Raw genomic sequence first — 72,089 nt, forward strand, 5'->3', positions numbered from 1 at the left:
CTGCCACGGCCGCGCGAGCCCAGAGCGCTTCCGCCCCAGGTCAGGAGCCCCTCCCTCTTCTCTCCCTGCTTCGCCGACATGGCGATGTGTACCCCTCCGTCCGTTTACTTGATCGAGGTCGCCTTATCGGACTGACGTCCGTCGGTCTCTCGCAGATTACCTGCCAGACTCGGAGTTCTACAAGATCGAGGCCATTCTTAGGTGAGTACACACCGCTGGATTTAAGCTTCGTAAGTTAGCTAGTTTGTTGGTACATTTGATTGATGCATAGTGAATTGTTTGTGCTGGATCGGTGCAGGCCATGGAGGGTGTCGCATGTGTCGTCGGTGAGTGAGTGCCGGATATTGTGTTACTTGCCGGTCTGAGTTCTTGCCCGTAGGGTGTTCGGTGAAATGGGTCTATGGAATTCTCTGCAGGGTTTGCTGCAAATGGGGATCAGAGGTGTCACGGTGTCCGACGTGCGGGGTTTTGGGGCGCAAGGCGGGTCTACTGAGCGGTATGAAGGTAGTAGCTCGGCCCGTGGTTGCGACCCCTATACTAATGCTAAGTGTTAAATCACAGTTTGGGGTTTCCAGCGTGTAGTAGTCTCTGCCTCTGCATCCCTTCAGTTGTGATCCTTAAATTGTAGCTAGATGTCTTTCATGGGAAAATTCCTACACAAGTTGTTTGATTCATAGAAATATATCCTATAGGAAATAATCCTATAGAAATCTTGTAGTGTAAATCCTGTAGGAAAAAAACATTAGCTCATACCTCATGAAAAATTCCTTTGCTACAATTAAACACACTTCATCTTCCCATAGGATTCAAGTAGGCATGACACCCCTATCCTATGACTGTCCTATTCCTATGTTTTTCCTAGCCTATAAATCAAAGGAGCCCTGAGAATTATGGATTTCAGCGGTTTTCATGGACAAAACGAGTACATCATTGCTGCCACATGCTCCCTTTTGGATATTCTAATGTGGATTTCTCCCATTTTGAAAACATGTCACAATTTGGACTGCTGGACTTCATTTCTGTTGATTGTTCTGTCCCCAGGAAGGCTCTTACAACAATTAAACAAACTCCTGAAATGGTTTATTGTTTTATCATTTAAAAGAAGCTGCAGATAGGGGATGAGCTTTCAGGAACCCAAAGCAACCCATGATTGTTAGAAGTTTTCCTCTTAGGTTCACACACTAGTTTCATGTATTGCCGAATATTGGCTTCAAAAATCTCCCAACTCAGTCGAGGGTCACCTTATTGCAGCATTTTCAAAATAAAAATCAAACACTCCAGCAATTTGGATAGCCTGTTCATGAGCGCAAGCCAAATGCAAGGACTAGATTAAGGTATAGAATCACTTCCAGCTTGATAGCAGAAGTAGTAAGTAGTAAAAGCCTTGAGAAATTATATTGATGTCTCTCATTGATACCTTGATTTCTTAATGTCCTGTTCACTCCTTAGTTCCGCAATGACTCTTGCCAAAGATGGAACAACACATTCTTCCATTTTCTTAATTCCAACAACTACTATTTTATCATGTTTGCTTGGGAAAGATGATACTGTGTTATTAGGGGGGAAACTCGTTAGCAAAACATGACCATTAAAGGCAATTGACAAGAAGCACGAAAACATTGAACATCTACAGGAGGAAAAGGCGGCGAATAGGGAAAACATTGGGATAAAGATGCATGTATTGTTTTTTTATATTATAATTTATATCAATAATGACATATTACAGCTTGGGTTTTGGCCCAATTGATCAATTATGTTAACTATAAGGCTACTCGGAAACTAGGTTAATTCCTGTAGCTATAAGTTTTCCACTGATGCTTCCTCGTTGTTGGGTTGCAGGGTCAGAATTTTCAGAAGATACATTTATTGCTAAAGTCAAAATGGAAATAGTCGTGTGCAAGGAGCAGGTATAAGCTTGTTTACTTGATCATTAACCCTGAAAAAAGTGCAGTTGAGTTCTTTCATACTCTCTAGTTGAGATAGCTGATCAATTGATCATAGTATTTGAACTGAATATGCAAATTGTTACCTCCTCTCCTGATGCAAACTATAGTACAGAGTAGTATTGTTATAGTATTTGTGCTGTGCATTCTGTGTGAGTGTGACTGTCTCAAGGGTTGAGGCTTTGGCTTGCATCATGTTAATGTGTTTTTGGATTATCCAGGTTGAACCAGTAATTGATAAAATAATTGAGAAGGCAAGAACTGGAGAAATTGGCGATGGGAAGATATTCTGTAAGTGTTCTTCGTGGCCGTTTTTAGTTTTCAGTCACGTTGTTGGGTTTTGTTTACTCGTGTGCACTCGCTGCTGCCCTTTTTGGATTTGTAAGTTCAGTATCCTGGAGCCTAACAGTAGTACAAAGCTAATAGCAACAATAATCAGACCTGTCGCAACAACATACATGCCCTTTAGAAGATCTGCATGCTTTAGTCCTGACGAAGCACTGTTTGACATGCGCTCGTGTTCTTATGAAATCCAGGAAGCATGACCCATTGACCTCTATCATTTAGGCCTCACCTGCTGTTTCCTTTTCCCAGTGATACCTGTCTCAGACGTCGTGAGGATACGCACGGGCGAGCGCGGAGAGCACGCCGAGAGGATGACCGGTGGTCTGTCGGACAGGCTGTCCCCGGTGATAACGATCTCATGAGTAGCGTTTCGCCTGTCTTTGCTGCCTGCCAGCACGTCATTGTGTTGGCTGATATGGCCGTGTATGTGTGATGTGTCCTTCGGTGAATAATCTGTTAACTTTGCGTGCCGCGGGATCCTGTGCTGGATGTGTTTCTTGGAAACTCCCTGGTGCCTATGGTGAGAAAATAAAAATGTGGATGGAAATTGGAATCTGTGTGAGTTCACTCTCATGTTTTATACTCCTGCTGCTTTTTTTCCTGTTCACCTTGCATGTGGGCTCTGCCTCAGTTATCTTCGAACGGAGCCTATGCCTATGTGAGCTGTTTTCTCGAAATCCTTTTTTATGCAGCCCATTCACTCTTGGCCCAAACGCTGAGCGTGGCCCATATGGTAACTGATGACCAGCAGCAGGCTAATTGCTCGCCTGAACTGGTTAAGCCTGGCTAGTTATCCATTGGCCAGAACGCCGGCAAATCCTATTCATCACCCACGGGTAATTGGTACAAACCATCGCCCGCGTGGTTTTCTAACGGGGAGAGTTTGGGCCGCAGCCCATCTAGGCCTTGGGTTTTCCGGTTTTTGTCTAGTTTTTTTCTGATTTTTCTTAGGTTTCGGTTTTCTTTCGATTTTTCTTTGATTTTTTCTTTTTAAATAAATTTTAAAGTGGAGCAAATTTTAAAGTTAAGCAAATTTTAAATTTGAACAAATTTCAAAGTAAGCAAAATTTTAATCTGAGCAAATTTTAAATCTGAGCAAATTTTGAATCTAGGCAATTTTTAAATCTAAGCAAATTTCAAATATGAGAAAATTTCAATTCTGAGCAAATTTCAAATCTAAAGAAATTTCAAATTTGGAAATTTTTGAAACAACCGAACTAATGGGCCTGGCCCATTAATGGTTTCCCCTTAGCTGCTCCCGAGGACGCCAACCAAATAGTTCTCGCTCCATTGAGAATTAACTTAGACCTCGGTCGATTTTGGAAGAAGAAAGTTCATTTTTGATCCTTGAACTCTAGTAAAAGTTCATTTTTGGTCCTAGAACTTTCGTTTGGTTTACAATGGACCTTGAACTCTCAGAATAATTCACATTTAGTCTTTATTCTGGTTGAGCCATGCAAATATCTACCAAGAGTGACAAAAACTCGAGGCAACGGTGCAAGGACATAGAGGTTGGACAGTGCTGGTAGGCAAAGCAAGTGGGCCTCCGTGGCACGCTTCAAGTGAATTGAGAGAGAGAGAGAAATCAAGCAACAAAATGATTTAGGGATACAACGGTTTCAAAATTTTGCATTAAATTTTGCATTAACGATGTTAGGTTCGACATCTCAACTATCTTGGACGTGGTCTGGTTCAAAATCAATTTGATTGGTTGACTATTTCTTGTTTCCACATTAGTGATTTTCTCATCTTAACTGAAACTGAAAATGGATGAAAAGTGAGCTATTCTGAAAGTTTAAGGTTTGTTCTAAACTAAAAATAATTTTTAGGACGAAAGTGAACTTCCCCAAGAGTAGAGTTGAAGGACGAAAAGTAGACTTTCTTCAGTTTGGAACCATCCCGTCTCCAACTAGGAATCCACGGGTCCCCACGTCCTCTACTTGCCGCTCTAGTGACGAGAGGGAGTGGGGACCTCGGACATGTGATTAGCGCTATAGTAAGAAGGTCTATGGTAGCTATGGTGTTGTTGTGCGGGACAAGAATAAGGTATACCTAACTTGCCGCCTACCTTCTCGGTGGCGATCTCGCCGATGCCGTTGAGGAGGGCGGAAAATCGTCTGGTCAGGGCTTTCATGGAGTGGTGGACCTCGTTCAGTCTATGTGTGTTACAGGTTTTGTGTCACAAGATTCAGATCAATTCAAGGGTTCAATACAGCTTTGGCGCGCTAGTCCTTAATTAGGAGCACATGCACGAAGAGTTCACAGCTGCCATCAACATTGCCAGACCGGCTCAGGTAGAGGAGCTACAATAGCGACATGTCGGTAGTAGTCGTTAGGCGGTTCAAGGATCTCGATGTAATTTATCATGGTTGCAGCGTTCGTCGCCAGTAATTACCATGATGCCTATTTATATTTTGGATATATATTAATATCAAGATGATATGGAGTATATCACGGTTGAGCTAGCCCCTCCCACCATGGCAGGAGCAGTGGTTGTGGCCTTGTGGGCAAGCAGGGGACATCTGACGGTGGCTTGGGTTGGCTGCTCCGTCGACTTGTGCCGCCGCCGCAAAAGAGAAGCGTGACGTACGAGACGAGTAGACCGCCGCTTGTCGTGGCAGGCGCCCAAGTGTAAGTTCGCCGTACGCGGCGACGCCGCCGGCGGGCGAGGCTGCCCACGTGTGCTTGAGCGTGCTGCCTCTGCGTTGACACCGAGAGCACACCATATCGCCATCATACAGACACGGCAAGGTTTACCAGTGATACCGGTAACAGTAATCTTGTCTCGTCGGAACCCCAAGTCAACCAATCAATCAGTCATAGATGACGCAAACCTAGCAGTGGCTCCCCGCCGATCTACCTACACGGAGACTCCATGCGCGCAGGTGTCAAACCCGCCCTCGCATTGCAGTCAAGCAAGCAAAGCAGTTCAGCAAAACAGCACATTCAGTTCCAACTCAAGCGCGCGCGCGTGCGATCGCTGTAGAACACTCGTGCGTGTCACCTCTATTTTTTCTCATCACGGTCAAATCAAAGCTCCGATCTATCTCAATCGGGGATGGATCCATCCCGTAGTTCAGAAAATAACGATCGGTGATGGATAAGGCGGGCGAGATCTTGTACGCGTCCAACTCAATAAATTACCACGACTAGGGTTGGCTCTCTATGCACAAAATCCATTACTATACGCGCGCCCGAGCTTGCTAATGACAAGAACACGGCTGCCGTTGCCCGTTGCTGCTGCGCTTGACCAAGTCAAGTGGGCGTGGGCCAGCGTGGCTTCGTTCCAGTTCCATCCACCGCCAGCTCAAGTCCAAATCGCCTCCAATTTAAGTAATTGCCTGTTCTCCTCGATCCTGCCCAATCAACTGCCTGCCATGTTTTCTTCCTTTCTTTCTATTCCACGAACGAAAGGAACGTCTCGTAAACCCCCCGATACATCTGGCCGGACGTAGTACGTACGTGATCTATTCCTTGCCTCTTTTAAACTCTTCCGCCCCGGTCAAATCCCATTTCACGTGACAAACACAAACTACCTTGCACCAAGCGACAACTCCACCAACCAAAACTATTATTCGCAGCTTTACCTTAAGAAATACCTAGAGTACAACATTCTAACCATTCGATTTATTTTTTTTACTCCGTCCCAAAATACTCTACATTGTAGGCCTAAGATTTGTTCTGAATTAAACAACGACAACAACAAACGAAAAGCTAAGCAATCCTCTATTGAGGGCGATAATCAAGCCATGCATCCCGTCCTCCAAACCCCCCAACAAATAGAGGAGGAGACGACAGCCGTGTCCTTCGCTGCCATCAAGTCCATGTATCCACTCGACGCGAGATCCGGCACACTCCTTCCCCGCGTATTCCACCACGACGACGTGACATCAGTCCCTCCGCTCCGTCCTAGCGGTCATGCTCGCTAGGAGCCTCACTGTGGAGTGCATGTTCGACAACCATCGGCTCTCCACCGGCATCCTGGCGGATCAAGTGCCATCGGCATCATCACAGATCAAGTGGCGGCGACATCCTCGCGGGTCCAAGTCAAGCATGGCGGGGTCAACAACAACACGTGGAGCCCAAACGATACCGTGCTGGTCTCACATGGGACGGGGGTTGCCACGGCGGCGATCACTCGGCAGACGCGCATGTGGCTTCCGTACGCCCGACAACACAAAGGTTTTTCTTTTAGATCTTGTGATTATTAATGGCGTCGTTAACGCCACTATCAGACAAACACAAATAGCTCCACCCCACCATTATTAATTGGCAGTGCTGTCAAGTTGGTGGTGTGGGAGTACAACACCACCAATGCCTTTTTTTTTTTTTTTAGAAAAATGATGAAATGAAGCGTCAAAATCTGGATGGGAAATTGAAGCACAAAATTTCCGGGCCAAAATTAAGACCTTGTCTTCCGGGCCAGAATTTCCGTTGGTTACCATTCCTGCCAGCCAATCACAAATACAGGAAGGAAGGAAGGTGAAAGAAAAAGGGTGAACCAAGTTCACGCAACGCACGCCGCCAGACGCTCACCAAACGCCCTCGCTCTCGACTCCCCATTCTCTCCGCCGGCCGCCGCCCGCCGCCGCTCCATCCACCCTCCACACCCACCGCCGCTCCCTCCACCTCCCACCCTCCACACCCGCCGCCGCCCCCCATTCGCTCCGCCGCCGCTCCCTCCACCCTCCACACCCGCCGACGCACCTCCGGTGCTTCGGACGACACGGCCTCGCGCGGTCTTCTACCGGCCGTCGAAACGCAGTCCTCCCTCCTGGGCTAGGGTTAATCCCAAGCGCCGCCCCGTCCTCGCATTTGAAGGAGGAGGCGCCGCTGCTGGCTTGCTCGCCGGCGTCGCGTGCATCGATTCGACGGTGCGCGCGGCTCCGTCGAACTCGCCCGTCGGCGTCGTGTGCGTGGATGAGGGAGCGCATTGCGGTGCTGCTCGTCCCCTCCCGAGGCGACCTCGACGCCTCGGCCTCAAAGGTAGCTTCTTCAACCCTCCTTTGTCCTGCTGCTTTAGTCCGGACCACGGTTCCGAACCTAGTGCTGCAGCTGGTTCCACCTTTAATTGGTAGTAACTACATGATCTGATTCGAATTCTTTGGACACCTAGGGTTTTGCCATGGCCTACAAGGGCAGCTTGAAGCGCATCCGCAAGGAGTACGGCGTGCTCTGCAAGGTGTGCTCGCCATTTCCCATCTGATTCGATTCAGCGTTGTTTGATTCCGTTTATGTGGGGACGTCCTGATGTGGTTCGGTTGGGTTGCAGGAGCCTCCGGTTGCTGATCGTGGCTCTCATGCTTGCCCGGCGACATATGGTCTGTAATAAGATTACGACATGCGCTAGTTCCCGATTTAGTTATTGCCGTCCAATCAATGGTCACTACTGGGCCATGCAATGAATAAATCTGTGCAGAAAAAACAACTTGGCTTTGCTTTTTAATTCCCTGTATAATATCAACATGAGGAGCGGTGCTCTTTACTTGACTTGCGGTCACAATGCTCTTAACTATTTCACTTGCAATTGACAGACACACATCATATATACTAATTGCGACCTAAAAGACACATATTTTTGTCTGCTCTAGAATCATGCATGTCGTGCAAAAGCATTGTTGTGGTCAATCTATGGCCCCTGAATGGTTTTGATTCTCGTTGGCTTGATTGATTAGTCAGAAAGTTATGTTGCTTAGTAAGTTATAAATGATTTTCACATTTTATTATTGTGTACAAGGCTTGCATTGAATAACACAAACTATGGAGTTTCTACTATTCACGGACTAGAAAAATACACCAATGTTGCTTGGTGAGATTAGGATACATTCTCCTATTTTTGTTTGCTGCCAAGTACTTTTGCATTTAGCTAATTAGGGAGAAGAGAAGAAGTTTCTTTGACATATTATGTGCTACCATTTTCTAGTAGAGAGTGGATTTTTCGTTCCTCTATTCTCATTGGTTATATCATCAACTAGTCCACACTGACTTGGTTGTACCGTGTAATTTGAGATTAGCTTGCAAGGATCCATGAGCTTAGGACTTCAGTTGTGAGCTGTATGGTTTGTACCAGATTTGAGAGAGGATCTTGGAATAAGACATTAATTTATTACTTCTAAATAGCCGTTGAATCCGATTACTTTGCTTGCTGTGATTTAAACAAGTTAGATATATCTGCCCAGGTTAATGTGATGAGAAGCTGAGATACAAATAAATGTGACTATTATACCTGTAGAGTTTGTTCCTGCTTTTGGTATCTTTTAGCAACCCTTCCAACCTTTTAACTGTTCGCACTTGCATGTTTACACGTTTAATTATGTCCATTGCAGCATTGTGTACAAGAGAAGTTGCAACCTGTCGGTTTGGTTTGGGGTCCACGTGGTTATTCCAGTCTTTGTTAATTGGTGAATGGAGTATGTTGGGATTTGGCCCAGGATTGCGTTTGGTAACATCCTTGTAGATGCTAAGACTGATGTATGATGCGCTGGCTGTGAACCTCGGCCTTGGCTACAATCTCTTTTGTGAGCTACTGGTTCACACTTTGATCTCCAACTCCTGGTATGCGTAATACTGATTGTTCTGGTCAATGGCGCTATTTTGGCTTATTAGTGGAGCTACTAGATTTAGTAGTTATGGATGTAATTCCTAGCTTTTTTTAAATATTGACTTGCTCTAGTTGAGTCTATATACTAGGTGTATGTGATCTGTGAGTTGCTGGTGAATGGTCGAATTTATTCATGATCATGTCTCTATAGCAATGTCATGGCAATCCTGATAGTGCAAGTTTAATTAAGTTTCTAGTGACAGCTGGATGATGAATTGATGTTGTGAAAATTATGATAATTTTCTTATGTGTGGATCACAATCACACATTCATTCCCTACGTTTTAACCTCTTGCAAATCAATCTTGGCAGTTGCAATGACACTGACACACAAGATATGTATGTCTTGTTTGCTATGCTCAGTTTTTTCCCATCTATATAGTTTTCTGGCCATATCTGTTTTGATGTATAATTTGCACTCTTCTCAAGTTTGGCTCTGACCATATAATTTTTTGTGAGAGGGTGTCGTCTGGAGCATGGAGTGGCTAGAGCTTAGCGAAGGGAGGACCGCCACTGTATCGATGCTGAAGTTTGGTTGACCTTCATCTTCATCTCCATGGTTTAGGTGAGCTCCTCCTTGTTCCCTTCTCTTATCATGGCCATGGATCCTTAGTTTGTGCTACAATCTTCTATGTTTGTTTATTCTTGAAACAACTTTTATATATCAACACAACAGCTTGTGTTGAGCTGTACAAATTGCTAAAGATTATTGGTGTATATGATGAATAACAACAATAATTCAACATTCCACATTGGTCGAATACTTTAGTTGCTGATGATGCATGTAACACCATTTATTCGTGTTAGATTCGTGATTTTGTTCATTTTTCATGCAAGATGTTGCAAATTAATAGGTCTGGTTGATTTGTTGATGAGGCCAACCTATGTTTGGTCCAATACATGTTGCCATGCATTATTGTGTAAAAGTTTGTTGCTGGGCAATGGTTTAGCTCTGCTATAGTAGCTGCAATACTACCTAGCTGGAGTTAGATCTTCTTTCCCCCCTGGTATATAAAGAATCAGCACAATTAATTGATCGGTTTTATCACCGCAACTTGAATCAGGACTAAATAACTGGAAAAAAAACATTCTAGTTGTTATTGTTATTTATTATGAGCAAAAATTTAGCTAGTGGAAGGTAATATTTCCGAGGCCCGAGTGTCTTGTATTTGCCTCTGGCTGCCTTCTTTGATAAATTTGCGTTTTTTTGGACTGCCATTCAACGCAACCGTTGTTTCACACAAGGTTGATTATTGTGTGCTGTGTTTGTGGCTTTGTTCTGTATTCTTTCATGAAGTGGTATTTCATCCTTTTATTTGTCAAAATCTTGCCTTATTTGTCCTCTTTGTATTTCAGGTGTTTGGTGCCAAGGCTGTGTGGGGTGGCGGAGCCCAAGGGGACCTGCTGCAAGAGGAAAATAGTCACCTACAGCAGCAGGTTACTCTTGACCTAGTGATTTGATGCATTCTTATCTGCTACTATCTGTAGCACTACATTGCTGATGCTCGATTCTCGTTACCTTCAATAGTGATCTGATATAAAATCTTTTATATACTCCTCCCTGTTTTGTTATTGATAATCTGATATAAAATCTGTTGTATACATCCCTGTTGTTCAGGTATCTTTTCCAGGAGCTGTGCCTGGATGTGAATGCCGCAGACGATAAGGGTATGTCCAAACTACCCCTTCGTTCAATTTTATAAGTTCGGGAAGCATGTTTCGCAATGCTACAAAAAATCTGTTTTTTCAATTATGTCCCTGGTTGGAACGCTCACGGGCATTCCTCTCTTTTCACTCTCCTAGCTCCCGCTTTGTCGCATCAATTTCGCTCGTGCGCGTCACCGTCGACGTCCGTACATCGCCGGCGCCCTCTCTGGCTCTCCCTCGCGTGAGTTACCACCGCTCGCTCCCTCGCGTGCTATCGCCTCCCTCTCGCTTGCGCTTGTCGCCGCCATCTTCCTCTCGTGTCCAGCTAGGTCAAGTTCAAAATGGACTTTTTCCCCTCCGGCAGACGGATCTGTAGCGACGCTGCTCGATCTTCTAAGGTGATGGTTGATCTGTCAAGGTAAGGGTAGGGCAGACCTCCAATCATGGTGGTGGCTGGTGGGGTTTACCAAGACAGTGCGGATGGTCTGTGAATTAAAAGATGAGGGGTGTACTAGTACATTTGTTCATACCATAAAATCTGATTTGTTATTTGATTCTTTCAAATGCAAATTATAGGATATATATTACTATGCTTGATACTCTGCATTGCAACCGAATCATGTGTTTGTTTGGTCCCACATTTTCTCTACTCCGTGCTTTCTCATATAGTGTCTTTCTAGATGGCACGATAGTTATTGTCGCGTTGTGTATGGATACACTGCTTTTTAGATAAGTTTCTGCTAGTTATTGTCACTACCTCAGCTATCATGGTTTCCCCTGCATAAGTGATAAATCTACCTTTGTCATATGTACTTGTGCAGTGTTGCTTATTGTTTTGTTGTCATTGGTACTGATTGTTGTTATTTTCTTGGATTATTCAGTTAAATTTGCATCATTACTCATGTCACTACTTCGAGCATTTGGGTTTGAGATGATATGCATTTTTTCAGTTTAGCTAAGTTCTGGAAACACAAGTTCTCCTATCCAAATGTTTTGGCATCATCTAAGGGTGGTACTCTGTAATGTTTCTTTTGTAGACCACTTGTGGTGTATTCACTGTTTTCTTAACCCCTTTTGGTGTGTTGTGGGTTGTGATTATGTTGATCATTGACAGAGAAAATGATTGCGTTCTCTTAAGCCACTAGTAAAGATTAGTACCCTGGATGTGGAATTGTCTTGCTGTTTTTATAGAGGTGCCCTGTACTCCATTGTTCATATATCTTGTGCATATTGCTATGTGCTTATTCATCATTCCTTCTGATGGTGCTGCTGAATGTAATTTCATTTGTATACTCAGAGTGCCTTATTTATAGCTGGAGTATGTGACTATGTGTTTCTTCTTTGTACCTTGGAGAATCTACTGTTAGATCTAACACAAAGAAATGCCCAGAGAGGAGTGGCATGCTAGTACAATGAAACTTGAACATTGAGTAGTGCTTGACATGGAGTAGTGGAAATGAGTTATACTGCTACATTTGCTTGTTCGGTAGAACAGTGGAAATGAGTTCTTGAAATATTATCGCCAACTAAGCTTGAAACTGGAACTCCTGATGAAATATTACCACTAACTGAATTGCTAGTCTCTAGTCTTTTGCACCATTGAACCATGCAGTGCAATTGGAGACCACATGTTATAAACTATTTTTACCAACAATTCTTCAGTGAACACATTGTCTTGCTTGTACTGCCAATATTCACTAACTAGTGGAGTATATTGTCTTGGAATATTTATATGATGATTGCATTGTGATAATTAATGGAGTAGATACTTCTATGAATCTTTTGTGATAATTAGTGTAGTAGTTAATTCAATGAACTCTATGTAGCAACAGTAAATACTCCATGTAGCAACAATAAGTACTCTCTATATATAATTTGTTAATGTAAGCTACGATATATTTTGAAACTGTTGTCGTGTTGCATCTTTTTTTTACTGAATGTTTCTCGTTGTCAAACTTTTATGGTCTACTAAGTTAAAGCCTGCTGTGACTGGAAATTAACATTGTGATAGCACATGAGAAATTGGAAAATGAATCTCTCAAGTTGGTACATAGTGATGATGTTGTTGTTTTATTTATTTTTACTAGAGGGAAGGAATCAAATGGCCCCATTTTGATTTTTAGTCATGCATCTCATTATCTGGATTAGTATAGTTCTTAGTTTACTGTCTAAGCTTATTTGCACTTACCACTTACCATGCCAAATCAACAGAGCATAGCTTGTTGTCTATTGCATGTGTTGCTGTTAAGTGCAAGCAGAATATATTTGTAGTGCGGCTAGTATGATGAATATAATTTACTAGCTCCTTTTCGTTTTTGTAGCTAACTTGAACCTTCTAATTCTGTTGTCAGCTGCGAGACAACACTGGCAGGAGGAGGTACCGCTGCTGCTGCACCTGTACTTCGAAGAAGGAGGATGTCTTGGCCCGGTTGTTGTGTTGTAGCACAAATGTTACTTGTCTGGCAACAACGTCCAGCGTAGCTCTTGCCAGTGCCAACAACCAGCGACGCTGACATGCCACATGCCCTGCTGCTCGGGCCTTTCCGCATCACGGACCAGCAGCTGAGAGGCACTCCTTCCCCTGCCTAGATGCAGGGAGACCTAGTTTTCTGTCGCCAAGATTCATCGACGTGGTTCTTCCATTGGAAGGTATAACTCCTTCTCTCCTAGGTCTGTTTCATCTCTTGTTCTTTTGTTAATCAAAGTCAGGTTAATTCCTAGCTTTTGTTAAATATTGACTTGCTCTAGTTAAGTCTTTATACTAGGTGTATGTGATCTGTGAGTTGCTGGTGAATGGTCGAATTTATTCATGATCATGTCTCTATAGCAATGTCATATCAATCCTGATTGTGCAACTTTAATTAAGTTTCTAGTGACAGATGGATGATGGATTGATGTTGTGAAAATTCTGATAATTTTTTTATGTGTGGATCACAATCACACATTCATGCCCTACGTTTTAACCTCTTGCAAATTAATCTTGGCAGTTGCAATGACGCACTGACACAAAAGATATGTATGTCTTGTTTGCTATGCTCAGTTTTTCCCATCTATATAGTTTTCTGGCCATATCTGTTTTGATCTATAATTTGCAATCTTCTCAAGTTTGGCTCTCACCATATATTTTTTTGTGAGAGGGTGTCGTCTGGAGCATGGAGTGGCTAGAGCTTAGCGAAGGGAGGAACGCCACTGTATCAATGCTGAAGTTTGGTTGACCTCATCTTCATCTCCATGGTTTAGGCGAGCTCCTTCCTGTTCCCTTCTCTTATCATGGCCATGGATAGTTAGTTTGTGCTACAATATTCTATGTTTGTTTATTATTGAAACAACTTTTATATATCAGCACAACAGCTTGTGTTGAGCTGTACAAATTGCTAAAGATTATTGGTGTATATGACGAATAACAACAATAATTCAACATTCCACATTGGTCGAATACTTTAGTTGCTGATGATGCATATAATACCATTTATTCGTGTTAGATTCGTGATTTTGTTCATTTTTCATGCAAGATGTTGCATATTAATAGGTCTGGTTGATTGTCGATGAGGCCAACCTACGTTTGGTCCAATACATGTTGCCATGCATTATTGTGTAGAAGTTTGTTGCTAGGCAATGGTTTAGCTCTGCTATAGTAGCTGCAATAATACCTAGTTGGAGTTGTATCTACTTTTTCCCCTGGTAATTAAACAACCAACGCAATTAATTGATTTGTTTAATCACCGCAACTCGAATCAGGACTAAATAACTTAAACAAAACATTCTAGTTTATTTTATCTATTATGAGCAAGAATTTAGCTAGTGGAAGGTAATATTTCCGAGGCCCTAGTGTCATGTATTTGCCTCTGGCTGCCTTCTTTGATAAATTTGCGCTACTTTGTTCTGTGTTCTTTCATGAAGGGGTATTTCATTCTTTTATTTGTCAAAATCTTGTCTTATTTGTCCTCTTTCTATTTCAGGTGTTTGGTGCCGAGGCTGTGTGGGGTGGCGGAGGCCAAAGGGACCTGCTGCAAGAGGAAAATGGTCACCTACAACATCAGGTTACTCTTGACCTAGTGATTTGATGCATTCTTATCTGCTACTACCTGTAGCACTTACATTGCTCATGCTCGATTCTCGTTGCCTTCAATAGTGATCTGATATAAAATCTTTTATATATACCTCCGTGTTATGTATTGATAATCTGATATAAAATCTGTTATATACATCCCTGTTGTTCAGGTATCTTTTCCAGGAGCTGTGCCTGGATGTGAATGCCGCAGACAATAAGGGTATGTCCAAACTACTCTCTTCGTTCAATTTTATAAGTTCGGGAAGCGATCCACGGTCATGTTTTGCAATGCTACAAAATATCTCTGTTTTTTTTTCAATTCTGCTGCTGGTCGAAACGCTCACGGGCATTCCTCTCTTTTCACGCTCCTAGCTCCCTTTTTGCTGCATCCCTTTCGCTCGTGCGTGTCACCGTCGACGTTCACCTCGCGTACACTACGGGCGCCCTCTCTGGCTCTCCCTTGCGCGAGTCGCCACCGCTTGCTCCCTTGTGTGCTATCGCACCCCTCTCACTTGCGCTTGTCGCCGCCATCTTCCTCTCATGTCCAGCTAGGCCAAGTTCAAAATGGACTTTTTCCCCTCTGGCAGATGAATCTGCAGCGACGCTGCTCGATCTTCTAAGGCGATGGTTGATCTGTCAAGGTAAGGTAGGGATGACCTCCAAGCATGGTGGTGGCTAGCGGGGTTTACCAAGACAGTGCGGATGGTCGCCTGCCAGGAGCTGCTGAACTTCCCGTTCCACCCAACCCACGATGAGCGGCCAACCATCGCGGGGACGGTGCGGTTCTGGCTCCTGGTGGCGATGTTCTAGTCCACGGCTGGTGGTGCAGGGGCGTAGGCTGTTGATGATGTCAACATTGGCAGCTTAGCCTACGAGGTTTGTTGCGATGACACGGGTCAGTTAATTGATGCTAGCATTTTCTGTGTGATTCATCCATGCGAGTTGTGTGTCTGGGTGAGGATTGGTTGTGGTTAGTGTCAAGGCCATGATTTAGCTCACGATTCAGCTAGTTTACTAGAGAAATCAAGGTTTACTGACAAGGAAAATTGCTGACAAACCCCTGCGCCCTTGCTCTCCCTATACTTGCCGCTGCTATTTTATAATTTTGCTAACTGCAATTGAATGTGTTGTCAAAATAATGTGTTTTTTGAATTAAAATATGAGGGGTGTACTAGTACATTTGTTCATAGCATAAAATCTTATTTGTTGTTTGATTCATTCAAATGCAAATTATAGGATATATATTACTATGCTTGATACTCTGTACTGCAACCGAATCATGTGTTTGTTTGGTCCCACATTTTCTCTAGTCTGTGCTTTCTCATATATAGCATATAGTGTCCTTTATAGATGGCGCGGTAGTTATTGTCGCGTTTTGTATGGTACACTGCTTTTTAGATAAGTTTCTCACTACCTCAACTATCATGGTTTGCCCTGCATAAGTGATAAATCTACCGTTGTCATATGTACTTGTGCAGTGTTTCTTATTGTGTTGTTGTGATTGGTACTGATTGTTGTTGTTATTTTCTTGGATTATTCAGTTAAATTTGCATCATTACGCATGTCACTACTTCGAGCATTTGGGTTTGAGAATCTATTCATTTTTTCATCTTGGCTAAGTTCTGGAAACACAAGTTTTCCTATCCAAATGTTTTGACATCATCTAAGGGTGGTACTCTGTAATGTTTCTTTCGTAGACATTTTATGGTGTATTTACTGTTTTCTTAACCCCTTTTGGTGTGTTGTGGGTTGTTATTATGTTGATCATTGACAGAAAATTATTGCGTTCTCTTAAGCCACCAGTATAGATTAGTACCCCGAATGTGGAATTGTCTTGCTGGTTTTATAGAGATGTCCTCTACTCCATTGTTCATATATCTTGTGCATATTGCTATGTGCTTATTCATCATTCCTTCTGATGGTGCTGCTGAATGTAATTTCATTTTTATACTTAGAGTGCCTTATTTATTGCTGGAGTACGTGTTTCTTCTTTGTACCTTGGAGAATGTTAGATCTAACACAGAGAGATGCCCAGAAAGGAGTAGCATGCTAGTACACTGAAAGTTGAACATTGAGTAGTGTTTGACATTGAGTAGTGGAAATGAGTTCTACTACTATATTTGCTTGTACTGTAGAACAGTGCAAATGAGTTCTTGAAATATTTTCACCACCTAAGCTTGAAACTGGAACTCCTGGTGAAATATTACCACTAACTGAATTGCTAGTCTCTACCTGTCTTTTGCACCATTGAACCATGCAGTGCAATTGGAGACCACATGTTATAAACTATTTTTACCAACAATTCTTCAGTGAACACATTGTCTTGCTTGTACTGCCAATATTCAGTAACTAGTGGAGTATATTATCTTGGAATATTTCTGTGATGATTGCATTGTGTTAATTAATGGAGTAGATACTTCTATGAATCTTTTGTGATAATTAGTGGAGTAGGTAATTCAATGAACTCCAAGTAGCAACGGTAAATACTCCAAGTAGCAACAATAAGTACTCTACGTATATAATTTGTTAATGTAAGTTGCAATATATTTTCAAACTGTTTCCGTGTTGCATCTTTTTTTACTGAATGTTTCTCGCTGTCAAACTTTTATGGTCTGATAAATTAAAGCCTGTTGTGACTAGAAATTAACATTGTGGTAGCACATGAGAAATTGGAAAATGAATATCTCAAGTTTCGTACATAGTTAATTGGAAAATGAATCTCTCAATTGGAAAATTAATCTCTCAAGCAGAATATGTTTGTAGTGTGCGGCTAGTATGGCGAATATAATTTAGTAGCTCCTTTTTGTAGCTAACTTGAACAATGTAATTCTGCGGTCAGCTGCTACACAACACTGGAAGGAGTAGGTACCGCTTCTGCTGCACCTGTACTTCGAGGAAGGAGGAGGTCTTGGCCCGGTTGTTGTATTGTAGCACAAATGGTACTTGTCTGGCAACGTCCAGCGTTGCTCTTGCCAGTGCCAACAACCAGCGACGCTACCATACCACATGCCAGCTGAGAGGCACTCCTTCCCCTGCCTAGGTTCTGCCATTGGAAGGTATAACTCCTTCTCTCCTAGGTCTATTTCATCCCTTGTTGTTTTGTTAATCAAAGTCAGGTTATTGGTGGTTTGTAACTCTGAAGCTTGGGATTTTTTCTTGAAGTGGATAGAGCTTATAGATATGTGTTCTGTTAGTAGCTTGCTTGGTTCTAAAATATTATCTTATGAAATGGTTTTTTTTTTAAAAAAAACGGAGCTGATTTTGCTCGTTTCTTAAGTGAGATGACAAGTCTGTGTTTCTATTGAAGGGTGGTTTTAATTTTTTTAGGTTAGTGTATGAGATGTCATATTGTGTGGAAGGCATGCACGAACACTCATATTCTGGGCTTCAAATAGGCAATCGATATACCTTATTAAGTATCATTTGCTGAATTGATTTCCCAGTATCTTTCTCCACTTGTTTTTGTTAGCATTGTATACATACTTTAGCTTCTATTTGAAGTTTAGAGTTATTGGTTGAGCTTCGAATATGTTATTGTGAAGACTGATTTTCTTTGTAATATTTGTTAGCCATGGCATGTTCTGGTTGTTTTGTTATTCCGTTTGAACTTTGCATGATGTTGTGCTTAATATCCGTTGCAGCGGGCCACGCGATGATGTCCATGGTATAGAGTTTGCTGGTGTTCCGAAGAGTTAGGCTATGAATATCTCCCCCCTAAGGAGGGTGAACCAAACCATCTACCTGTTGACTGATGGTGCAAGGAAGAGTGCCTTCAAGAACATCAACACCATTGCTGAGTGTACCTCGTTGATGAGTTCATCAACGACGCCAAGGGCTTATCTAACAGGTAATCTACCATCAAAAACAGTTGCTTGTCTTGTCTTATTTCTATAGTCTGAATGAAAAATGGGTGCTTCTACGAGAACACACTTGATGCTACATCTGTGAGCTTTTGTGTCTGTTTTGTTTCTTTTCTTTTGACCCTGCAAAAGAAGGAACTAGTTTTTTTGTTTTATGTTTGCAAAAATGTGGTGCACTCATAGTTTTTGATTTCCTCTTAACCATGGTGGATATGGTGTATGTGTGCTGGATCACATCCTATCCAGTTTTAGATATGCAAATGTATAGTTTTCCTCATTTGTACATGTACTGCTCTTTTGTAATACAAAAAAATACCATGCCAATGCCTGATAAAGAAGAATTCTATGGTTGCCTTTTTTGATTCATGTGCTCATGTTGCTTACCAAAACACAAATTTATGTGCTTAACTGAATTGGTCTTATTGATGCCCCTAAACTGATTATTGCCGTGGATAACAAAATCCTTGTTTTACTAAAAAAGAAATTTCATACCAAAATGGTTCCTCGAACGGTTGAAAAAATTGCTTTTACTTTATTTTTTGTATTTCATTGGAGAAGTGGAGGTAGAGCTGTCCAGGAGATAGCTACACGGCCATGAGTTGTCTGCTATGAATTATGCACAAAAGGATTGGATTGTTTATTGTCTAGCTTATTTTCCTGGACAAGATTTGAGCTATGTGTGCTTGCGCTAATTTCAGGGCAAATGCTTGTTCTGTTCTTGAAACCCACATCCTTGCTACACTTGGATAGTTTTTGCTTGTATCAACTCCTTAAATGAAGTGGTCAAGTCGAATTATATTATGCTATGGCACAAATCTTTCGTGTTTCTATGCTCGGCCTTCATATGCTGTAAAGCTTCTGTTTTATTTAAATTTCCATTGGATGGACTGTGTACTGGATTTCCATTAGATGGACCGTGTAGTGAATCCTTTGGAAATTGCATCCATTATTCCCGGGTATTAATGCGATGGGTAGTATCATCTGGACTGCACAAGTGTCTTAGTAGTCAAGATTCCTGCCCCAACTAGTTGTTTCGTGACTTGGAAATTGCTAACTGAGCTGTCATTAAAATCTTTTTTTCGCAGCATCCTTGTTGATTAAGTGAAGAAACCAGTTGCTTCCCATCCCTGATCCAATTGTTGATCTATAGGTGATGCCTTTTGTTCCCTATTACCCCCTATTTTTGTTTCTTGCTCATGTTCCTGCATGTTTTACGCATGATGAAGGTGTCTAGAGGAGGAGTGTTTTGTAGTATAAATAGATGGTAAAAAATGTTGTACTTTTATTGATTATAGCTTGTAAACATGATGCTGCGTTACTAACACCTCCTTTTGTTACCTATTAATTCTAGCTGGTCAGTTTGATCTTTTTTTTATCACTAGAGCTACTAGATATGATTTTCACAATTCAGGTTAACTTCATGATTCAAATATTTTTTGGTACATTCCGTGATGTTTTGTCTAGAGAAAGTTGAGCTACTTTTTTTCTGAAGACATGCATGCATTCCTTGTTAAGAAAGAATCATCTTGTACCATTGTGTATCTGTCATTTCCTGGTTCTTTATAAAGCCGGTGCGGGCTACATGGGTCTAGATTAATACTGTAGATTTCTTTAGAGCAGCTGTATTGTAGATTTTGAGCCTAGTAATGCAAGGTTCAAATCTATTTCTTATCAATATCCAGAGCAGTTCATGCCTAGAGAAGGTTGAGCTATTTATTTCGGATCCAGACGTGAATGTTTTAGTTTTTTTGGACCAAACTCTCATTTGTTTTCTAATCGGTATGTATTTTTTTATCAGGGAATCTGGAAGAAGCATTTGGGAAGTCCTCCTAAATCCGAACTTACCAATCATGTATGACCGCCACTCCAACGAGGGCTCTCGCGGCACTGCTGGCCATCCTCATGTGCCTTTGTTCTCAGTGGTGGTCTTGGTTGTCCATTGGCTTTGGCCACCTCCTTGGCGATGCAACTACTGTAGCAGTGGCGTTCACTCCTTCCGGTGAGCTCCTTGGGGTTCCCGTATTCTGCGCTCCACCATGCGGTGTCGCTCCTATTTAGCTTAATTTGGATTTGGTCATGGTACTGGCACGTGCTATTATATTTGCTTGGCTATGTGATGTTTAGGGATTGTCTGTTTGTCCCCACATTGAGCATTTTTAGCTGTTTTCTACAATACAGCGGGCTTCTAGTGATTGACAAAATTTATCAACTTCAAGGTAGTGGATTCTGTTCATGTAACAATATAAAAAGTTTTTCTTAGTTTATATACTTTGTAATATTTGTAATCATGAGAAAAAAATTGTAGCTTTGTGAGGAAAACAACTTAATATTTATGGAGAGCTTAAGTTGCTTACGCAATCTATAGCTTTTGGATGCATCGAGTTACTGCCTTTAATATTTACCTTTCTATAGGTGTGTGGGCTTCCATTTGTGCATTCCTATGTCTGGCATATCAGTCTGTAGCAGTTCAAATATTGCTAATTGATCTGGATTATCTATCTAGTTAGTTGATGGTTTGATCAATTCATGACCAATTGAGCATATATGTTGTGCATTTGTTTTGCTGGATGCTTTGAGTTAAATTGAGCTGTGTGTGCACTATGCGTGTGATGTTTGGAACTGGAAGATAAACTCTCGGTCTAGCCTCGTCATGTTTCTTTTGGGTCGGAGATGGCCAAGCTCAAAAGCTAGACCATCAGGATGCATCTTATTAATCTCCTTGCATTCATTTTCTTCTGTTTTGAACTATATCCATGCAGGCTAATATGATTCACATCCACTAAACTGAAGTTGGATTTATGTGCAAATATTTTCATCTTTTTTGTACTTCCAGGTAAATATAATATCTCCTATGTAGTTGTCACCAGTGAACTCTGTATAGAAGATGGACTATTCTTTTTTTCTTTTGACCTGGAGATCGATGGTCCATTCTCCTTAGACTAGTGATGTGTTCTAATTTGGAAAGCTGGTCAGTTTGATCTTTTTCGACCACTAGAGCTACTAGACATTAAATGCTTGATGATATCCTTGTGATAGTACTACAGATGGTTTTCACAATTCAGAGTAGGCATGATCAAATATTTAAGTTTCGTGTGTAGAGAAAGTTAGAGCCATTTTCTGAATGCATTACTTTCTAGAACAACATTATCTTGTATCATTGTGTATTTGATGCTTCATGGCTGCGTGTACAGCCTTGTCGTGTTTTTTTAGGTCAGAGATGGTCAAGCTCAAAGCTAGGCCACCAGGCTGGATCTTATTAATCTCCTCGCCTTTACTTTCTTCTGTTTTGAATTATATTCATGCAGGCTAATATGATTCACATCCACTAAACTTGTCTCACATGATTGTCTTGAACGTCGTGAATCTAGGAAGTCAGATTTATGTGCCAATCTTTCTATCTTTTTTGTACTGGTAATGGTCAGCCATGAATGCATAGTGGGAACCAGCCATGAATTTGCTTTGCCATAGTGCCATGATTACTTGTTTTCACTCATGTTTAGGGTTAATTATGTTACTTGCACTTCTAGCCAATGATGTACTAGATATGTTGGTGAGGTCATAGTCATAGCAGAACAGTGTATGTCACCATGTTTTGAATGATTTGTCATCATGTAGTGTTATCTATGTTGAAGTTTTCTGGTATGCAGCCTCTTTGATTAGTCAACATCACTGCTCTCGGTTATCTCTTTTACTTTCTTTCCTTGAGATAAGTTTATGGATTTTGGATCTGAACAAGCTACTTGGGATGGTGCAGAGCGATTTACATTTGTAATTTGCTTGTGTTTCTGATAGGTTTTATTTTCTGAAGATATATCTTGATGGTATTAGCATAAGCTTGTACCGTGATTTATGACCTACCCATACCAAGGTCAATTAGTGAAAGGGTGAAAGCTGGTTCCCACTATGCTTTGTTGTTTCCCTTCACAGAATTGGCATGGTCGCAATATCCTGAAGAATTAGCGTGAAACTGCTTTGTTCATCAGTCCAAGTCTTGGCTCTTACAATTGATAATGTCCATGTCTAATTGATTTATTCTGGTCTTCTTCCATTGATGCTAACGTACATGCGATGTATAGTCTGATATGCTTACAATGATGTGTGCAATGTCCTATATAATTTATGTTTGTTGTCCCTCCTTGCCCATGTAGATGTTTATCATTATAGTAGTACAACCTGTTAATATGTATCAGTGGATTTCCTAACCCCATGAAGCTTGACGCTGCCTATGTATGTTTACACGCTTTAAGAAAATTTGTTTACCATTTTCAGTAGACTCGATGGTAACATCTAACTGCCCTTTGTGCAGCAAACATCTGAAAATTCATTGAAAAGATGGTGTCTGTCACATGATAAACAACTTGGTTGGTCACTCGCTGGACTAGTGTCTTCCCTTCCTCTTCAGCCTGCTTACTCTATTTCTTGTCATCTTCTGCAGTCCAACAATCAGATGGAGGAATTGTGTAAGGTATGGAGGTCAGCTAATTTACTTTACGCAGGTGCATTTTGAATAAGTTTGTGGCCGACTATGGAATGGAATATTGCTAGCCAAACTGACAACCATCTTGTTAGCTTACCTTGCATACACCCATTTTTTCCAAGACAAGATTTTATAGTTTAGCCCGTTGAATATGGACGATTTAGTGCCCAACACTGGTAGAGCTACCGTTTTTCTGTATTAAATCAGTTTGTCAAATTGCTAGTACGCAATTTTTGCGTACTTTGAAGGAATATGCATATAAGTTTTTTGTCTTCATCTTCCTTGCAGTGGCAGTTTCAATAAAGGAGTCCCGCTTGCAAGATATCCTACAACATGTAGTTGCCAAGCATGTGGAATATGGGTGCTAATTAAGCTTTGTTTCTCTGTAGCATGAAACTACACCTGTTGCTTTTGTCGTGCAATTTTTGATGATTTCATTTTTTTTTAACTCATCTGTGTTATAATATGTGGGAGATAGATGTGAGGCGCCAAGAGGGGCATCGTGAGATTCGTTAAAGTGGAAAACCTCGGAGAGAGCCATTTGAAGAAGAGGATGGGATGTAGGTGTGGATTGTTTTGGCCTCTGTCGGTGCTCCAGGCCAGGAGTTGTAATGGTAGTGCGACAACTTCCTTTGGCATGATTGTTACTTGACAAGAGTTTCTCTGTTTGGTTAGAGTTGCGAGTCAGTTGGGATTGATTTGAATGTCATGAGTTGTGCTGTGAGCACATTATGGTGTATTGCTTGATATTGTGTTGTGAATGTCCCAAAAAGAGTGAATTCATGCCGAAACTTTTGAACACTCTAACAAGTTTCTCTTATTGTTGAATCATATTCAAGTTAAGTCTGTTGTGAGCCGGTCGACCACAATTCAGATATGTGATGGCTGGAATCGTTTTGTAAGAGCATATATGCAATACTTCAGTGCGTCCTCTATCTGTGATGGTCTACTAGTTGTAACGTTGCACTATGCTGATCAAGTTGATCGATCTACCATGTCAAAAAGAAAAAAAAATAGATCGGTCTATCACCAGTGAACATACACAAATGTGGATCTCTTGGGGTTTGTTTCAGGTCACATTACCCCATTTGGTGTACAACAACTTGATGGAAAGTATACGTGAAACTGATGCTATTAGCTAGCCTTTCGGTAGGATGTGCCACGACCCAGAAAAGAAAAGAAAGAACTGTAGAATTTAGGAGATTAATTAATATCCTAAAAGTCCTGTATAGGAACCTATTGGTTCTTGGATTTAGTAAATAATTGGATGAGATTTAGGTGGTAGTCGCAGCGTACAATCAATCTATCATGACAAACAAAAATAAGATATAATTAGTGTGTTAAACAAATATTTATGGCTCACTAAATATCTTTCCTCGGAATAACCTCAAATCTGATCGAGAATACTTAGCACGATATTTCCTCAAATCAGATCGACGGTAATTAGGATGCCGTTTCCGCTTCTGTATATTTTCTTCAATATTTTACAGTAGATTTCAGCATCCTTAATCCTTGCATGTTCCCCATCTTGACCAACCGAATGAGCCCCATGCATTGTCTAACTATGCTGAAATTACGGGACAATTAATTAACATGCCAGAAAAATGGCCCGCTGCAATAATTGCCTGTCTCTTGGCCTGCCCAATAACCTTAGCTTTGCCGTAACAAAGCGAAAAAAAAAAGAGCGGCAACTTGGAATTGGGACGAAAAAGTAGTACCTCCTGCACTAGGAACCAAATTTTGAACGAAAAATTCAACCTGTGAGCTGAGCCTATAAGTAGAAGGAGGGGTTGAGCCAACGCGTGCGTCGTGTGTGACGACTTAGACTTTGACTCTTTACTCGTCGAGGAGAGGAGAGGAGAGGAGAGCGTTGTGCTGGCTTCATCGTCTCCGGCTGCACCAGGAGTGAAGGCCATGGAGGGTGTCGTATGTGTCGTCGGTGAGTGAGTGCCGGATACTGTGTTACTTGCCGGTCTGAGTTCTTGCCCGTAGGGTGTTCGGTGAAATGGGTCTATGGAATTCTCTGCAGGGTTTGCTGCAAATGGGGATCAGAGGCGTCACCGTGTTCGACGTGCGGGGTTTTGGGGCGCAAGGCGGGTCTACGGAGCGGTATGAAGGTAGTAGCTTGGCCCGTGTTTGCAATCCCTATACTAATGCTAAGTGTTAAATCACTGTTTGTGGTTTCCAGCGTGTAGTAGTCTCTGCATCCCTTCAGTTCTCATCCTTAATTCTGTAAGTGTTCTTCGTGGCCGTTTTTAGTTTTCAGTCACGCTGTTGGGTTTTGTTTACTCGCCTGTAGTCGCTGCTGCCCTTTTTTTGGATTTGTAAGTTCAGTCTCCTGGAGCCTAACAGTAGTACAAAGCTAATAGCAACAATTATCAGACCTGTCGCAACAACATACATGCCCTTTAGAAGAACTGCATGCTTTAGTCCTGACGAAAAACACTCTTTGACATGCGCTCGTGTTCTTATGAAATCCAGGAAGCATGACCTATTGACCTCTATCATTTAGGCCTCACCTGCTGTTTCCTTTTCGCAGTGATACCTGTCTCAGACGTTGTGAGGATACGCACCGGCGAGCGCGGAGAGCACGCCGAGAGGATGACGGGTGGTCTGTCGGACAGGCTGTCCATCTACGGTTGAGCTAGCCTCTCCCACCATGGCGGGAGCCGTGGTTGTGAGCAAGCAGGGGACATCTGACGGCGGGTGGCTTGGGTCGGCTGCTCCGTCGACTTGTGCCGCCGCCGCAAAAGAGAAGCGTGACGTACGAGACGAGTAGACCGCCGCTTGTCGTGGCAGGTGCCCAAGTGTAAGAGCATCCCCACTCGTTGGCGCTCCCCACGCCCAAATCCGGCGAAATTTTCGTCCGGATTGGATGAAGATTTTGGCGTGGGGAGCGCCGAAGTTCCAGCCGTCCCCCCGGCAGGAAACCCCCAACCTCGACCATTTGACATATTTCAAACAAATTCAACATAAAATTTAACAAGTTCGGCAAACAAGAGGACGAGAATTGCTGGAAACAAATTCGGCGATAACGAGTACAATGTTTAACAAGTGCTGAAACAAATGAAGCACACAATTTCACAATTTTTCAAACAAATTAAGACAGACTAGTTGGCGTCGGCGTTGGCGTTGCCTCGGAGCCTCCATATGTGCTCCACCGGATCATCTTGCAGACAGTTGGTGCATTGTAGAGTCTCGAATCTCCTGGCGCATAGCAATGAAGGCGGCCCATGATGGAGGCACCTGGTGATTAGGGCTGTGCAAGAGGACCCTCTCTCTCATATGGTGCTTCTTGCTCAGTCGGAGGAACCGGATGCTTTCGCTCATCTTCAATAATCATGTTGTGTAGGCACACACAGCAGTTCATCACCTCCCACATCCGATCTTTGGACCAAGTCATAGCGGGGAACCGGACGACAACAAATCTCTGCTGTAGGACACCAAATGCTCGCTCGACGTCTTTTCGGCAAGCTTCTTGTTTCTTGACAAACTCGCAAAGTTTGGGGGTGCTAGGATTGGAGATCGTCTTCACAAATGTTGCCCACTTTGGATAGATACCGTCTGCAAGGTAGTATCCTTTGTTGTAGTGCCGACCATTGATCACATAGTCCACCGGGGGAGCATGACCCTCAACAAGCTTGGAAAAGACCGGGGAGCAGTTTAGGACGTTGATGTCATTGTTGGATCCAGGCATACCAAAGAAAGAGTGCCAAATCCAAAGATCATGGGTAGCCACCGCTTCAAGTATCACAGTGCAGCCTTTTTGTGACCCTTGTACATTCCCTGCCACGCAAACGGACGGTTCTTCCATTGCCAATGCATGCGATCAATGCTTCCAAGCATCCCTGGAAAACCTCTAGCTTCATTTGTTGCAAGGATCCTCCGAGTGTCTTCGACGAGTGGGTGATCTCAAGTAATAGTCCCCGAACACTGCTATGACGTCCCCTGCAGAACCGGTAGAAACAATCAAGGGCGGTGGACTCCGCCATGCGAAGATAGTCATCTGCAGTATCACCGGGAGCTCCATACGCCGAGCATCCTCATAGCCACTGTGCACTTCTGCAGTGACGAAAATCCAACCAAACCGAGTGCAATCCGCCTTGCATCCGAAGTAGGGATCAAAGTGGCGGATGGCATACACAATTTCCGTAAATAGCTTTCGCTCATCCCGAAACGACGCCGGAAAACACTCTCACCGTGCAATGGATTGTCGGCGAAGTAGTCGGCGTACAACATGCGGTAGCCCTCCATTCGCTGTCTCGGCTTGCACTTCCGGCGACCTCGTGCCGACCCACCACGCCGACGAGTTGCCGGTCCGCCGTACATGCTTGCCAAGCAACCAAGGATCATCATGTGCTCCTCGTCTTGGGCGGCTGCCGCCATCTCTTCTTGCATAAGCTCGACGAACATCTGCTCCTCCTCTTCGTCCGAGTCCATGGCCGGCGAGGCAAATGGACGAACACCGACGGGCGTGGTCGAGGCAACCCGAGCCGCGAGCGACGACGAGCAAGCAGGCCGGAAAACAGAGCCGGCGGAAGAGCAGCCGGATAGACCGTCGTCCAAACACGGCGGAATATAGGCAGGTGGGGAAGGAGTGGCGGCGCAATCCGGGCAACAAGCCGGCGGGGTGGTGCCGGCGGCGAGAGAGATACGAGGGGTGGGGGAGATTTTGAGCGACGTGGCGGTGGGGTTCGTGCGTCGAGTCACCGACGGATCGGGCCCTTCCCCGCTTTTCACTCGTCCGGAGTCCCCGAGCGCTCCCGGGGGCCGGGGATGGCGTGGGATCGCCGGATGGATTTAGGCCCAAATCCGGACGAAAACGAGGAACCGGGGGCGCGACTGGGCCGAATTACGCCGTCCGGATGGAAAAAACGCTCGCCGGGGGCCTCGTCGGGGGGACAGAGTGGAGATGCTCTAAGTTCGCCGTACGCGGCGACGCCGCCGGCGGGCGAGGCTGCCCACGTGTGCGTGAGCGTGCTGCCTCTGCGTTGACACCGAGAGCACACACGTTTCGCCACGGAAACACATCATACAGACACGGCAAGGTTTACCAGTGATACCGGTAACAGTAATCTTGTCTCGTCGGAACCCCAAGTCAACCAATCAATCAGTCATAGATGACGCAAACCTAGCAGTGGCTCCCCGCCGATCTACCTACACGGAGACTCCATGCGCGCAGGTGTCAAACCCGCCCTCGCATTGCAGTCAAGCAAGCAAAGCAGTTCAGCAAAACAGCACATTCAGTTCCAACTCAGGCGCGCGTGCGATGGCTGTAGAACACTCGTGCGTGCCACCTCTCTTTTTTCTCTTCACGGTCAAATCAAAGCTCCGATCTCGGCCATCCGATCCATCTCAATCGGGGATGGATCCATCCCGTAGTTCAGAAAATAACAATCGGCGATGGATAAGGCGGGCGAGATCTTGTACGCGTCCAACTCAATTAATTACCACGACTAGGGTTGGCTCTCTATGCGCAAAATCCATTACTATACGCGCGCCCGAGCTTGCTAATGACAAGAACACGGCTTGAGTGCAATAATAAAATCTTGCTTAACGCCTTTCTATCTGCCACTGTGGATTGACTTTCGACAGTTGACACTTGACACCGGATCCAGCAAGGCTAGAGAAAGATATATATACTTACTCATTATGCTCAGAGAGATTGCACGGCTGGTCCCATGCGGATTATGCGTCGGCGCTGGTAAAAAAAATGCTGGAAACTCATTATGTTGAACTGCTCCATGTCTCGAATCTCAATTGCATCATCGTGTAAAATCATGGGAGCTGTTGCTCTTGGTTCCGTAACCCTTGCCGTGGTTAAACTAAAACCACAGACAAGAATTATGGACCGGCGGAAGTAGTACCAAATTTTCTCATAATTCCAAAATTCAAATCACGGAGCTACGGTACAAGATGGCACGCGTCTTCAGACCTTTGATTGACAAACACAACTATGTATGACATGTGCAAAGATGATTGGCAAACACGTTTTTTCTTTTCATTTCCACTCTTGAGTTTTCACCTCAATCCAATCCGAATTGTTGCTAGCTAGTGGGGCGTGAGAGAGATTGACGTGCCACTTAGCTAAACCTTTTTTTTTTCGGGCCTGCATCTTACACTCTTTGTCTTTCTTTTTGCAGCTTAGCCAAAAGTCGTATCCTTGTTCATCTTGCCAACTTCAAAAAATGATTGAGCCAGCTTTCTAACGGCATGGCGCCACTAGTGAAGCAATTTCATATCTTGCCTCAGCTCAAAAGTCTTTGAATTGACCAAGCTAGCTTAGCGCCTGTACATTTAACTGAGTCTGGTTTAACTAGCTTGATTTCTCGTAGCCACAGCGTGAGCGCGGCATCGTTTCAATACTTAAACCAGCATTTCGTATGATAATTCTTAGTACCTATAGATTTCGTACGATAATTCTTAGTACCTGTAGATTTTATTATTCATTTCTATTTTTTAGATGTGTATTTCTTGCAATAGCACTTTTTATTTATTCAATCCTCTTGTATTTTTGTATCGGTAAAATTACGCTTTCCCTTTATTTCATTAAATTTGTGTTTATTATAATTGGAAATTGTTATGAAATTGCAGCTTTCTTCAGGTGCAGTTCCCTTTTCACTTTGTTTGTTATCTATATTTGTTCATTTTTTGTGTTAATTTTTTAATTGCAGATTTTCTTGTGCAATTGCACTTTTACTGGTGCAATTGTATTTTTTTTGTGCTCGATGGAGGGAAAAAATGATCAAACTTTCAAAATTTCCAGTCACCTGCACCTTTGAAACTTCCTTCTAAAAGTGGAGAGGTTATAAACACCAAAGGAGACCAAGCAGGTGTTACTGCTTATCAATTTGCAACTAGATCATTTGTGAAACTTAATTACCAGTATGTGTGAATGGATATCTAAGCAAGTTCAATGAATCTGTGAGGTCAGACATGGTTTGGCTGACTTTGTTACAGGCTCCCGTACCTCCAAGCCGTCGTCAAAGAGACGCTACGACTCCATCCCCCCGTGCCATTCGCCACCGGCCAAGCCGAGGAGGCGGTGGAGATCCATGGCTACAGCGTCCCCAAGGGCACGGCTGCTCTGGTGAACATTTGGGGGATATGCAGAGACGCCGAGGTGTGGGAGGAACCCAACAGGTTCATGCCGGATAGGTTCTTGCACAAGGAGGTCGACTATTTTGGGGCGGACTTTGAGCTGATCTCGTTCAGCGCCGGGAGGCGAATATGTCCCGGACTGCAGCTTTCCAGCAGGATGGTGCCGCTGATGCTCGGCTCGATGCTTTATCACTTTGACTGGACGCTGCCGGAAGAGGGAGGTGATCCTCGTGTAGATATGACCGAGAGGTTTGGGTTGGTATTGTCCTTGGCCGTCCCGCTATGTGCTATACCGAAGAAAGTATTCTAGTATGCCATGCAGTTTATTTTCTCAACTTACATACAATTTACTCCGCTAGATATGCCATAAAATAAAGTAAAAATGTTTGCCTAATAAAAAAATGTTGGAATTTTGGCTAAAATAGCCCCAACTCATTTAACTAAGTCCACAATTCATGAACATCTCAAAGTTCCATTGGCCCATTCATGTATGGCGAGAGGTGTGACAAATATTTAGTCTCACCTTAGTAGTTTAGAGAGAGTTGAACCTCCTTATAAGGGGGATTGTTCCATTTGTTGTACGAGTATGAGAAGAAGACTACTACATGGGCTCCTTCGCCGCTCGCCTCGCCACCCCACACCACGTGTGTCACAGGTTGCGGGAATGAGCCGAGTCAATGTCTATCTCGAAAATTATTTTGGTTGTTCGGCTTCGCTCGTTGCCTCTTCGGTTTACCTCCCGCCTCTTTGTCTCATCTCCCAGCGTTGCCAGTTCGCCTCCTCTATTGTGCCTATAAAACAGAGGGTCGCTCCTCTCTTGAGACATACAACACCACATTAGCACATGCGCCTTCCACCTGGTTCCAAAGCATTGAGCTGACGGTCAGGTTTTCTCCATCCCACCTTGCGGTGTGCACCCTGGGTCAGGAGAGTAGGCCTTCGAAAGCCCGCCTCTTCGATTCTTGTACGGGAGAAGGATGATAAAAAATTTGGGGAGCGTTGCAGCACGACTAAATGCGTCTTCATCATGGACACTATCACAGATAATGGTGACTTGTTCCCCAGCATCAACGGCCTCTTCGACGACAATGTCAACAAGAACACCAATGCCAATGCTGGTTCCTCTTCTAGACTGTATGTGTTCTTACTTTTTTGTTTATGAGATCATGCTTCAATTTCTTTTTCTAGCAATATGCTTAGGCTTGTTGGTGCGTAATATATTGCTCTTAGCAATCTGTATGGACTTCTTGTTTATATTGATTTGCATGACTAGTTTCATCTCAATTCCTTTAGTCTTGTTTTATCTACTGTTTAAATGAATTACATCATGGGAAAAATTGCTAATAATTTCATCAATCCAAAAATGATTGTTGACCAAAGGAGCAACAAGATGCCAAGAATGATGCAAGCAAAACATAAGGCCTCATACCTATGAACATCACAGGCAAAAAAACTGTCCCCAAATTAAGTATATTGTAGAAGCAATGTTCTTTCACATTGGACTAGGTTTAGGGTCAGTCTCTTGCCTATGATTGTGCCACAAATTATCATTGGCCAAAGGAGCAACATGATTCGAACAATGATGCATGCAAAGCAATAAGGCATAAAATCTACAATCACCACAATTGACGCTATGCAACGTAGTAAAAGGTACAAGGAGGAGTGTTTATGCGTTTCTACAAGGTTGGTTAGCACCAAATGTGGTGTTATTTGGTTCACATGTTCATATCATGGGCCATGGCATTGAACATATGACATAATAGTTGGGATCATTGAACACATGACCACATGAATTTACATCAAGTTTGGCAGTGCAAACATTGGCGAATTATGGTGCATTAAAAGCCAGATTATCTTGCACCACTCATCACAAGTTGCCCTAACCCTCTTAAGTTTGTCCCCGTTTAATAGAACCTACTTTTAGCATGTCATACACGGCATACTCTAGCTTTTTTCTGTCTTGTTTTAGTAACTCAATTTCTGCCCTTAATGCCTCTCTTTCTCCCTCCCACTCCTCCTTCGTAGCCCTAACTGCCTTTCTTTATCCCTCCAACTCCTCCTTCCTAGACATCAGAATTTTTGCTTGCGTTCTGTGCAAGTTCTTCAGCATTGCTATCTCGTTCTTCAAACCCTCTAATTCATCTTGGCCTCGGTTTTGAACAAACTAGGGTACAACCAGGCCTCATAAATCATAGCACTAACTAGTGGAAGAGATGTTTTTTTGAAACCTGTGGAAGAGATGTTTTACTAGAACCTTATGCAATATCAAACAACGGACTTCGATCATGGCACTAGGTTCTGAAGAAACATCTCTTCAATGGCTTAGCACTACCGTGCAATCATCGGCATGACCAGTAAAACCCCAATATGCAACAATGTGAACATAAAGCCTAGATCTGGCCACAACGACAGGTTCGCTACTGCCAAAACAAGGTGCAAGAACACCGCTCTGCCGATTTGAAGCCACTAATGCAGCTAGACAAGAAAGAAAACCGAACTATAACCCCAATCGGACCAGATCTAATATGCATGCGCCAAATAACCGTAGATTGAACACTGCGGAACAATCAAGCCTAAAAGCTTGGATTAGGGTCTTATCGCCATGGATGTCATTGCCGAGAAGAGCTTGAACCGGGAGAAGAAGCGGGCTGTCCACGCGACAACGATGATGGCGTCCCCGAATGTCCTGTCCTCAGGCCTGCTTGCGGTGGTCTTCGATATACCGACATCAGTAGAATCGCCGGTGGTGAGAGGAGATGGCGAGTGAGAACGGGCGGGAGCGAGAGGGAAGAGTGGGCGACGAGAGGAATTATGGCGCGCCTTCTCGAGGTGTCGCGGCGTCTCCCACCCTTACCGACGCGTGCAACATTTCCACCTATCGAGCTCGCTAGCGACTGGCCGTGAAAAAACGGCCGAATCGAGCGTTCTCTGGCTAAATTTTTCCTGCATCTAAGCTGCTTTAAAAACCATACTATGCAGAAAATCTTTATCCGTCTAAACTACCAAAATCGATGGATTTTTGGCCAAATTTATGCGAGGCCAAATTTATGGACCAAAAGTGCACAAGCAAGGGGCGGTAGTCAGCACTGAGCAGTGAGCAGCCACCAGACGACAGCGACATCACCAGCTACCCCCGGCCGCCGCAATCGCCAACAACTGCGTTCATCATCATGCCGCCGGCAACCACCACCGCCTCGGTCCCTGTGCCCGGCTGGCTCCTCAACCATTCGGCATCCCTCAGGCGACCCTTCCCCGCCGGCCGCCTCCTCCCCTCGCGTGGGCCTAGGTCGCTCGTACAGGTCAACTCGGCCCCTCGTCGCCGCCCTGCCACGGCCGCGCGAGCCCAGAGCGCTTCCGCCCCAGGTCAGGAGCCCCTCTTCCTGCTTAGCCGACATGCGATGTTTACCCCTCCGTCCGTTTACTTGATCGAGCTCGCCTTATTGGACTGACGTCCGTCGGTCTCTCGCAGATTACCTGCCAGACTCGGAGTTCTACAAGATCGAGGCCATTCTTAGGTGAGTACACACCGCTGGATTTAAGCTTCGTAAGCTAGCTAGTTTGTTGGTACATTTGACTGATGCATGGTGAATTGTTTGTGCTGGATTGGTGCAGGCCTTGGAGGGTGTCGCATGTGTCGTCGGTGAGTGAGTGCCGGATACTGTGTTACTTGCCGGTCTGAGTTCTTGCCCGTAGGGTGTTCGGTGAAATAGGTTTGTGGAATTCTCTGCAGGGTTTGCTGCAAATGGGGATCAGAGGTGTCACGGTGTCCGACGTGCGGGGTTTTGGGGCGCAAGGCGGGTCTACTGAGCGGTATGAAGGTAGTAGCTCGGCCCGTGGTTGCGACCACTGTACTAATGCTAAGTGTTAAATCACCATTTGGGGTTTGCAGCATGTAGTAGTCTCTGCATCCCTTCAGTTGTGGTCCTTAAATTGTAGCTAGATGTCTTTCATAGAGCTAGGTGGCATTGAAGTGTGGTAGGTACGGATTCGGAGCATTATTGATTTCATCAGTTTTTGTTTAACAAAATTAGCTAGTCATTGGCACATGGTAGGAGTTGGAGCATGGTAGGAATGGATACTGAGGTCTCCTTTGATTCATAGTATTTGTATAGGAGTTGTGTAGGATTTGGATCCTATGGGAAAATTCCTACACAAGTTGTTTGATTCATAGAAATATATCCTATAGGAAATAATCCTATAGGAATCTTGTAGTGTAAATCCTATAGGAAAAAAACATTAGCTCATACCTCATGAAAAATTCCTGCAGCTAGTTTTCCTCTTAGGTTCACACACTAGTTTCATGTATTGCCGAATATTGGCTTCAAAAATGTCCCAACTCAGTCGAGGGTCACCTTATTGCAGCATTTTCAAAATAAAAATCAAACACTCCAGCAATTTGGATAGCCTGTTCATGAGCGCAAGCCAAATGCAAGGACTAGATTAAGGTATAGAATCACTTCCAGCTTGCTAGCAGAAGTAGTAAGTAGTAAAAGCCTTGAGAAACTATATTGATGTCTCTAATTGATACCTTGATGTCTTAATGTCCTGTTCACTCCTTAGTTCCGCAATGACTCTTGCCAAAGATGGAACAACACATTCTTCCATTTTCTTAATTCCAACAACTAGATGATACTGTGTTATTAGGGGGGAAACTCGTTAGCAAAACATGACCATTAAAGGCAATTGACAAGAAGCGCGAAAAAACATTGAACATCTACAGGAGGAAAAGGCGGCGAATAGGGAAAACATTGGGATAAAGATCCATGGATTGTTTTTTTATATTATAATTTATATCAATAATGACATATTACAGCTTGGGTTTTGGCCCAATTGATCTATTATGTTAACTATAAGGCTACTCGGAAACTAGGTTAATTCCTGCAGCTATAAGTTCTTCCACTGATGCTTCCTCGTTGTTGGGTTGCAGGGTCAGAATTTTCAGAAGATACATTTATTGCTAAAGTCAAAATGGAAATAGTCGTGTGCAAGGAGCAGGTATAAGCTTGTTTACTTGATCATTAACCCTGAAAAAAGTGCACTTGAGTTCTTTCATACTCTCTAGTTGAGATAGCTGATCAATTGATCATAGTATTTGAACTGAATATGCAAATTGTTACCTCCTTTCCTTATGCAAACTATAGTACGGAGTAGTATTGTTAAAGTATTTGTGCTGTGCATTCTGTGTGACTCTCTCAAGGGTTGAGGCTTTGGCTTGCATCACGTTAATGTGTTTTTGGATTATCCAGGTTGAACCAGTAATTGATAAAATTATTGAAAAGGCAAGAACTGGAGAAATTGGTGATGGGAAGATATTCTGTAAGTGTTCTTGGTGGCCATTTTTAGTGTTCAGTCACGCTGTTGGGTTTTGTTTACTCGCTGCCCTTTTTTGGATTTGTAAGTTCAGTCTCCTGGAGCCTAACAGTAGTACAAAGCTAATAGCAACAATAATCATATATGTCGCAACAACATACATGCCCTTTAGAAGATGTGCATGCTTTAGTCCTGACGAAGCGCTGTTTGACATGCGCTTGTGTTCTTATGAAATCCAGGAAGCATGACCTATTGACCTCTATCATTTAGGCCTCACCTGCTGTTTCCTTTTCCCAGTGATACCTGTCTCAGACGTTGTGAGGATACGCACCGGCGAGCGCGGAGAGCACGCTGAGAGGATGACCGGTGGTCTGTCGGACAGGCTGTCCCCGGTGATAACGATCTCATGAGTAGCGTTTCGCCTGTCTTTGCTGCCTGCCAGCACGTCATTGTGTTGGCTGATATGGCCGTGTATGTGTGATGTGTCCTTCGGTGAATAATCTGTTAACTTTGCGTGCCGCGGGATCCTGTGCTGGATGTGTTTCTTAAGGAAACTCCCTGGTGCCTATGGTGAGAAAATAAAAATGTGGATGGAAATTGGAATCTGTGTGAGTTCACTCTCATGTTTTATACTCCTGCTGCTTTTTTTCCTGTTCACCTTGCGTGTGGGCTCTGCCTCTCTTATCTTCGAAGGGAGCCTATGCCTATGTGAGCTGTTTTCTCGAAATCCCTTTTTATGCAGCCCATTCACTCTTGGCCCAAACGCTGAGCGTGGCCCACATGGTAACTGATGACCAGCAGCAGGCTAATTGCTCGCCTGAACTGGTTAAGCCTGGCGAGTTATCCATTGGCCAGGACGCCGGCAAATCCTATTCATCACCCGCGGCTAATTGGTACAAACCATCGCCCGCGTGGTTTTCTAACAGGGAGAGTTTGGGCTGCAGCCCATCTAGGCCTTGGGTTTTCCGGTTTTGTCTAGTTTTTTTCTGGTTTTTCTTGGGTTTCGGTTTTCTTTCGATTTTTCTTCAATTTTTTCAATTTTTTCTTTTTTCTGTTTTTTCTTTTTAAATAAATTTTAAAGTGGAGCAAATTTTAAAGTTAAGCAAAATTCAAATTCGTAAAAATTTCAAAGTAAGCAAATTTTTAATCTGAGCAAATTTCAAATCTAAGCAAATTTTGAATATGGGTAATTTTTAAATCTAAGGAAATTTCGAATCTGGGAAAATTTCAAATCTAAGCAATTTTCGTATATGAGAAAATTTCAATTTTGAGCAAATTTCAAATCTAAAGAAATTTTGAATTTGGGAAATTTTGAAACAACCGAACTAATGGGCCAGGCCCATTAACGGTTTCCTCTTAGCGATGGTTAGCTTCTCCCTAGGACGCCAACCAAATAGTTCTCGCTCCTTTGAGAATTAACTTAGACCTCGGTCGATTTTGGAAGAAGAAAGTTCATTTTTGATCCTTAAACTCTAGTAAAGTTCACTTTTGGTCCTAGAACTTTTCGTTTGGTTTACAATGGATAATCCACATTTAGTCTTTATTCCAGTTGAGCCACGCAAATATCTACCAAGAGTGACAAAAACTCGAGGCAACGGTGCAAGGACAGAGAGGCTGGATAGTGCTGATAGGCAAAGCAAGTGGGCCTCCGTGGCACGCTTCAAGTGAATTGAGAGATAGAAATCAAGCAACAGGATGATGTAGGGACACAACGGTTTCAAAATTTTGCATTAACGATGTTAGGTTCGACATCTCAACTATCTTGGACGTGATTTGGTTCAAAACCAATTTGATTGGTTGACTATTTCTTGTTTCCATATTAGTGATTTTCTTCTCTTAACTGAAACTGAAAATAAATGAAAAGTAAGCTATTCTGAAAGTTTAAGGTTTGCTCTAAACTAAAAATAATTTTAAGGACGAAAGTGAACTTCCCCAAGAGTTGAAGGACGAAAAGTAGACTTTTTTCATTTTGGAACCATCCCGTCTCCGACGTCTCCGACGTCTCCAACTAGGAATCGACGGGTCCCCACCTCCTCTACTTGCCGCTCTAGTGGCGAGAGGGAGTGGGGACCTCGGACCTGTGATTAGCGCTATAGTAAGAAGGTCTATGGTAGCTATGGTGTTGTTGTGCGGGACAAGAATAAGGTATACCTAACTCGTCGCTTGCCTTCTCGGCGGCGATCTCGCCGATGCCATTGAGGAGGGTGGAGAATCGTCCGGTCGCAGCTTTCATGGAGTGGTGGACCTCGTTCAGTCCATTAGTGTTTTGTGTCACAAGATTCGAATCAATTCTAGTGTTCAATAGCAACGATATCAGTTTTGGGGCGCTAGTCCTTAATTAGGAGCACATGCACGAAGAGTTCACAGCTGCCATCAACAACGCCAGACCGGCTCAGGTAGGGGAGCTACGATAGCGACATGTCAGTAGTAGTCGTTAGGCGGTTCAAGGATCTAGATGTAATTTATCATGGTTGCAGCGTCCGTCGCCAGTAATTACCATGGTGCCTATTTATATTTTGGATATATATTAATATGAAGATTTTTTTTTGAACGGGATATCAAGATGACATGGAGTATATCACGGTTGAGCTAGCCCCTCCCACCATGGCGGGAGCAGTGGTTGTGGGCAAGAAGGGGACATCTGACGGCGGGTGGCTTGGGTTGGCTGCTCCGTCGACTTGTGCCGCCGCCGCAAAAGAGAAGCGTGACGTACGAGACGAGTAGACCGCCGCTTGTCGTGGCAGGTGCCCAAGTGTAAGTTCGCCGTACGCGGCGACGCCGCCGGCGGGCGAGGCTGCCCACGTGTGCTTGAGCGTGCGGCCTCTGCGTTGACACCGAGAGCACACGTTTCGCCACGGAAACACATCATACAGACACGGCAAGTTTTACCAGTGATACCGGTAACAGTTATCTTGTCTCGTCGGAACCCCAAGTCAACCAATCAATCAGTCATAGATGACGCAAACCTAGCAGTGGCTCCGCGCCGATCTACCTACACGGAGACTCCATGCGCGCAGGTGTCAAACCCGCCCTCGCATTCAGTTCCAACTCAAGCGCGCGCGCGTGCGATGGCTGTAGAACACTCGTGCGTGTCACCTCTCTTTTTTCTCATCACGGTCAAATCAAAGCTCCGATCTCGGCCATCCGATCCATCTCAATCGGGGATGGATCCATCCCGTAGTTTTCAGAAAATAACAATCGGCGATGGATAAGGCGGGCGAGATCTTGTACGCGTCCAACTCAATTAATTACCACGACTAGGGTTGGCTCTCTATGCACAAAGTCCATTAGTACTATACGCGCGCCCGAGCTTGCTAATGACAAGAACACGGCTTGAGTGCAATAATAAATCTTGCTAAACGCCTTTCTATCTGCCACTGTGGATTGACTTTCGACAGTTGACACTTGACACCGGATCCAGCAATGCAAGGCTAGAGAAAGATATACTTACTCATTATGCTCAGAGAGATTGCACAGCTGCTCCCATGCGGATTATGCGTCGGCGCTGGTAAAAAAAAATGCTGGAAACTCATTATGTTGAACTGCTCCATGTCTCGAATCTCAATTGCATCATCGCGTAAAATCATGGGAGCTGTTGCTCTTGGTTCCGTAACCCTTGCCGTGGTTAAACTAAAACCACAGACAAGAATTATGGACCGGCGGAAGTTGTACCAAATTTTCTCATAATTCCAAAATTCAAATCACGGAGCTACGGTACAAGATGACACGCGTCTTCAGACCTTTGATTGACAAACACAACTATGTATGACATGTGCAAAGATGATTGGCAAACACGTTTTTCTTTTCATTACCACTCTTGGGTTTTCACTTCAATCCAATCCGAATTGTTGCTAGTGGGGCGTGAGAGAGATTGACGCGCCACTTAGCAAAACCTTTATTTTTTTTTCGGGCCTGCATCTTACACTCTTTGTCTTTCTTTTTGCAGCTTAGCCAAAAGTCGTATCCTTGTTCATCTTGCCAACTTCAAAAAATGATTGAGCCAGCTTTCTAACGGCATGGCGCCACTAGTGAAGCAATTTCATATCTTGCCTCAGCTCAAAAGTCTTTGAATTGACCAAGCTAGCTTAGCGCCTGTACATTTAACTGAGTCTGGTTTAACTAGCTTGATTTCTCGTAGCCACAGCGCGTGAGCGCGGCATCGTTTCAATACTTAAACCAGCATTTCGTATGATAATTCTTAGTACCTATAGATTTCGTATGATAATTCTTAGTACCTGTAGATTTTATTATTCATTTCTATTTTTTAGATGTGTATTTCTTGCAATAGCACTTTTTATTTATTCAATCCTCTTGTATTTTTGTATCGGTAAAATTACGCTTTCCCTTTATTTCATTAAATTTGTGTTTATTATAATTGGAAATTGTTATAAATTGCAGCTTTCTTCAGGTGCAGTTCCCTTTTCACTTTGTTTGTTATCTATATTTGTTCATTTTTTGTGTTAATTTTTTAATTGCAGATTTTCTTGTGCAATTGCACTTTTACTGGTGCAATTGTATTTTTTTTGTGCTCGATGGAGGGAAAAAATGATCAAATTTCAAAATTTCCAGTCACCTGCACCTTTGAAACTTCCTTCTAAAAGTGGATAGAAAGGCGTTTAGCAAGGCGTTTAGCAAGATTTATTATTGCTCTCAAGCCGTGTTACTGCTTATAAACACCAAAGGAGACCAAGCAGGTGTTACTGCTTATCAATTTGCAACTAGATCATTTGTGAAACTTAATTACCAGTATGTGTGAATGGATATCTAAGCAAGTTCAATGAATCTGTGAGGTCAGACATGGTTTGGCTGACTTTGTTACAACATAAGTTTCTGCATGTTATTGTTGTTTTTATTGCATATGCATGAGAAGAGTTTGAATTAAATCTGGCATCATAGGTAGGATGCATGCGGATGCCCTCAAAGGATTGTTCCACCAAAACATTCTAGAAGCATAACAATCCACTTGCTCTCACCAGTATATCACATAATCTAAACTAATCTCTTTTGGCTTACTGAGCGTCACTCTAAGCCAAAGCTTTGACCCGAATGTATGCATTTTGCATTGGCAGCAGTCAATGCTTTGAACCACAACAAATATCATTGTTGACAATGGAGTGTGGAGAATATGTCAATGCTCGATGCCATCATTTGGATCCTAGCTAGCTATCAGCGACATATCAGAATAAACACACCTGGTACTACTATATATTCTCAAAGTTTTAATTTTCAAATTGCCCATTCTCGAAAGGAAAAAAGATGAAGTGTGAGATTGCTTCTTGGCAGGTATGGTCACCCGCTGAGTCGCATGGAATGGTCTTTGAAGGTTGGAGAGATTTTATATTCCTTAAATTCAGTTTTGAAGGTTTCAAATTTTCTAGTTTGATAAGTTTAAATTATTGAAATTTTCAAATGTCTAAAGTAAGTTGTTGTTCATAATATATGAAGTTGAAATTTCTGAAAGTTTGGAAATTTTGAATGGTTGGGAATTTTGGAAGCTGAATAAATTTGGAGTTATATATCCCAGAAATGAAAAGTTAATCTTGTCTGAAGTGACCGCTAGGATGTTACCTAGCAGGTGACCGCAAGATAGCCTAGACCCTCAAATTGTCGTCCACCCGTATGCAACTAGCATGGCGGCACTTCTTTTATTCATGAATACATAGGAGTAACAACGGATCATTTTTACAATAAGTGACATTGTCATTATATCTGTTATCACAAGTATTTTGGGAAACTATACTTTTTTCATAAATTGACGGTCAAAGTTACACTTCGAAGACTTGTTTTACAATTTACAAAGAGCAAGTATATATACCACGATATCTTGATATGCTCTCACTAAATCTCAAACATGTAGGAGATCAAACTCAAGGAGCTTTGCATACTGTTTTATGCCTTCACAGTTCACACACTTCGCCTCGAGATCACCTACCACAAACAAGTCCGAAATTTCCCCCTCGACGGAACAGCAAGGATGGGCTAGCCGGACAAGACTTGCTACGGCGGCGAACCCCTCCGCAGCCGTAGAAGGAATATGCCAACATCTTGAAGCAATGTATTCTTGAACAGTAGCGTTTGGCCAAGTATGGCACACATGTTGATGCATAATGCGTGTCGCCTAACGTGCTATTAGAAAATCTGAGAGAGGTGAAACCAAAGTCTTAGATTCCTAACAGGAACTCTGGTCAACCACATAGTGCATCTGTGATAACTTTCATATATTAATCTCCATGTCAACGGCAACGGCAAGCTGACTTAAACATTAGTTGAAGACGTTGACTGGATCCTACCATCGGGCATTGGCACACGAGTTGTATTTGCCTGGCTTAAAAGTGGTCTAAACTCTAAGTAAAATATACAGTATGCATGGTAGATACTACAGCTAAGGAGTTGAATTCATTGCACAACGCTGGTCAAAATTTGTCGTAAGAGAGATTAAGAGGAGCTAAGTGGATTATTAAACAACTAAACAGAGGCCTTTTGGCCAAGTCAAAGAGGCTGCTAGTCACGTGCTTAATCATTTGGAACATTAGATCTCAATTGATCGACGAGTTGTACTGCGCAACTATGGATTAGTGTTTAATTTGGGGTGGGATCAAGTTGCCACCAAAATACGTTTCAAAGAAGTTGTCACCAAATAATAAGACAAAACATTTCACAGCATTTGTCATGTACGAGTAGTTATATTATAGTTTGGTTGCAGACTTATGGGCCATCTTAATGGATTGTTTGTAGTGTTTGGTGGGGTTTCGTGGTGCACCTTTCAGTATCATGTACACTTCAAACTAAAAGAATCAGTAGAAAAAAATTAGTAAAATATTTTCAGAGACATCCCACAAAAAAACGCAAACTCCTTTACAGCACCAACAACACATAGACACTTTCATTGCGAACAGATAGCAAGGACCCGGATGAGACCCAGCTTTTTTCTCTTTTACATACAAAGAGAAGAAGAGAAACGGAAATATAAACACTTGAATATTTTTCATCCTTCGATGCCCCCCTAACAATATTCTCAAGAAAATTGTAGAAGAGGTGTATAGGTAGCGAGCGAGTAGCTTGAAACTAACCAGTATGGAGTATGAACTCAAGTTCGCACTCCTGGCGCATCAATCAACCTAGCTAGTTGGTTAATTTGGTCCAAATGTCTTTTACTTGCTCTCTGTTTTCTTTTGACTTATAACCTTGTCTGGTCTCCCACTAAACTATACACTAATTGTGAGAGACTCGTATGAAAAGGCAAGTAGAAGACAATTAAGTACAGAATCCAACATCTCGTCATCACAAACAAAACATCAATGGATTAAAGCACCCATGCACTCAAAAGTATACTATTAGTCAGGGCCATTTAATCAAAGATGCAGCTGTTTGGGCGCCGCCATGGATCGACTGAGCTGGCCAAACCTCCAGAGAATCCTTCACTTATGGTGAGACACGCATGCATATTATATGTTTGAGGGAATCCGATGATATACTGAGGATCGACCAAAATGAAATTTTGAACCAGGTAAATACGAAGCCAGTTTGTAAAACTGAGTAGAACCGCAGCTTGCAAGTTAAAATATTTGTAACCATAGAAAGTTACTAGAAAATTGTCTATATTTATTTTTCAAGAATATTATTATTTTCGAAGCCATAAAAAACACAAAATGAGCTAATATGCAAAATGCTACAATACAAATTCGTAACATGCTGCACAAAATAATTAAATGTATTTGTTTACGGATGAAATAAATAATTTAATTACTTGTATGAAATAATATATTGGACTTCTGAATATGCCCCGACGAACTTCCCTTTGTTGTTCAAAGATGCCCCAGCTTTTCAATTAACTATAATTGCATCGGGATCAGTTCGACCTTAGCTACAAAAACCTATTCTTCGGTAGTATATTACTATATTAAGATGCTAAACAGTCACGAGCACTGATCTCTGTAAAAGTGCAATCACTTTGAAGGAGGAATATTTCTCAAATATACTATATGCTAGTGATATTATTCTCCTGTTTAATCCTAGTATTTTAGTTGATAAAAAGAAATACATTAAAATATACTGTGTAGTTGATACTATGTACATACAGTCTTTGACACGATGATTAGGGTGGCGTTCTCGGCGTCTGCTGAACCGACTCGGTCGCCTTTTCGATTTCCCCTAGGTCCTTTTTAGAAATTTTGAGTACTATGCTATGTTTTTTTCTTTTTCTTTTCGAGTTCTCCATGGAAGTTGTACCCATGCTATGACTGAAGATTACATGTCCTTTCGGACCCACCCGCTATTATAAAAGACACAACAAATCTCCAGAATATGAAAATCCTCAGACACGAACCAAGTGTGCGTAAGTATGTGACAAGGGTCTAAATCAAGAACGATAAAGCCATAGGAAAGGTGCACAAGATCCTAGGGAGAGCTCAACATGGACTACAACCCTTTCGTACTGGGCAGAAGCCTTCTAGTTATTGTTCGTGCAACTAGATATGATCATTCGTGTTATAAACGCGACAACCATATAACAAAGAACGAATAAGAACACACGCAGGGGACACAAGATTTTAACGTGGAAAACCCTCTCCAACAAAGAGAGGTAAAAACCACGCGTGTCATCCAGCAAAAACTTCAAGATATTGGGGAGTGGTTTACAAACGACGTGAGTTATCTTATGAAAAGATTAATTCTAGCCGGCGACTTACAAAAGATATAAATAGACGGTGATGACGGTCCGCTTCGGCCCAAGCCTCTGGCGACGGGCCTCGTCCCGTTTGTCAGAAGTTAGCCTTCTTGTGAATTTGGACCACAATTCGTGCTCCGATTCCACGTTCTCCTCGTTGTTTATTTGGAGCCGGTGCTACCCCCGTTCATACCGGTCAGAAACCTTCTAGCCATCGGTCGACCATGCATATTCTCTTCTCCTCTATATATATCCTCCTCCTCTTCCTCCTCGTACTTGCCTCGTCTCGCTGATCGGACGACACCCCAATAATCACGAATAAAGACTAGCATGTGTGACGGTTGAGATGTTAGTTTTTCTAGATTTTTTGGGTTACATAGTTGTGGGGCTGGAAGTAACAATATTGTGCTGGCTGCGCTGGAAAAACTGTTGTTCCGAAGAATGATGGTAAAAGTTCTAGAAACAATAAGAAGGTTGCGATGGGCCACCACCAAAGCTCACTACCCGGAGCAGAAGGAAGAATAGCCAGCTAGCTAGCTTGTGCCGTACGTGGGCGGGTCAACGGTCAAAGGTGGACCGGGACGGAACGGAATCAGACACGCTGTTTTCTTAATCTGTTTGAGTTGTTTAATCGGGCGACACGCACGCGCGCGCCCTCCTCCACTTTCGGCTTTACTACTAGTCCAAATCCTGAAGCCAACTGCGGCCTCAGCCACCACAGCCGTCTCCTAGCTCCCGTCAATTCCCTCTCAGTATCCATCCATCGATCCCTATATAAACCCCATCCATCTCCCTGTCCCACTCTCCTCAAGCTACCCATCGATCCACAGCACCTGGTTAATCACTACTACCTACCTAAGCTAGTGACAACTCACGTCTTGGAGCTTGATCATCGAGCTCGACCTCATGGACATGGACAAGGAGTTCTACATGGCCGGGATGGGCATGGTGGCAGCACCGGCGATGAGCCCTGCAGGCTCGTCGGCGGTGACCACGGAACCGGCTATGGCAGCAGTGGCGACGGCGAGTGAGGATGAGGGCGACCTGAGGAGGGGCCCATGGACGGCGCAGGAGGACATGTTGCTCGTCGACTACATCTCCAGGCACGGCGAAGGTCGCTGGAACTCTCTAGCTCGATGTGCAGGTACTTAATTATGTTAAGTTTCTGTGCAATTACCTACTAGCTAATCTAGCTAGTTAGTAGCAAGATCATGCATGTCCATGTCACATCTGCTTTACTTCTTTCTCATGGATCACATCGCAAGAGATAAGATGATGAGCTAGCAGCCAGCGCTTTCCATCGCCGTACCTAGCGTGTAGCTAACCTATGGGCACTGATCAGTGACTTGCAGCTCATTATTCTCATTGGTCCCTCGCTTTACTCTGTCTTGCTAATCAGGCCTTGCTACAGAGTGCTGACGCGTGTACAATTTGTATCTAGGTTTGAGGCGCACCGGGAAGAGCTGCCGCCTCCGGTGGCTGAACTACCTCCGCCCCGACGTCCGGCGCGGGAACATCACGCCGGAGGAGCAGCTGCTCATCCTGGAGCTCCACTCGCGGTGGGGCAACAGGTGGTCCAAGATCGCGCAGTGCATCCCGGGGCGGACGGACAACGAGATCAAGAACTACTGGCGGACCAGGGTGCAGAAGCACGCCAGGCAGCTCCGCTGCGACGTCAACAGCGACCGTTTCCGCGACGTCGTCAGGCGAGTCTGGATGCCACGACTCGTCGAGCGCATGCAGGCCGACGCCGCCGCCGGTGCCGGCGCGGACGTTCCGGTGACGGCGCCGGCGAGGACGATGAGCTCCCCGGCTGCTACATCGCAGTACCACAACGTCGATCACGCGAACATAGCCGAGCTGAGCCGGACGGTGGCGGTGACCATGAGCCCCGACACATCGGGCACGCCCCGGTCTTCTTTGTCGACGGTGGAGACGTCGCAAGGGGCATATTTCTCGCCATGGGGAGCTGCCACGGCAAACGTCCACAGTACGCCGGTGGAGTGCGCCGGCGGCGGAGGTCTGGCAATGGCCGGGCATGATCACGTGATCCAGGGTGACGAGCTCAGTGGGAGCTGGTCGGAGCTCCTCGCGGCCACCAATCTCCCAGAATTCGAGCTCGGTGACTTCGACGACAACTTGTGGAGCCTAGAGGACGTTTACTTGCAGCAGAGCTGCTGATCGATTGATGGTGACATGAGCAATCCAAAAGACGAAGTAAGAGCCAATATCAACAATGAGGGAAAATGTACAAGTGGTGCTGCATGAGAGGAAATTTGACAGGAAACAATTAGCGTTGTCCATAGTGTGACATAGTATGCGAAATTCGATGCATGTACTTACAAGATTTTGAGTGTTAGCTTGTTCTAGTCTTATAATTAAGGTTGCTAGTGTTCATTCTTCATATCTTGTTAAATTCCCCACATCGATCCCCAATTGTAAAAAGACTATATATATGTAGTATGTACTTGAAGAGTTGAAGTTCCAATAATACCCTCCATTTTCAGCAGAAGTAATTGTTTTAATTTTTTGCTTATCAGTAATAAAAAATCATATATATTAGTTTGACATAATTTTGATCTCAGCTGTCAAAAATACCTAATTTATTTTCATAACTATTCGTCTATCTTGTGAAGAAATGATTTACACTTTCTTGACCATCCATAAACTTATCCTCGCTATTTTAGTTTTCTTGTACGCCTATTTTATGTATAGGATAGTTATATTTTCCTTAATTACAATGTTTTTTTAACAAAATAGGTTTTAGTAGAACAAATATGTTCATGGCTTTGCCCTCGGGACGTCCATGTTATTCAAAGTTTCCGAACAATATTTATATCCAAAACATGACTTAATACTTTATGGTGCTTGTAACATGTTTTGACTTAATATGCACTAGCCTCAATTAGGATGTGTTTCTAGTTTCATCATAACACATATGTAATTCTATAAGACAAAAAGAGTTGTAAATGTCGAAAAAAAACTATATTTTCTCATAATCAACCATGCTAGCCGATCGTGCACCATTGATTGTGCATGTAATATATGTAAGCTGGTGCCTTTCACGTGAAATACTAACTATTAAGTATAATCTAAAATAAAATGGGACAAGTTGATGAGAAGTCATGTTTCCAAATGAATGTTAAAATCAAGGTAATGTGGAAAATAAAAATTAGGGATCAACGAATTATAATGTCTGGACGCTAACATATGAAATGATAGTGACATGCAAGTTCTAAAAGAGAAAAAGAGTATTGACTTCCATCCCCGATATATTGTTTAAATTTTGGAGCCCACATTCATAAGATGGAATTAATCAGTATTGACTTCCATCTTCTGGAGACATATTCCCTTTCCTCTGAATTGCGTTCCAAACCTGTCTATGTAGTTTCCTGAGCAAGATGCCATAAGATTGTTCCTTTTTCTTTTCTTTTCTTTTTTTAGGAAAAAAAGGACGACACCTCCAATGGTTTCAATAATTCAATGCCTTGACAAGAGATAAAAGGAAAGGTTTCCCAGTCAGTCTTGATGTGATATATATGGGGTCGGTGAATTGGAGAGATTCCACCACTTACTACCCCAGTTTGGAGTTTTGACCAAAGCTAAGACTTGCTCGATCGAGATGTGACACGGCTGGTCTTCGTAGTTAATTAGTTCGTACCATGTACGAATAAAACGCAAACTTGGCTAGCTTATCCATAGCTAAAGGATGCATTAGTAAAACTCAGGTTGATGCACTTGCATGCACTTTTTCTTTTGGTAAAGGAAGAAACTAGCTAATGGTTTTGTACATAGTCCGACATTCGTGTGCACCATGCAAGCATTGCACCATTCAAGAATATTCGAAACCAATTAGGATTCTGGAACTCTTTACACAAGTGGAGTTGCTTAATTATTAAAGAAGTAAACTCCATGGGACAAAAATTCGAACTTCTCATTTTGTTCAGTTTGTTAACATAGTTCGTCGAACATAGTTTTGTAGCTTTTGAATACACTAGTACAAATGCTCGTGCGTTGCCACGGGTCCTCAAATTTCATTTCTCAATGTATACATATAATTTACAACTCATTATGAAAATTTAAAATAAATCAGGGATATCATAATTCACTATAACATGATAATATTGACCACAAGAAGTTCAGCTATGAAGTTCTCCTCCACCCAATTTACCTCCAGGTTTAAGAAGTGTCCAATCTTAACTTTTTAGCGTGCTCTTCAGAAACAAATAACATGAGATCCATGAATCTCATCCACTTTCGACAGTCCAGACTTCTTACCACATTCTTCTTCTACATGTACTGGATAGGGTTAAAGCTTCTTACCACATTCTTCTTCTACATGTACTGGATAGGGTTAAGGCGTGCTGCCTACACCACACCATCTCTTGGCACTTAAGAAACATTCTTGTGTTGCTTAAGCACACACACACCATACATTTTTTTTGGATTTACCGCAATTCACATCTACAGAACATTGACATCCCTCAGTATATAACTTTAGCATATATTTCTAGTAAAAAAATTAACTGCAAAAAATTTCGCAAGAGTTGGCAGTTTGGGTTACTCAAACTATATCCCTCCCTTCCGTTTCTTCTCTGATCTCTTTCTTTCTCATAGAACAGAACACTTCAAAGACATAACAAAGATGCATTTGTCATCTCTTTTCATTTCGACGAGACCCTCAATTTCACCTTTTTGAACACTATGCCAACAATGTGCATCATATTTTTCCCACTCCAACAATATCCAAATTGTAATTTGTAGTCACCCATGCTTCCCAATGTGACACTCACCGGCTCTGCTCTGATGTTTTCTCCAACTCTAGTAAACTGATGCCAATGGCTTCAGAGGGATTGTAGCAATCATCACCCCACTTTACAACAATAATCATTGTGACGTTTCCATTCACGCCTCACAGGTCTGAATACCTAGCAATTTTCAAAAATATTTTTCAAGGTTCAAAACCCACAAAGGATACTCTATTTTTCTCTTGTATTTCTTAATTAATTGTAGGGCGAAAGCCAATGGTTCAACTCATATGGAACATTCTAATTCAGTTCTAAACTAACTCATAAAAATAATAACATAACATTATTTCTTATATCATAACCATCTATATATATGAAAAATACAAACTTAGATTAGTTTTATTGAAGATAACTTCATTATCTCAAATAATGGTTACATATTTCATCAAGGTAAACAAAATAATAATAACTTTAACGGTGCCGCCCACCATGAGCATGAGCATGAGTTCTTGGCCAGCGACCTCCACAACCCTCACTGGTGCCCGCCGGCTGTCCCCATCAATACAACCGAGCTCAATTTTTTCATCTCTCCTTCCTATCAGCAACTCAGATGTTTACCTATTCCATGTATAATCTTTATTCTCAATCTAATGGAAAATGGAATAAGAATGATAAAATAACAATTCAATGCAAATAATAATTAATTGCAAATACATCATCCCAAATCATGTAATGGATTAATCTGTCACCTGTGTGCTATCCCCATCTTCCTCACATTCGTTCTCTTCAGCATCATGCTCCATCACTTCCCCTATTTAAAAACAACACATCAATCAACATCCCAAAACATGAGTGGGAGAAAACATGACTGAATTTTAAAAAATCTGTCTACAAAGAATCCAACTGAAATGAACTGGATTTAACGCAAGCATCCAGCTGGAAGTAAACATATCTATATTTCATTTTAGTTTGGATAGTGACAAAAGCTGGAAAAGTTCAGTTTATTGGTTGAGAATTCTCTAGCATGGCTAATCGTAGCAACAACAATCCGTGAACACCGGGCACAGCACAATAAGCAGGCTGCGGATTCTCAACTATTTTCTCTAACTGGAAATGATTAATTCTGTATAGTGGAATATCAGATTGCAGCAACTCTACTTGAAATAATATTTCAGTTATACAATCCCTTTCTTGCAAGTATTTTGATACATTAAGTATTAAGAGCAACACTGAAGCTTTTCTATGCATAAATACCATTGTGTTGATCATCGAGCAACGATATTTATTGTGTTACACTCATGTTAAAAGTAAAGGCCAAAGGTAGGAAGCTAGTTAGAGGTCTTACCGGCTTTACATCTCCATTCCACAAAGAGTGAACATCAACAAAACAACTCACGAAAGGACCGGTGTATAGCAGAGCACACCGCATATCAAAAACAAAAGACAGGGAAAGAAACATGTGTTAATCAGAGCTCACGACTGGGACAGACGGCTGAATAATATGATCAGCAAACCTGGGCCCTTGTCCCCTCCACCGCACCTCAGCCCTTCTCCCCTCCACTGCTTCCCTTGCTAGCTGCTGCCTCCTGCTTGGGATTGCCTCTGCCACGCAATCGGTTGTGACGCGCCGACAGGGCTTCTCCATGCTGACCTCGGTCTCGAAACATTTCAAGCACTTAACAACAATATAGTGTACATAGATTTATTACTCACATGACACAATTTCAAAAACTAAATACCCAGTCCAAACAGAAACATACAAATTAACAAAAAAATCATCACCAGACTGTAATAAAGACACAACAATTGAATGTATGAGATGAGATGAAAATACTGCCCATTTGTTGCATTTCCGAGTCCTCCATGACTGAATAATCATGAATTTCCACAATCCTCATGCAAAATGCATCATCATATGCTAGTTTCAGAAGTTGAAATAGACATAAAAAAATAAGCATGAATAATCGCCAAAATTGGTTTGTAGCTTGCTTATCTAAAGATAGCAAGTCTTCGTGTCAGCTACTGAGAAATATAGCACTTAAATTACCTTGAAAGCATGAGCAGAGAAGATGGCATACAATTCTATAGCGCGACTACACAGACACCCTTGAAAGCATGGCAGCCCCGTGAAGAGCAAACCTATCTCGAACTCTCAAGTGAAATTAGTGCATACAATTCTATATTGATATATAATGCTTAAAATTAAGTAAATCAACATAAGACAAAATAAAATGATCACACGGCTGAATAGAGAAGTGTCACCATCCTGATAGACATAGAAGCCAAATATTCCGCACAATAACAACCTAGATGTGCAGTTGCGCACCACTAAAAGGCCATTTGGGCTGGCTTGAAATAACCGAAGCGTTCTAAAATTGTAATTTCATGAGTGGCTACTAATGTGAAAGTTTCAAACATGGTTTGAGCAGAATCCATGCTGTATTCCAATCTTTAATTTACGTTCGAAAGATAAACTGGTGGTATACTTGTGTCACAGCCAAATAGTATAGTAGCAAAAAAGAAAAGAAATAAAAATGCTAGCAGTATGATATCCGCAAGAAAAGTTAAGTGCTGCTGCATAATAGATCACTTAAGTAAAATAAGCTGCCACCAATGTTTCGGGAGCACCAAGCGCCGAATTCGAACCTGTATTGACACAGGCTGTTTCGCCCCAATCAAATCATCTGTATAATGAAGAACGGACAACTGGCAGGGGAAAGCATTGAGGCTGCATGTATACCTTCGGACCGGATCTAGAGGAAAATGCATGGCGAAGCAAGCGATTGCGACAATCTGTTCCTGACAGCGAGACAACAAAACTTTTTGTTAGATCACAACCAACACTTTTGTTCAGAACATTTGTACTCTAAATAACAGCAGGAAAGAGAACTGGAGATCTAAATTGCACTATTTGGAAGGATAAATAAATGTTTGCTTCAAATCAAATTAGCTAGCTAAGGCTTCAACAACCACATACTAATCTAGCATGGATCTAGCAACCACCGAAGAACGTTTGAGAAAAGCAAAATTGAGAAGCTGCGGACCACTTACTCGCTACTGATGAAAGAGACAACTATGAAACACTAACACATACCCGCATGGTCTCCAGAAATCATTGGTTATCTGTGTATCTATGTGATGGTACAAAGGTAGCATGGTAACTGTACAGAATGAGTAATCATCTGCTACTTAGAGTTTCTGTCAACATGCCGTCCATGGTTATTCTACTAAATGTGCTGAAAACGGAAATACTGAATCAACAACAATGTTTTCATTACTGTCATAGTCTGCTATACTTCTGAAAGACTGGACCATGTTTATCTGCATGAAGAATAATGTATTAACAAGACTAAAGAAATACAAATTTGTGCGACACTATCTCATCTCACGTTAATGATATATTTGATCATGGTTACAATACATTACAATCACAAGAAATGCAATGTGCAGTCAGATTTCCTCCATCAGACACACGTGTGTCATCACTGAGCCTGACATGAGGAACCTCTGCTACTGCAACAATGTTAGCCGTATTCGCTTCCTAAGATGCCCCGGATTCCTTGTGGAACTACCAATCAGTTATCAACATAAGCAGACAGGGAATTAGTTCACGTATTGAGCATGGATGGGTTTTCATGCATCAATCAAGCGGAATTTGAACTTTCGAGCTGAATTAGTTCAAGAATTGAGTGTGAATGGGTTTTCACATCTGATGCATCAACCATGAGGAATCTGAACTTTCGAGCTCGCCTTCCTTAGGATGAATCAGTTATTTCCTCTAGGCCTTTGTTTGGTGGTTTCGCTTGAGAAGCTAACTGTAGATGATCCACTGAGAAAAATATTAACATATTAACTAAATGTTGCATTAATGCAGTGATCAACACGACAACTGAGCAAAGATACAGACTTTGGCGCATCAATAATTCTAAAGAATAAATCCCTCTTACATCATGTATGTGAAGCAAGCTACAAGCAAACTGCAATAGGCTTTCTAGTACGAAAATTTTATGTTCGCTTATTTTCATGGAACATGCACAAACAAGAATATTCAATTATCTATCAAAACAAATATATCTTGAGAAGAATGCTACCCAATATGAACAACCAAAACATGCATTGTAGTCGTAGAACAAATTTATCTCCCTTTCAATGTATTGAACTAAATGCTAACAAAGGGATTTGTTCAACAAATTAGATGATACAAAGCTAAAACCCTTAGGCTCGATTGTTGTCCATGAAAGCGAGAATTAGCAAAATATTTTCATCATCAATAAGCACTTCCTGTACTATTTGAATAAACTGATCTTCTTTGGCATGTCTTCTTTTATTATCGTCAAGAGATCCATGCATCAACCAATATATAGCAATATAGCAGACCATTTTGACTACTTAATCTACTACTACCAACTTGCCGACTAACAAACAGAATCCCAACCAAAGATTTTCCTATTCACCTTTGTTCTCAGATTGAAAGGGCGTTCGATTGTAACCATATCTGTTCTTTAATTCCGGATGCTCCTTACTGATTCTGATGGCTATCAAATCACAGAGCAAATAGACAATTAATTTAGAGAGCACATATAAAATACAATCAACTTTAGTGCAGAAAATTACCAGGAGCAAATGGACAACTATAGAGGTACAGTTTCAGCTGGATGCTTAGTCAGTAGCAGCTGAGTGGATGAGGACTCGACATATGGGCGCAACTACACAGAGGACGATGGCGTCACAGAGGGGAGAGGAAGGCGGCGCGGTGGCTGTCCTGCTGGCCAGGTCTTGGCCTCTTCCCTCCTTCCTCCTCATTGCTCCCCTCTCCCAGAGTCTTTGCGTTCATCTTGACCTCCCGCATCCACTCTGACGTACTGATGCCCAAATGTTTTCTCCTGGTCATGCTCCTGCAATTGACGAGAGGGAGGTTAGCCCCTTGGAAGAGTTCAGGCCGCCACATGTTCAGCTCCTTTCCTGAAGCCGCCGCCATCCACGTTCGTCCTCGGGTCCGCAAACACCGCAGAACCCTCCGACACGCGCCATTGCAAGGGATTGAGGAGAGGCAAATGACGGCAGAGAGATGTGCATGTAGAGAGAGACAGAGGAGCGAGAATGTACCTGAGCAGGCAATTGCATCTGACGCCGCTGCACCACGAGTGGAGAGATGGAGAGGAAAAGGAGAGGGTTTCAGAGGAGGGGACGGTGACTCCTCGTTGGGGGCGAGACGGAGCCGAGACCGGTTGGTACTACAGAAAGACAACGGTACGCAGGATGGTTGGCGCCTCCTTGCCGCCTCGGGCTTCCTCCATGCCGGCGATTCCGTCGCCTGTGGATGTGTCTCCATCCTCCCAGGATGTGTGGTGGAGGCCCGATCCACGCTGTAGAGGCGGCGATGGCCGGATCCGTCGGTCGGTCTGAGCATGCGCTGGAGGAGGTGTGAGAGGCACCTGATGTGGGGGAGTAGCAGCAGACGAGAGAGGTGGGCGGCTGGGTGGGGGAGGATAGAGTGGAGGTGTCCGTCTCCCTCTCCTCTGCGGCCCATCTCAATCCTCAACATGACTCCTCGAAGCAGGTGGCGTCAAGGTTTGCCCCGGGCTGCTCCGCGTCTTCTTTGAGGAGGGAGGAGGCGGATGGTGGTCGGCGGCTCGGGTCGGGGAGGAGGATGACGAGCGAGGGTTTCCAGTGGTGGGTTCATGACGAGGTAGCTGGGCTTCGGCCCACTTTGCCCGTGCGGAACGACCAAGAGGACGACGAAAGTATGGGAGAAGGGGAACACGTTCCTTCTTTTTAAGTAGTAGAGATAAGTGTTAGAGCATCTTCCAATCGCGCCGCGCGTTAAAATCAGTTTACATCGCCAGAGATTCTTTTTTAGCATGTGGAACTAAATAGGTTTAACTGGCGCCAAAGAAAATAGCATGCGCATAACATGTCTTTTCCAAACGCTATAAAATGCAGCACGTTGGCGTATCCACAAACAAAAATCAACAAGAAATATAGCACTAGGAAGATCAAACATAACCAAATAAATCAAACATAAATAGTTTTGATATTATTACAACACAATCAAATGGTTTCTTGTTAACATAACCACCATGCTTCGGCCTCTTGTTTGCACGCAAAGCTCATAGCATTGCCATGTCTTCTTCTTCTTGAATGTCTCATTCCTCATCGGATGAATCATATGAAAAACTCATCTATGCGGGAAGCACAACAACATTCGACAAACGAACTAAAAAAATCTAATCTAAGACGAAGAGGTCGCGCCGCATACCTTCGAGCACCTTGCAGGCGCTCTGAATGCGGGGAAGTGCACGCGGCGATTTGGCGGCGGAGGATAGGCGATTCGGTCGCCTAGATGCGCAGTGGCTGCAGGGGAGTGGCGCATCATCGATTTTTCGCGTCGGAGTCGGCTGGTAGGCGCGGCGAAGTCGCCGGACGAGAAGGGGTGGAGGATTCAGGCGGCGGAGTGAGCACGGAATTTTCAGAGCGGCAGTTGGCTTTCGTGTGCTATCTTTTTCTTTTACCGCGTGCGGTGCTGTATGCCCCAAATACCCAGCGCGTTGGGTCCCAATTTTGTGCGCTGGCAATTTTTTACCGTGCGCTATTTTCGCGCGTTTGTTGGTGCGCTACGGCGGTTTTTACCGGGTGGACACGATTTGGCGTGTCTCAATTCGGAATACACGCAGACACATGTTGGAGATATGCCCAAGAGGCAATAATAAAATGGTTATTATAATATATCTTTGTGTTTATGATAATATTTACATACCATGCTATAATTGTATTAACCGAAACATTGATACATGTGTGTTATGCGAACAACAAGGAGTCCCTAGTAAGCCTCTTGTATAACTAGCTTGTTGATTAATAGATGATCATGGTTTCGTGATCATGAACATTGGATGTTATTAATAACAAGGTTATGTCATTATATGAATGATGTAATGGACACACCCAATTAAGCGTAGCATAAGATCACGTCATTAAGTTATTTGCTATAAGCTTTCGATACACAGTTACCTAGTCCTTTCGACCATGAGATCATGTAAATCACTTATACCGGAAAGGTACTTTGATTACATCAAACGCCACTGCGTAAATGGGTAGTTATAAAGGTGGGATTAAGTATCCGGAAAGTATGAGTTGAGGCATATGGATCAACGAGTGGGATTTGTCCATCCCGATGACGGATAGATATACTCTGGGCCCTCTCGGTGGAATGTCATCTAATAGCTTGCAAGCATATGAATGGTTCGTAAGAGACCACATACCACGGTACGAGTAAAGAGTACTTGTCATGAGACGAGGTTGAACGAGGTATAGAGATACCGATGATCAAACCTCGGACAAGTAAAATATCGCGTGACAAAGGGAATCGGTATCGTATGTAAATGGTTCAGTCGATCACTAAAGTCATCGTTGAATATGTGGGAGCCATTATGGATCTCCAGATCCCGCTATTGGTTATTGGTCGGAGAGAGGTCTCAACCATGTCTACATAGTTCGCGAACCGTAGGGTGACACACTTAAGGTTTGATGTCGTTTAAGTAGACATGGAATATGGAATAGAGTTCGAAGTTTTGTTCGGAGTCTCGGATGGGATCCAGGACATCACGAGGAGGTCCGGAATGGTCCGTAGAATAAGATTCATATATAGGAAGTCACTTTCCAAGTTTGGAAATGATCCGGTGAATTTATGGAAGGTGGTTTCTAGAATTATCCGGAATAAATCACTATGGAAGGAGGAGTCCCGGAGGGACTCCACAAACCCTAACCAGCCAACCAAGTGGGAGGGTGGAGTCCATGGTGGACTCCACCTCCTTGGCCGGCCAAGTAAAGGGGGGAAGGGGAGAGTCCCTGTCCCTCTAGGTTTCGTCCATAAGGCAGTTTTTCTGTTGGGGTCTTATTCGAAGACTTTGGGCAAACCCTTGGGGTTCCACCTATATAATGAGGAGGAGAGGGAGGGGGCTGCCCATGGCTTGGCCGCACCACCCCTGCCCCCTTGAGGCCGGCGCTCATAGCCCCCTCTCCCAAACCCTAGCCACCCCTCCTCCACCACCTCTCCCGCATACGCTTAGCGAAGCTCCGCCGGAGATCTCCATCGACACCGCCACCACGCCGTCGTGCTGCCGGGATTCCAAGGAGGATCTACTACTTCCGCTTCCCACTGGAACGGGGAGAAGGACGTCGTCATCAACACCAAACGTGTGACCGAGTACGGAGGTGCTGCCCGATTGTGGCACCGTCAAGATCTTCTACGCGCTTTTGAAAGCGGCAAGTGATCGTCTACCGCAGCAACGGGAGCCTCCTCTCGTAGGCTTTGGAAATCTTCAAGGGTTAGTCTCGTTCATCCCCTCGTTTCTCCCATCTTCTAGATTGCATCTTGGCTTGGATTGCGTTCTCGCGGTAGGAAATTTTTTGTTTTCTATGCTACGAATCCCTTCAGTGGTATCAGAGCCGTGTCTATGCATAGATGGTTGCACGAGTAGAACACAATTGTTTTGTGGGCGTTGATGCTTTGTTGTCTTTAGTTCGAGTACTTTGCATCTTTGTGGTATGGTGGGATGAAGCGGCTCAGGCTAACTTTACATGACCGCGTTCATGAGACTTGCTCCACGTTCGACATGCAACTTGTATTGCATAAGTGGCTTTGCGGGTGTCTGTCTATCTCACCATAATGAAGATTCAATTTACTCTTTCTATTGACAACACTAGTATCACCGTTGTGGTTCATGTTCGTAGGTAGATTGGATCTTACTCGAAAACCCTAAACCACGTAAAATATGCAAACCAAATTAAGACGTCTAACTTGTTTTTGCAGGGTTTGGTGATGTGATATGGTCATGATGTGATGATGAATATGTATGAGATGATCATTATTGTATTGTGGCAACCGGCAGGAGCCTTATGGTTGTTTTTAAATTTCATGTTGAGTAGTATTTCAAAATAGTTGTAATAGTTGCTACATGAGGTGAACAACCATGAAGACGGCGCCATGGACCTTGACGCTACGCCGGCGATGATGGAGATCATGCCCGTTGATGATGGAGATCATGTCCGTGCTTTGGAGATGAAGATCGAAGGCGCAAAGAGTTTTGCTAATCCTTTATGAATTGCATGTGACATATGAATTGCATGTGATGTTAATCCTTTATGCATCTTATTTTGCTTAGAACGCGACGGTAGCATTATAAGATGATCCCTCACATTAATATCAAGATAATAAAGTGTTCTCCCCTCGTATGCACCGTTGCACGGTTCGTCGTTTCGAAGCATCTCGTGATGATCGGATGTGATAGACTCAACGTTCACATACAACGGGTGTAAGCCATGTTGCACACGCGGAATACTTGGGTTTGCTTGACGAGCCTAGCATGTACAGACATGGCCTCGGGACAACGGAAACCGAAAGGTTGAACACGAGTCATATGGATGATATGATCAACATGTTGATGTTCACTATTGAAGCTACATCATCTCACGTGATGATCGGTTTTGGTGTAGTGGATTTGGATCGTGTACCACTTAACAACTATGAGGGATGTTGTATTAAGTGGGAGTTCATTAGTAATTAGATTAAAACATGAACTAATTATCATAAACATAGTCTGAGTAGTATTTTGAATTAATTTGTAGTATTGGCATCCGTTTTCTACCAAGCGCTAGTCTTGTTATTGAGATAGAAATACTGTTAAAATTTACGGACTGGTACCTTATTGTTAAAGAATCAAGAAATGATTAAGTCTTATTACAAACTTTTAGTAAACCTCACATTGTTGATTCAAAGAGTTGTGGTTTCAATTAGTACCTAAAGTTATCTTGTCTCCGTGAAACTTGAAGTTCAAATCTGTTTGAAAAGTAAGGAGCTGAAAATTTAGTTTTCAGAAATAATCAAGGTATGAGATATATGTGATATCTAAGACCTTATTGCAAGATGATAGAATATAATTTCGTGAGACTACATAAACTCATAAGTTTTATGGGAATGTACGAAGGTTGAAGACGCAAGGCGTCCCAATCCTCCAACTATTGGGGCACTAACGATATTCGCATATCCATGAAGTGATTGTTCTTAGTATGCAACGTTGCTAAGACCCGTTGTTTCGAAGCATCACGTGATGATCGGGTGTTATAGATTCTACGTGTACTTACAACGGGTGCAAGCCAGATTTGCACATGCGAATACTAAGGTTAAACTTTATGAGCCTAGCATGTACAGACATGGTCTCAGAAAGTCATGATGAATAGATGGATAAAATTATGAGTGAAATTGTTCATCATATTACAAAGTTACTAATAGTGAAATCTAGAACACTTGTCATATGATGATCAACTTCAAAGTAAGAACCTCAAGGCTATTGGTATTTGACCAACAAACTTAGAAGTTATTAAAGATGAAGTGTTTTTCTGAATAATGAGGAAAGCTAAAAGAGAAACTACAAAATATTATTGGCAGAAAGAAAGAAAAGACTAGAAAGTCTAGCTCAGGTGTATATAAATGATATACATGTTATGGTTGTATTCCTAGTTAGGTCACACAATGAAATTCTTGGGTATTAGTACCATATTGGTTGGTATGAAGTGTCATACAAAACAACGCAATACAAGAATACAATGGCCTAAGTGACTGATAAGGAATATGGTAATAATGCACGTCTGAACATAATAAAGTGTTGTTATGTTTATCGTTGGCATTCTACCTAGCCCTTAGAATTTATAATAAAGAACTTAATAATTGTTATTTTGCTCTGGTCAAATGAAAACAATGAGTTGTTCAAATTATGACATTACTCCATGTACGATGGATACGTTATTATAAATCTTAATGGTGAAACACACATACATAAACACTGACGCTAAAATGCCATAAGGCAAATGATTTGAATTCCACTTATTTGTGGAACCGCCATTTAGGTCATGTTAGAGAGGAACGCATGAAGAAACTCCATGCAAATGGATTTTTGGAGTCATTTTATTTTTGAATCGTTTGGCGCTTGCAAATCTTTTCTAAAGAGAATGACTAAAATACCGTTCATAGGCCAAGAGTTGAACGGGCAACTAACTTAGTGAAAATATACATGATGATGTATGTGGTTCACTGGGCATAGTTGTGTGCGGGAGATTCTTCTACTTCATGAAAACTTCAAACAACGAATTGAGTATATATATATGTGGATATATTCGATAAGGAAGAAGTTTGAAACATTTGAATAGATTCAAATAAAATTCAGCATGAAGTGGAAATCATCGTAATAGAAAATTCAAATATCTATGATTGGTTCATGGTGGAAATATTTGAATTACGAGTTTTAGCGAACATCTAAGAGAGTTATGAAATTGTTCTACAACTCACGTTTCTTGGAGTGTCATAGTGATGATGGAGTATCCGAGAGATGTATCCAAACCTTGTTGGGTCAATGATGAGATAAAATATTGATGCCATTATATTTTTGTGAATTATGCTTTAGAGAATACCGCTTTTACACTAAATAGAGCATCATCATGATCCGTTGAAATGACACCATACAAGTTATGGCATAGGTATAAACCATAATAGTCCTTTCTTTAAATTTTTGGTCTAAGAGTTTACAACCAAAATCGGATGAATGTCTTTGTTGGTTATCCCAAAGAATTGATTGGGAATTCTTTTCACTATGAAGTAAAAGACAAAAGTGTTTGTTAATGTTACTTGCTTATTTACAAGAAATTGTTTTCTAGCGAAGTATTTGAGTGGGAGGACAATAGAACTTGATAAGGTTTATGAACCTGAGCATAATGATCAGAGTAGCGCAGCATCGGAAATTGATTCCGGAAGCGGCCAGAACGATCATGGCTTCCATGACTACAAAGTGTTTTAGCCATGGAGATCGAAGTACTTATTGAACCTTGTAGGTATGGTTTACTTTGTGATCAAATAAATGATTTGTGGACAAAGGATTGATTTTGAACAATGATAAACCAACTACAAACAAAGAAGTTATGATGGGCTCTGACTCCGTTAAAATGGTTGTACGCCATGAAATCCAAGATAGAAGAATACTTTTTGAAACTAAATGGATCTATAAAATTGATGGACTTGGATGGAATATCCTTGAAGAAGCTCGACTTGTCGAAAAGTAGTTTACGACAAAGTTCAAAGAATTGACTACGATAAGATTAGATCTTCCGTACCGATGCTTATAGTCTATGTGGATTATTCTAGTAATCGCTACATATTTCTTTTATGAGATATGATAGTAGGATGGCAAAATACATTACTTAACAGAAGTGTGTATTAAAGGTGTATACAAGATACAACCAAGAGTTTTGCTAATCCGTGGAATACTAGATAGGTATACGAACTTCAATTGGATGAAGTAAAGTATCGCGGAGTTGGAATCTTCACCGGATGAAATGATCAAAGAGTTATGATTTCATCAGAGACGATGAAGAGGCTTGCATTTGCAAGAAATTAAGTGGGAGCGCTGAGACATATTTGTAATACTTTATGTAGATGACATATCGTTGATTATAAATAATGTAATTATATAATTGATTAAAAAGGTTTCATTGAGAATTAAACTTCAATGAAAGGATATGGACTGAAACAAATTTAGTGTCAAGATCTCTGAAGATAGATTGAAACACATAATAAGTTTAAGTCAAAGTACATAGAATGGATATTGAAGTAGTTCAATATAGAAATATTAAGAAAATGTTCTTGTCATGTGAAGGTTTGACAAGACTTGAGTGTATCTGACACTCAATGAGTAAAAACACATGAGTGATTATAGATCACGAATAATATGTACACAATCAGATGTCCTGTGCTCTAAAAGTGTTATGAGCATGATTCATGTGATGATCATTGAAAAACAGTAAGAATATTCTTGAGTACTTAAGAAGAACCAATGATATATATATATATATATATATATATATAGTTTTGTATGGAGAAATGACAAACAAATCGATGTAAGGTGTTGCACCGATATTTGTTTTGTCACATATAAAAAAATAAAATTTCAATCTCAAATTAGACTAAGTGTTGTTTTAAAAGGTAGCACAATGAGCTAGAAGTTGTCTATACTAGATTTAGAAGAGTTCTAAATATTGTGACGGATTCTACAAATGAAGGCAGAGTATGTCATTGTTGCAGAGTATGTCATTGTTTTGACAATGACTGAGGATGTTAAGTCAAGAGGTTCTTTGAGAACTTGGTGTAGTTCCAATAGTGTCAGTACTTTGAAGCTATATTGTGTATGACAATATTAGTGACATATTTCAGACCGCGGAATTAAGGTTCCACCAGAAGACCAAACATATTTAATGCCGACTCATTTAGAAAATGAGTGATGCGTAGAGACGCAAATGAATTGCAAAATACATACGTTTCTGAGCATATCAGATCCGTTGACTAAAACTTCTCCCGTAAGCAAAACATGATAAAGCACCGGAAGGCCAAGGTGTTATATCTTTACATATGTAAACTAGATTATTGACTCTAGTGCAAGTGGGAGACTGTTGGAGATATGCCCAAGAGGCAATAATAAAATGGTTATTATAATATATCTTTGTGTTTATGATAATGTTTACATACCATGCTATAATTATATTAACCGAAACATTGATACATGTGTGTTATGCGAACAACAAGGAGTCCCTAGTGAGCCTCTTGTATAACTAGCTTGTTGATTAATAGATGATCATGGTTTCGTGATCATGAACATTGGATGTTATTAATAACAAGGTTATGTCATTATATGAATGATGTAATGGACACACCCAATTAAGCATAGCATAAGATCACGTCATTAAGTTATTTGCTATAAGCTTTCGATACATAGTTACCTAGTCCTTTCGACCATGAGATCATGTAAATCACTTATACCGGAAAGGTACTTTGATTACATCAAACGCCACTGCGTAAATGGGTGGTTATAAAGGTGGGATTAAGTATCCGGAAAGTATGAGTTGAGGCATATGGATCAACAGTGGGATTTGTCCATCCCGATGATGGATAGATATACTCTGGGCCCTCTCGGTGGAATGTCATCTAATAGCTTGCAAGCATATGAATGGTTCATAAGAGACCACATACCACGGTACGAGTAAAGAGTACTTGTCATGAGACGAGGTTGAACGAGGTATAGAGATACCGATGATCAAACCTCGGACAAGTAAAATATCGCGTGACAAAGGGAATCGGTATCGTATGTAAATGGTTCGATCGATCACTAAAGTCATCGTTGAATATGTGGGAGCCATTATGGATCTCCAGATCCCGCTATTGGTTATTCGTCGGAGAGAGGTCTCAACCATGTCTACATAGTTTGCGAACCGTAGGGTGACACACTTAAGGTTTGATGTCGTTTAAGTAGACATGGAATATGGAATGGAGTTCGAAGTTTTGTTCGGAGTCTCGGATGGGATCCAGGACATCACGAGGAGGTCCGGAATGGTCCGGAGAATAAGATTCATATATAGGAAGTCACTTTCCAAGTTTGTAAATGATCCGGTGAATTTATGGAAGGTGGTTTCTAGAATTATCCGGAATAAATCACTATGGAAGGAGGAGTCCTGGAGGGACTCCACAAACCCTAACCAGCCAACCAAGTGGGAGGGTGGAGTCCATGGTGGACTCCACCTCCTTGGCCGGCCAAGTAAAGGGGGAAAGGGAGAGTCCCTGTCCCTCTAGGTTTCGTCCATAAGGCAGTTTTTCTGTTGGGGTCTTATTCGAAGACTTTGGGCAAACCCTTGGGGTTCCACCTATATAATGAGGAGGAGAGGGAGGGGCTGCCCATGGCTTGGCCGCACCACCCCTGCCCCCTTGAGGCCGGCGCCCATAGCCCCCTCTCCCAAACCCTAGCCGCCCCTCCTCCACCACCTCTCCCGCATACGCTTAGCGAAGCTCCGCCGGAGATCTCCATCGACACCGCCACCACGCCGTCGTGCTGCCGGGATTCCAAGGAGGATCTACTACTTCCGCTGCCCGCTGGAACGGGGAGAAGGACGTCGTCATCAACACCGAACGTGTGACCGAGTACGGAGGTGCTACCCGATTGTGGCACCGTCAAGATCTTCTACGCGCTTTTGAAAGCGGAAAGTGATTGTCTACCGCAGCAACGAGAGCCTCCTCTCGTAGGCTTTGGAAATCTTCAAGGGTTAGTCTCGTTCATCCCCTCGTTGCTCCCATCTTCTAGATTGCATCTTGGCTTGGATTGCGTTCTCGCGGTAGGAAATTTTTTATTTTCTATGCTACGAATCCCTTCAACACACCCCACAATTCAAGTTACAAGTGGGGTACAAGGCCAAATGAAACATAGCAAAGCCACAAATATCTCATGCATATAAAAAAGACAAACCAAATTTTTCAAAGGCTCATATCTATAAAACATGCTGTAGAGGAGCACTCGACGGATTACGGCCTTTTGTCATAGTCTCGTTTTGAGTGTTAGCTGTGTGTGGGTGTCTCGTCCTTGTCTTAGACTTGTAATGTGAACTCCTTTTTCTATCAATGGATCGAAACGTAAAGGCTTTGCGTTGTCACATAAAAATCATGGAACAAAAAACCAGGCTGACGCCTCCAGCACCAAGCAAAGTACAATCAACGGCCCATCTAGCAATTCATACACCATACCTCATGCCCTTGCTTCTCATGCTATATTTACTTGAAGTAATTCTTTTGACACACATAGCATTTCTCAAGGAAATTCTGATGAAGTGAAGATCCCATTGACTTTTAGACAAATAGGGCAAACTAAAACACAAGAAAGGATTTTCTTGATGATCGAAGAAAGCATGGTTTTTTTTTTCCTGGAATTCTCGACCCCCCTCCGAGCAATGTTGCTACTATTCAAAAAAAATCAAATGAATTTGAATTTAAACTTACACATGGTACTATTAACAAGTATGTATTTCCTCTGTTCCATAATTCTTGACGCAGATTCGAACCTATCTATGCATACAATGTGTTTAGATACATCTAAATCAATGACAAGAATTATAGAACGGAGAGAGGAAGTACAATTAGTTGGTGGCTAGGCGGCGCTTTTGATCTCGCTTAGGGTCGTGTGTTAACATGTTGGTTGTGCACGCAAAGCTCCGTCAACTACCCCGAAGAAGTAATGCATTGTAGTTACGATGGATATTATAATAGTTTTAACGTAAAAAAGTTGAGTTCAAAATTTGTTTGATTAACTCGGGGACTAAGTAACTGAGATGTTGATGATTTCGCGGTAACCGGTAATTTCGGTAACCACGGTAAAAAAAAGTAGCTCGTTAGAAGAAAAACATTTACATTGTTGCAAATAAAACTACTCCCCGAGTAACGTGGGGTTTTTTGCTCAGTTTGAACGTGTAAAATATCTCATTATAAACGTGCGACGGAAGTAGCCGCTGCCGGAGATCGACTGGCCGGCCAGGTGGATGCACGACGGCGTGCAGCAAGGTCAAAACCTGCGGTCTCCGGTCTCCTGGCTGGTCGTCTGGTCAACGTGGCGGTCAGCGTGGAGACGTCCGTGACCAGATAAGGCAGGCCAGGCCCACTCGTGCGGATTCCGCTTGTTTTAGCTTACGCAGGACCAAACGACCGGCCGCGATTGGTCGTGCCGGGCCACCATGAGAAGATCCTGGCCGTCCAGTGGATTGACCGCGCGAGATGAACAGTCTTAAGTTGGCTTTGCATGGTGAGTGGCGGCAGCTAGGAACTGGTTTGAACGCTGCTGCTGCTGCTTCGGATGATCGCATCAGCCGTGACATGCTCCTCCACTAACTCCATTTTGGATGCAAACTTATGATTGGTTTGCATTTCTGTGACAGACTGATGCATCCATCAACAGTGCAGTGACCGTATGCATGTCGCCTGATTGGCAGCGGCGCAGAAAGATATTTCACCATGTTAGTAGCTGGGTTCAGTGTTTGTGGCTTGGCAAAAAGCAAATTAATTACTAGTGAAAATGGTGATTCCTTTTATTTTTTCTTGGAGAGGAACTCCTGCATTCAAGTACTTCCTCTGTATCTGTTTATTTGGTCTTCACATAGTTTAAGAAAAAGTTTAACCATAAGTTTGGTCAACGAAATATGAATTATATGTCATAAACATAAAAGTTATACCATATAAAGTTATACCATCATCTTTTAAATATGAACCCGGTGATATAATGTTTGTGACATATACTCCATATTTTGTTAACCAAATTTATGGTCAAACTTTTTCTTAAATAATGTGAAGGCATAATAAACCGATACTAAGATAGTATCACTACTAGGAAAACGCCTATTGCCGGCCCACCAAATTTGTTAGATATGCATATGTGACATTTTTCAAGGCTTAGCATAGACACATCTTTCAACAAAAAAGTACACATTTGCAAGTAGGAAAAGAACAAAAAAAAGGAGAATGTATCTTACATGGATATGGATAATAGCTTATCTTTCTAAATTTTCATAAGAATATACATCCATTTACAAGCTGCACGGAAATAAAACGGCGATTATTTTGTTGCATAACAAGAAACATCATTAGTATTGTAGCTTTTGTACTATGCTTCTATTGTGAATTTTGCGTAACGACGGCAATAGCAACACAATACTACATATGGCTAGCAAAATGTGAAGAGAGAGAAAAGGAAAAGAAAATACAAGAAAATTTTCAGCACTCCTGGATCACTGATTTTCATACAATCCTATTAAGTGCCAAAGCATAGGTGCAATCCATTCCTTTAAATTCCTTACTATCGTCTCCTCATATCCCTGTTAATATTTTGATATTCGTAAGGCTAGCCATAGTACTAGTATTTTATCTAGTACCATGCAGATTGGTCCCACAAAAATGATAATGTCGCAGATAATTAAGGAGAAAAGAGTAGATTAGAGTAACATAGGTGGATACCGTATCATAGCGCATATCACGAGAAAAGTTAGTGCCAAACAAATCTTGTACACAAATTTGCATTAAGATTCTAGAAAGCAATAAATATAGCATGACTATGATACTACTATATGATACTACCCACTATAGAAATAGTATCGTATACAAGTATCATATGCATGATACTACTACATGGTACTCACCACTACGACCAGCCAAGAATCCCATTATTCACTAGTGCTTCGAAAGCTTCACAAAAGCCACTTTTTGCTTTCCACAACACGAGAGCACGGTCCAAAAAATTACTACCTCCCTTCCAAGACTTAATGTTTATATTCTTTTAAAAGTTAAACGAAGTAAAGTTTGACCAAACTTTGAGAAGAATCTATGAACAAATATGATATTTTGTAGATACCATATGAAAATATATTTCATTATCTATTTAATGATATTGATTTTGTACTTTTCATGTTAATATTTTTTGATAAAAGCTCGGTCAAACTTGACATAGTTTGACTTTCTGAAAAAATATAGACCTTAAGTTTTAGGATGGAGTTAGTATCTCCGAGAGTTTCTAGTCCCGATGCTGCTCTTAACCACGCCGCAAACCAAACAGTAATATGTTTCGATTGAGGCAGGTGCCGATTTGGTGCCAAAATCAAATCATACATGTATCAAACTTTTACAGCAACAATTCACCTGGTTCTACGTGAGAGTGTTTAAAGAATCGTTTCTCTGTAAGCAAGTGAATTCTGAAATTTGCATGCACACGGAGGCACCAACTTATCAGGATACATTTATGCATGCATGGACGCGGATCGTTTTCATACCGCGACGGGTAGGCACTGACTGCACTGTGCTACTATTACGTGCGTGCAAGCATTGGAGACTCAGCGAGTTGGGATTTTGGGTGGAGGCTTCTTTCAGTGTTGTCAACACGTACACCCCAAAACCTGAAGTCAACCCAGACGTCTTGTCTACAACTGCATGCACACACACCATGTACGATTTCGATGTAAGCATTGCTTAATGAGTGGAGTGTTAGACTGTATATACGTAGTCTTTTTATGTATATCTCGTAATCTATATTGTACACTACGTGTACCTTTATACTTCCTCCATCTTCAAATAAGTGTACATCTAGCTCTAAACTTTATCGACAAAAAAATGTACTTCTATCTTCCCAATGCACTTTGATTGTTTCTCTCTCATTGCACGGAAATCAAACCCAATAATATTGACCACATGTCCTTCTTATTTTCAACATGCACTTAGCTTATTGGAGGTGAAAAATTAAAGAGGAGAGATGCATGTTACCAATGTATTTTTCACTCCACTCCATAATTTATCTTGAAAACTCCGCATGTACACCTATTTGTGTACGGAGGGAGTATATATTAGATCCACACCTATATTAGGGTGTCGAGCAGTTGTCCCTCTCTTTAATGTGGAACAAGGGAATATTTTTTTACCCTTGGGCAGCTCAACATGAAACTGCTCTAGGTGTTCGAGGCCAATGGCAATAGCGCCAACCTATCTTCGGTTCCATGCCGCTTGGCACTGACCCTCTTGTTCGGCAACGGAAAATTGTGGCACTGACATGCACAATTTCTGCACAGTAGCACCGATCCCAAGGGCCAGACTTCAAAATAGTTAAGCTGGGAGTTAGTCGAGGGATTAATTTCGCCAAAAATTCATATTTATCAAAAAAATACAAGAGCGGGTTCAACAAAACGAGCCTAGAGCTTGAGTTTTGTTTAAACTTTCCGACAATTTATTTTCATCGCCATTTCATATTCTTAGTTTTTTTTGGAATGTAAAATCTGTTTTTCTATTATTTAAAACTTGGTTTACGACCAAAAGTGTTTCCACTCTAACTTTTTGGATGTTTTTCTTTGAATTTTACAGGCAAATGTTTTTTCTTTGAACTACCACTGAGTGTTGTTCCTAGAACAATTTTTTTTTTTAAATGGTTTCTAGAACAAGTTGCATCGAGTGTTATACGACAGTCAAAAAAACGTTCGCTGAAATAAGCCTAGATATGCTATTCGTCTAGTGAGGCCCGCGATTCTGTAGACTCAGTTATTGGCCCATCTAACGGGGCGAACATTTTCGGCCTAGCACTAACTAGCGGGCGCTATCTCCGAGAGAATCAGTGATCCAGTGATCATGTTGTTTTCAATAACTCCAAAGCTATATTTATGAGAGTACTTCAAAAAAATCTATATTTATGAGTTTTAATAAAAAACTGTAAAAAAATCCAGATGTAGCCAATGATTTATCCCACAAACATGCAAAATATGAATTTTAATATTTTGTATTTTGTGCTACACAAAATGATAAACATGTGGATCTTTTTTTTGGGAAGATAAACATGTGGATGTGACTATGTACATTTCAAATCTCCAAATTTTATCAGATTTTTTCATCTTTGTATAGATCATAATATTAAAACTTCGCATTGAAAATTTGCATGCTTGTAGGTTACATCATTGACTATGTTCAGATTTCTATGATTTTTTATTTTTTTTAAAAAATAAAAGGTCACCGGAGCTCAGGAGCCAAAGGCACTTTTTCACTTATCAACCTCCTTTAAATAGGTGGTAATTGAACCTCGTATGGTCTAGAAGTAATTAAATCATTTAAGATATCCCAATCCATTCAATTTGAAAATTGACCGTAGGTTCGGCGCTAGAGAGGATGGAGCCGAATTAGTGCACGTCGGCGCCAAGGAATATGATGCCAAAGTGAGATCGGTGCCAATGAGTTTAGTGCCGAATTTTTTCGGATTTTACATGCATAAATGCAATGCACACATCTAATTTTTCTTGTAATTGTAGCCTCTGTATCTGGGATGTTATTTTTTTATATATAAATCTGGCCTCTAGGCAAAACTAATGTCTCATGTAACCCTAGTGAAGCTATTTCGAAAACTAGTCCGTGTTCCGTGCGAGTGAGGTTGGGGTCGAATTAGTGCAGGTCGATAACATGTGGCTCTAAAGTGAGGTCGGCGCCAATGGGTTTGGTGCCGACCCTCGCATTTTTGGCAAAATTCCTAGGTGTTGACTGGCAAAATTTTGGCCGCGTTTTTATTGACGCCACTTAGGGGTGAGATTTCCAGATAGTTTAGAGCAAGTACAATAAGGTACAGTCAGCTGGCTATAAGAGATAAAATATTATAAATTTACTTAGTTGGAGGAGAGAGATTAGGAGAGAGAAGGTAAGTGAGCTCTTATCTAATAGCCAGCTCTAGCACGTGCTCCTAGGCACTATGTGAGACTAAAAGGTGGCCCACGTATTGTAAAAGTACTACACTTTTATAGCTTGCTATTGTACATGCTAGTTATAAGTTGACTATAGATGATGTGGTAAATTGTTATAGCCGGCTGCCGGCTACACTATTGTTCTTGCTCTTAGGGTGACATGAGGCATTAGTTTTGCCAAGAAGTTTTGTCAGACAAAAAACTTCTACAACGCTCCTATGTCGTGTAACTTTTGCAGTAAAAACCAACCCGATTTTCAGACACGAGCGCACGCACGAAAAGGCGTGGTTAGCAGGTGCACGTGTGTACTTTGGGCACCCGTAGTGGGACAACGCCCTGTCCATGCGTGCGATAGAACGTTTACGTGCGAGCATGACCTGTCCTGCCACCATGCATGCACACGTGTGTGAAAAGACGGTCTCGGTGTGGACGGCGCCATGGCAGGGGAATCTCTCTAGCTAGCTTCGTGATCTGTCCATCCATCCATCCGTCACTTGGTAGACGGCACACGGCCGGATCGATCGTGCACCAAACTTGCTACGTGAAACAGTGGCACTGTCGCTTCGAGGTAGTGTGTGCCGGCGTGAGTGCCGTCACGTAACTGTGTGTATGTGTGAGCATTCAAGTGCCAGGTACCATCCCTCTCTGTCAAAGAATTTGTTAGTTTTACTGTGTGTGGAAATGATGTGTTTCTCTCACAGGACCTCTATCATTTTAATGGAATTTATACTACTTTAGATAATTATTTTCCTTGCTTAGAAATGTTTCCCATCGGGCTTGTTTGATTTAAGAGGTTCAAAACTAGATTCAAAACTGCATGATTTCTGTTACATCAAATACCAAGAAAATGTTTAATTATGTCCAACGGCCATCAGACCGGCAGCGAGCACCTCATGCACACACTTATGAAGCCATCAACTTCGATGAACCGCTGAGCCATCTTCAGGGCATAGATCTGCATAGTTTTTGATAGGCATATCGTCAGCGCCGCCATAACGCCAGACAATGCCACCGCCCTGCGTACATACACCATTACTCGTCCTACACTGATACCCGGGTGCACCATGGAGATGGGAGTCGTCGTCATTGATGAGGTACATGCAACACCACTCCACCTTCAAACCCCTCTAGCTAGAAAGTGCTCCAAAGACAACGTCCTCAAGAGGAAGAACGACATTAAAAGTTACGCTAACGTCCGGTCCAAGAGACCCGGATCTAAGTTTCCCTCGAGTACCTGGGCAAGAAAATGGAAACTGCAAAAATGATGCCTTGGACAAGGAAAATGACGCCAATTACCTCCACCATCATCAACCTTGGGTTTTACCGATAGCCACGCAAGTCCATGCACATCACTCATTCTATTTCAATGCACCACCAAGCACCGCCGCCTTTGAAGCGGAAAACAGTTCCACAACCTGCCCCATCTTCCCCATTGCCTCCCAGAGATCGGGGGCCAAGCCACCATACCTCAAAGATGCAAACCAACATCATGATGTCCGCCATGCCGCTGCTGCTCCAGACGCGCCAGAGAGCCACCACGCCATGGTGCCTGGCAACCACACCATACCCATGACCGGAGGTGACGGCTTGCGTCGTCCCTAACTGCAAGGGAACAAGAAGGGCCCTCAGCCGGTGTCGACGACCAAGCTTTGCAGGGAGAGGAGGAGGGAAATGTGGGGGTTGGCGGCAAGGGATATGGTTTTGAAAGGACGAGAGGTCGCCTAGATGGGTGTGAATAGGCGTTTTAAACTATTATGAATTTGGCTTATAAAAATGCGGAATTAAACTAATGTATATTTTACAAGCGCAAATAAACTATGTGCACCAATCACAATTTAAGCTAAAGCAGATAGACACGAAATATATAAGAACAACAAGCGATAGCAAGATATGAGTACTTCAAACTCAATGTCTATCACAAGCAAAGTAAACTCGGGTATCGAGATAACCGAGGCACACGGAGACAAAGATGTATTTATGTGTTCCCTCACACAAAGTGAGGTATGTCACATTGGATAGATGCAGATTACCACGAAGGTTTTCCAAACGCCACGAAGGCTCAACTTTTCTCCAAGACAATTCTACGTGGATAGAGGCCCGGCCTTTCCTTATGTATAGCTTTTCCTCCACTCCGGAGATGGAAAGTTCCATAACCACTTCACAAGGTCCACGAAGGAGAAGCCCGGGCCTCTTCACAATCTTCCACGAAAAGGTCACCAGGACACCAACCACCAAACCAA

At 42.4% G+C, this 72,089-nt stretch overlaps 3 protein-coding genes and 1 long non-coding RNA gene across 6 annotated transcripts in view; all 4 read left to right on the plus strand.

Moving 5' to 3' along the window:
* The window catches only part of LOC124706144 (nitrogen regulatory protein P-II homolog), a 3,111-nt gene extending 268 nt beyond the window's left edge, over positions 1–2,843 (plus strand). Inside the window, exons 1-7 of the mRNA XM_047237800.1 lie at positions 1–39; positions 156–201; positions 299–326; positions 417–504; positions 1,840–1,907; positions 2,165–2,234; positions 2,538–2,843. The exon at positions 1–39 is cut by the window's left edge and continues 268 nt beyond it. Coding sequence (XP_047093756.1) covers positions 1–39; positions 156–201; positions 299–326; positions 417–504; positions 1,840–1,907; positions 2,165–2,234; positions 2,538–2,650 — 452 coding nt within the window. The 3' untranslated portion in view covers positions 2,651–2,843. The remainder of the gene's footprint in view (positions 40–155; positions 202–298; positions 327–416; positions 505–1,839; positions 1,908–2,164; positions 2,235–2,537) is intronic.
* Positions 2,844–7,431: 4,588 nt separating this feature from the next.
* On the plus strand, positions 7,432–23,703 carry LOC124706146. Of its 3 annotated transcripts, XR_007004291.1 has the most exons (10): positions 7,432–7,470; positions 8,615–9,453; positions 10,245–10,325; positions 10,507–10,556; positions 12,887–13,184; positions 18,228–18,433; positions 19,532–19,596; positions 20,245–20,445; positions 22,753–22,911; positions 23,212–23,703. It is a non-coding gene; the product is annotated as an uncharacterized LOC124706146 (long non-coding RNA). The 3 variants fall into 3 exon arrangements; XR_007004293.1 differs by lacking the exons at positions 7,432–7,470; positions 22,753–22,911; positions 23,212–23,703 and adding an exon at positions 21,206–22,668 and having other exon boundaries at positions 8,517–9,453; XR_007004292.1 differs by lacking the exons at positions 7,432–7,470; positions 8,615–9,453; positions 10,245–10,325; positions 10,507–10,556; positions 12,887–13,184 and adding exons at positions 13,782–14,575; positions 14,757–14,806; positions 17,426–17,642.
* A 9,429-nt stretch (positions 23,704–33,132) lies between these two features.
* LOC124706145 (nitrogen regulatory protein P-II homolog) lies at positions 33,133–35,940 on the plus strand. The gene is made up of 7 exons (XM_047237801.1): positions 33,133–33,387; positions 33,494–33,539; positions 33,637–33,664; positions 33,755–33,842; positions 34,952–35,019; positions 35,271–35,340; positions 35,632–35,940. The coding sequence occupies exons 1-7, from the start codon at positions 33,195–33,197 to the stop codon at positions 35,742–35,744; spliced, it is 606 nt and encodes a 201-aa protein (XP_047093757.1). The 5' UTR covers positions 33,133–33,194; the 3' UTR covers positions 35,745–35,940.
* Positions 35,941–44,905: 8,965 nt separating this feature from the next.
* On the plus strand, positions 44,906–46,484 carry LOC124646580 (transcription factor MYB2-like). The gene is made up of 2 exons (XM_047186686.1): positions 44,906–45,143; positions 45,441–46,484. Exons 1-2 carry the CDS (start codon positions 44,906–44,908, stop codon positions 46,178–46,180), a joined length of 978 nt encoding a protein of 325 aa, XP_047042642.1. The 3' UTR covers positions 46,181–46,484.
* Positions 46,485–72,089: the final 25,605 nt, after the last annotated feature.

This window comes from Lolium rigidum, chromosome 4, assembly GCF_022539505.1.
Source record: "Lolium rigidum isolate FL_2022 chromosome 4, APGP_CSIRO_Lrig_0.1, whole genome shotgun sequence".
NCBI lineage: Eukaryota > Viridiplantae > Streptophyta > Magnoliopsida > Poales > Poaceae > Lolium > Lolium rigidum.

Bases quoted from the DNA above. Each gene is read 5' to 3' on its own strand.
- LOC124706145 (XM_047237801.1), top strand. From the start codon at position 33,195: ATGCCGCCGGCAACCACCACCGCCTCGGTCCCTGTGCCCGGCTGGCTC. The intron at 33,388-33,493 runs GTCAGGAGCCCC...GGTCTCTCGCAG, and splicing joins CCAGAGCGCTTCCGCCCCAG to ATTACCTGCCAGACTCGGAG. The intron at 33,665-33,754 runs GTGAGTGAGTGC...AATTCTCTGCAG, and splicing joins GGGTGTCGCATGTGTCGTCG to GGTTTGCTGCAAATGGGGAT.
- LOC124646580 (XM_047186686.1), top strand. From the start codon at position 44,906: ATGGACATGGACAAGGAGTTCTACATGGCCGGGATGGGCATGGTGGCA. The intron at 45,144-45,440 runs GTACTTAATTAT...ATTTGTATCTAG, and splicing joins CTCTCTAGCTCGATGTGCAG to GTTTGAGGCGCACCGGGAAG.